The 71,613-nt window shown below is 43.0% G+C and overlaps 2 protein-coding genes across 3 annotated transcripts; one reads left to right on the forward strand and one right to left on the reverse strand.

The window, feature by feature from the left end:
- Positions 1-19,294: 19,294 nt before the first annotated feature.
- LOC147596658 (E3 SUMO-protein ligase PIAS2-like) lies at positions 19,295-43,508 on the forward strand. 2 transcript variants are annotated; one of them, XM_086769723.1, is made up of 13 exons: positions 19,295-19,766; positions 25,259-25,343; positions 25,986-26,036; positions 26,154-26,244; positions 31,141-31,275; positions 34,090-34,195; positions 34,861-34,934; positions 35,825-35,985; positions 36,601-36,734; positions 37,182-37,353; positions 39,542-39,681; positions 41,464-41,501; positions 43,190-43,508. In XM_086769723.1, the coding sequence occupies exons 1-13, from the start codon at positions 19,295-19,297 to the stop codon at positions 43,370-43,372; spliced, it is 1,842 nt and encodes a 613-aa protein (XP_086625849.1). In that variant the 3' UTR covers positions 43,373-43,508. The 2 variants fall into 2 exon arrangements, with proteins under 2 accessions (XP_086625849.1, XP_086625850.1); XM_086769724.1 differs by having other exon boundaries at positions 43,193-43,508.
- A 2,337-nt stretch (positions 43,509-45,845) lies between these two features.
- Positions 45,846-53,799, reverse strand: LOC147596659 (E3 SUMO-protein ligase PIAS2-like). Its single transcript, XM_086769419.1, has 6 exons — positions 53,774-53,799; positions 53,260-53,498; positions 47,683-47,767; positions 46,990-47,040; positions 46,782-46,872; positions 45,846-45,890 (listed from the first exon to the last, which is right to left on the reverse strand). The coding sequence occupies exons 1-6, from the start codon at positions 53,797-53,799 to the stop codon at positions 45,846-45,848; spliced, it is 537 nt and encodes a 178-aa protein (XP_086625545.1).
- Positions 53,800-71,613: the final 17,814 nt, after the last annotated feature.

Raw genomic sequence — 71,613 nt, forward strand, 5'->3', positions numbered from 1 at the left:
CGGTGATGGTTAAGAATCTGGAAACAGGTAATTGGGAAGGACCATTCCCTCTTATGACGTGGGGGAAAGGATACGCTTGTGTCTCTACAGGAGCAGCGAACAAGTGGATCCCTGCACGATAGGTATGACCAGCGCTCCAAGCCGCCTTGCGTTTGTCGGATTGTTAACAAGCTGTGTGGCAGCTCCATGGACATCAGTCACGGAGGGAACAAACGTGCGGGTAACTATGGCTGGTGCCACAGGACAGGACACCATTTGTCTGTCTGAATCATCTTCAAATAAGCATTTCAGAACATGGTTGGGCAATCTGCCAGATAGCGGTAGGACGGCAACTCTGTGTAAAAGAACAGCAGCCGCGAACGCTGAGTGCTGAACCACAAGAAATGGAACTTTTGGGATCACTAAAGATGGACTTCTGTCTATTTTTTAACGATTCAGAAGCTAATGTTACCAGAGGGGTAGTGATTGTGAATGCTTCATACATTGCAATGACACAGTGTGGTGTAATCATGTGAGCACTAACATATCAAAATCCAGCACTGCTCCAGTGGCCTCCCTGATGGTGTGTTTTTCATATATGGAGACAGTGCGTGGGCAGGGACACCTTCCCATATAAAAGGGGGCCCCTGCACCATGGGAACCTTGGAGATGTTTATACCCAATAATACAATGATTTTACAGCATAAAAGACCTAAAGGAAGTACACATAGCTTTGAATCTGAAAGACAATATAGAGTTTTGGAACTTAAGTGAAATTATTGCCACTTCAATCTTTGCACGTGGTGTGGCAAGTGCCCAGGCGTTAACTATGCTAAATAAATTGGACTGTTGGCTTGCTAAGTAAATAAATACAACTGCATCGGCACTATCAACGCTGCTAACTGATGTAGATTCTGTACGCTACACTGCTTTACAAAACAGAACCGCTGTTAGCCTGCAGAGCACATATTTGACAGGCCTCGTTGCGTGCGCTGGCCACGCGCGCAGCAACGTCTGGTCAGGCCTTGTGTGCGCTGGCCATGCGTGCAGCAACGTCTAGTCAGTATTCTACTGAATCTGCTGAGGGTGTAGATAGAGGTGACTCGGAGCAGGGAGAAAGGACCCAGAGCACACTTTATTAACAGCAGGGGACGCCCTGAAGGTGCTGCGCCTGCCTCCTTTCTCTGCTCTGACCCCGCTGATCATCATCCTTCTGCTCGGCTGTGTCTGTGGCGTAGTTGGGTTGGTAACAGAATAAATCAGTAATAGATTTTTTTATTATTAGTAGAAAGTCATTGTTGTCAGGATTTTGATGGCTTTGCTGCATGAATCTGTCTGATTATTCGGAATCTATTCACAAAAGAATTCAAAACTTACAAAAAAGAGTACAGAAACTGCACCAAAGTGATGGTTTTGATATATTCAGAGATCTTTTTGGTGGATTGATATAAGCTTATTACAAATAGCTGTAGGATGCTTATTCATGCTTTTTATATATGTATTTTGATCTGTATTCCGTGTGTGTGTTGAAATATGTGCAGACTTTAATAGATAAAGCGTTGAAACAAGCCTCTTTTCATAAACAAAGAGGGAGATGTGGGTATTTCTCGAGCCAGTACGGAGTCAGTGAAAGCAAACTGACCTTGGGAGAGGGATACAATCATGCTCGCTGGAAGAAAGCCATGGGATGAGAAGGGAAGCTTTAAGATACAAGACATTGTTAGCAGAATGTATGGCTTGTTTCAACAGAGGCCTGCAAAAAACTAGTCACTGGCCCTGTAGGTAAGAAAGTTACTGGAGTTGTTATGTCTGTAATAGTAGAAGAATGCTGTAGTAGAAAATTACTAGAAGGTGGTGAAACTTAGTTTTGCTTAGCAGTTATGTATAACGTGTGATCAGTAATTTTATTGGCTAAGCTTGTGTGTGGGATAACTGGGTGGTTGCATTTTGCACCTCCTAATCTACACAGTTGCTGTTTCAACAGGCCATTAAGGCGTCCCACCAATCCTGCACCCTGTGGGTGGTAGGGTAAATGCCACACCCACTGTATCTCTCTCTCGGCGGCCCAACTTGCTACTTTATGATTTCTAAAATGAGAACCATTGTCTGATTGTATTCTGATTGGTGTTCCATAGTATGTTTCAATCGTATCCAGGCAGCGAATAGTAGTATAAGCATTTGCACATCTACTAGCCAACTCTGCAGCCGCTCACTGGGCACATAAGAAAAAAAAATGCCTGAGGTTTGAGACAAGAACAGGGAGAGATCCTTAAAGCTACCCATTACAGGCAAAACAGACTTGACCTGGGGAAAACTATTCATTCATTACTAAAACCAAAGCAGGATAATGAGACAGAGAACAAGATAACTTCTTCCCACCCCTCCCTCTTCCCAGGCTTAATACCATCTCTACCTCCTTCCTCTCCCCCCCCCCCCCGCCCCCCGCCAAGCAGGACAGGGTAGGGGGGTGGGAAGAGGGAATGGGGGGCCACGGTCAGCCAATCACATGTTGCCTTATGCTGCAGTATACTAAGAGGAAACCTACAATAATAACAAAATATAAGGACATTGATATATACAAAATGAACAATGTACAATTTCTCACCACCCAATTGTTGGATACCTGGAGTACCAGGGGCACTTAGTGAACAATCCAGACCGAATGGAATTGTTATGTTTGTGAGCAGCAGGCCTCAAGGACATCACTGAAGCCGCTTGTGAGAAAGTACTGAAGCTGCCTGTAAGAAAGTACTGAAGCCACCTGTGAGAAAGTAATGAAGCTTCCTGTGAGAAAGTAAACGAAGCAACCTTGAGAAGAAGGAAAACAGCTGGCATACGTGACTGGGGGCTGAACGTGAAGCAGGGTGCAGGTGGAGAGAGCCGTGCGCGTGAACATAGAGACTTAACGAATCATATTTTAGCTAGGAGCGCGTGCATGATATAGTTAACCAATTAGTAGAGAGCTTGCTCATGATACGGAATTAGAAGGGCTATATTAACCGGGATGTATCAACAATAAATCGGCATTTGCTTGATCATATTGGTCGTCAGCAGTGTCCGTTACTTCCACGTCAACAGGTGGCGCCCGAACAGGGACCCTCAGATCGGCGTTGGACATCCCGACGGAACCGAAATAGGAAAAGAAGAGGGGGCGGAAGCCGGTCGAAGGCGAGTGCTGCCCCGGCACTCGGGAAGTCGCTATAGCGCAAAAAGGTACAAAAGGTACGGAGGGAATCTCGTCTTGGCCAGGCGAGCGGCCGGGGAGGAGATGGGGTCCACACTGACCAAAGAGGAGTCAGCAGTGGTTAAGCTCCTCCAACATATGCTCTCTATGAGAGGACTGATTTATGACTCGGCCATCCTAGAAGCTTTGCTGCAGTGGGCAAAGAAAAGGGAATTAATCTCCACAGTTGATGATGCTTTTGAACTCCCGACATGGGAAAAGATAGGAAAAAAGCTGTGGGATGAAATAAGTAAAGGATCAAAGGAGGCGAGCAAACTCTCCACCGTGTGGAAGCTAATTAAGGAAACATTGATAAGCATGAAAGCCGAACGTTCAGTTGCCACATCTGCTTTTGCGGCCTTAACTCCAGCCGGCGGGTCCACCTCCGCTACCAGCATGCTGTTCTCGGGTTTAACGAGCCCTGCTGCCGCCCCGGCTCGTGCTGAGGCTGGGGGGGTTCGAGCCCCAGCAAGGACTCCAGGAAATGCAGCCACAGCCCCTATAACTATAGATATGTGGGCACCAGAGGGAAAAACTGCCAAAGGCTTTTCACCACCATCAGATGTACCACCGCCAGGCACCCTGCCACACTGCGCCAGTGCAGGCTCAGAGTCACGAGCCTTTTTGCCGGCGCCAACAGCTCCGGTTTATCCCCTGTTACCACCTTCTTCCCTGCCACCATGGCGTGAGGAAGAGGGGGATGAACATTCATCCGGCTTGAAGGACGCACAGCTGCAAGAGACACTAAAAAGGCTAGAAGCCCTAGAGGTTCGCCTAGAAGCGTCGCTGGGAAACTTGTCAACTCCTTCGCCTGTGCCACATCGAGACCTGCCAGCGTCCAACCTATTCGTTCCGAACGGAGCATCGGGTGAGATCAGTCTTTTTGCACCTTTGCAAGGGACGCCGGCGGGAGGGGCTGGGGTTTTGAATCCGATAGTGCAGTGGAAAGAGGTGATTCGAGGTGCTTTGATAGAAGGAGAGCCTTTGCCCATGGCATTTCCAGTTGTGACCAATAATACTGGGAGAAGTGTGTGGCAAGCATTAGACTGGAAAATATTGAAGGAAGCTAAAAATGCAGTTACTCAGTATGGGCTAAAATCATCATATACTCAATCTGTGTTGCAGCATATTTTTTTTGTCACAGTTGTTAACTCCTTATGATATTAGAACGATTGTCCAGATGCTTTTGCTACCGTCACAGCAGCTGCAGTTCTTTCAGTACTGGCAGGCTGCTTGTGATAGGGCAGCTGCATCGCCTCGACAACAGGGTGATCCATTATTCGGGGTGCAAACTCAAATGCTGATGGGAGCGGGACCCTACACACGATCTGATTGGCAAGCGTAATTTGCTACCGAAGTGTTACAACTGGGCCAAGATTTGGCTTATAGAGCGCTTGCTAGGGTGTACAATGAAAAGTCCAGACCTGCCTTTACGTCAGTAAGGCAAGGTCCCACAGAACCATATGGGAAATTTATTGATCGGTTGCACACTGCAATTATGGCTCACCCTGATCTGGATGATGACATGAAAGCAAAGTTCTTAGATATGCTTGCCTTTAATAATGCTAATGATAAAAAAAAAAAACAAACAAAAAAAAAAAAAACCAAACCCAAAAAACTAAAAGAGCCCTTAGTGTGCTGCCAAAAGGATCTAGTACAGGGCAACTGCTGGAAGCTGTCGAGCGAATGTTAGAACAAGAAAAGGCTCCCGTCATGGTTGCTGCTGTAGGTGCAGCCGTTAAACCGTTCATATCAATAAAGCAGTGCGTGATTAACTGTCTGTAACCCCCATTCCCTCTTCCCGCCCCCCATCCCTGTCCCGCTCAGGGGGCAGGGGAGGGAGGTAGAGATGGTGTTAAGCCCGGGAAGAGGAAGGGGTGGGGGGAGGTTGTCTTGTTCCTTTTTTCATTATCCTACTTTGGTTTTAGCAATGGTCTGTTTTGCCTGTAGCGGTGGCTTTAAGGATCCCTCCCTATTCTTGTCTTAAACCTCGGGTTTTAGTTTTCTTTCCTCCTATATGCCCGGGGCCACGGCCACCGCCAGGCGCCCCCACCCCCCCGCCCCTGACATGGTTAACAGATACTCCTGTTTGAGTCGAGCTTTGTATAAGTGGAAGGACCGTTCCCTCTTATAACATGGGGGAAGGGATACGCTCATGTCTTTACAGGAGCAGTAAACAAGTGGATCCCTGTCTGTATCATCTGCGGGTATTTCAGAACATGTTTGATTGACCTGCCAGATACCGGTAGGACAGCAACTCTGTGTAAAACAGCAGCAACCACGAGTGCTGAGTGCTAAAACTACAAAAGATGGAACTTTTTGGGATCAGTAAAGATGGACTTCTGTCTATTTTTTAACTATTCAAGAACTAATGTTTCTAGAGGGGTAATGATTGTAAATGCTTTAAGATCTATACATTGCAACAACACAGCTTGACGTAATCATGCGAGCACATATCAAAATCCAGACAGCATAAAAGACCTAAACGAAGCATACATAGCATTGAATCTGATTGCCAAGACAATACAGAGATTTGGAAACTAAGTAAAATTATTGCTGCTTCAGTCTTTACACCTGGTGTGGCAAGTGCCTAGGCATTAACTATGCTAAATAAATTGGACTGTTGGCTTGCTAAGCAAATAAATACAACTGCATCAGCACTATCAACGCTGTTAACTGATGTAGATTCTATATACTATGCTACTTTACAAAACAGAACCGCTGTTAGCCTGCAGAGCACATATTTTGACAGGCTTTGTTGCATGTGCTGGCCACACATGCAGCAACGTCTGGTCAGGCCTTGTTGTATGCGTTGGCCACGCGTGCAGCAACGTCTAGTGGCTACTCTTTCACTGAATCTGCTGAGGATAAAACGGGGGTGACTCGGGGCGGGGAGGGGGAGAGGACCCAGAGCACACTTTATTTACAACAGGGGACGCCCTGAAGGTGCTGCGCCTGTCTCCCTTCTCTGCTCTGACCCGGCTGATAAACAGCCTCTTGCTCAGCGGTGTCTTTCGCATAGTTGGGTTAGTAACAGAATAGATCAGCAATAGATTTTTTATTATTAGCACAAAATCATGATTGTCAGGATTTTGATGGGCTTTGCTGCATGAATCTGTCTGATCATTCGGAATCTATTCACAAAAGTATTCAAAACTTGCAAAAAGGAGTACAAAACCAGCAACAAAGTGATGGTTTTGATATATTCAGAAATCTTTTGGTGACTTGATATAAGCTTGTTACTAATAGTTGTAGGATGCTTATTCATTCCTTTTATATATGTATTTTGATCTATAGTCTGTGTCTTAAAATGTGTGCAGACTTTAACAGATAAAGCATTGAAACAAGCCTCTTCTCATAAACAAAGAAGGGGGAGATGTGGTATTTCGCTGAGCCAGTACGGTATCAGTGAAAGCACACCGACCTTGGGGGAGGAATGCAATCATGCTCTCAGGAAGAAAGCCATGGAATGAGAAGGGAAGCTTTAAGATACAAAACATTGTTAGCAGAATGTATGGCTTGTTTCAACAGAGGCCTGCAGAAAACTAGTAATTGCTCTTATAGATAAGAAAGTTACTGGAGTTGTTGTATCTATAATAGTAGAAAAATGTTATAGTAGAAAATTAGTAGAAGGTAGTGAAACTTAGCTTTGCTTCGTAATAATGAATATGTATAACGTGTGATCAGTAATTTTATTAACTAAGCTTGTGTGTGGCATAATTGGGTGGTTGCTGTCCTTGGTTAAAATCGGAATTGTGATACTAGGCATCATACTAGGCATAATCATTAACATACCATGCTTGCAAAATATGATTGACAACTCAATACAGACAATCTGGCTCAAAAAAAAAAAAAAAAAAAAAAAAAAAAACAACAAAAAACAAAAAAAAAGAAAACAAACAAAAAAAAAAAAAAAAAAAAAAACCCAAAACCCAAACAACCATGAACCTAGTTGATATTGTAGTAAAATAAGGTCAGGAGTACCAAAAAGGGCTATAGGAGGACCATGTTATTTTGGAAAATTGATAGTGTTTGCTCCATCTATGAGAACATTATGGAATCATACGCGAGCAAGAAAGTCACTAAAAGTATTGACTCCCCATTGTGACAGCAATTTAACCCTGTTGGGGACAGCTGAGCGGATAGCATTATCTTTATTTGTTCCTTGGGCAGCAACTGCAAAAACTTTAGCTAACTTAAATAAATTAGCTTGTTGGGCACAAAAGCAAATGAATTTAACTTCTAGCATGTTATCAGGATTATTAGAAGACATGGATAGCATGCGTCATGATATTTTTGCAGAATCTAGCAGCCATTGATTTTTTGTTATTAGCGCATGGACATGGATGTGAAGATTTTGAAGGTATGTGCTGCATGAATGTTTCTGATCACTCTAAGTCGATACGCTATCAGTTGGCAGAGTTATGATGCAACATGCATGCAATACAAGTGGAAAGCAGGTTAACAGACTGGTTGAAATCCTTGGGGGTCACAGGCTGGCTAAAAGATTTGATAGTTTATGGGTTGGTATTATTGATGGGTTTGCTGTTGACACTGATGATTTTGGGGTATATTTAAAAATGCTTTGTGAAAGCTATGGAACGTATGATGAAAGTGGGTCTGGATTGTTCAAAACAAAAAGGGGGATTTGTTGGATACCTGGAGTACCAGGGGCACTTAGTGAACAATCCAGACTGAATGGAATTGTTATGTTTGTGAGCAGCAGGCCTCAAGGATATCACTGAAGCTGCCTGTAAGAAAGTACTGAAGCCACCTGTGAGAAAAGAATGAGGCCGCCTGTGAGAAAGTAATGAAGCTTCCTGTGAGAAAGTAAACGAAGCAACCTTGAGAAGAAGGAAAACAGCTGGCATACGTGACTGGGGGCTGAACATGAAGCAGGGTGCAGGTGGAGAGAGCCGTGCGCGTGAACATAGAGACTTAACGAATCATATTTTAGCTAGGAGCGCGTGCATGATATAGTTAACCAATTAGTAGAGAGCTTGCTCATGATACGGAATTAGAAGGGCTATATTAACCGGGATGTATCAACAATAAATTGGCATTTGCTTGATCATATTGGTCGTCAGCAGTGTCCGTTACTTCCGCGTCAACGCCCAATGTCCAAGTGACCGATACTCTGTCTGCCTTTGGCCCAGCTCCCTGCACCTGCGCGGTAACGAGACTTGGAAAGCCAGACAGTGTCCTTGGTCTCATTCACAACAACTCTGATCATCAGGGTGTTTTTATCAACATTCTTCACATACAAAACCCAAAGCTACTGAGAGGAAAATTAACTCCATCCTTGCCTTGTACGCAATAGTATCAACCTGGATGTATCACTTGTTCTAACGGGGTCGACCTGCGACACTGCATACACAAAAACACTAAGCTGTAGTACAAATATAGATCAGCTGGAATAAGCTTACGTCCACATGAACACCACCAAACAGTAACAAAAGTATGACACTGTCAACAAAAAGGACACACAACCACACACAAAAAAAAGTATGACACAGTGAACACAAAGGACACACACACAAACACGCCACCTCTATCACGATGAATCAAAGCTCCAAAGGCTGAGGGCTCCTCGCCCCCCACCCACATGGGACAGCGCACTCTTGGCACAGCATGCACCCCACTGACTAAGCCCCGTCCACTTGCTCCGTACTTCCCACTCCCTGGGTCATTTGTGCTACAGGAATCCCACCCTCATCGCCAATTTATGTAACCGGTTTGTAGGATTCCTGTGCACAAAGTTCACCCAGCATATGATATTTAAAAGCACAACAGTATTTATGGCTCTATTATAGCCCTGCATAAGCAGTTACCAGCATAAGCAGTTACCAGCGACGTGCGGAAAACGGACTCCACAATCTGTAAGATTGTAAAGTAGGTATGTTTATTCAGCGCTGGGCAGCACGGGGGGGGGGGGGTAGTCCCACCAAAACCGTGCGCACCTGATGCGGCAACTCACTTTGAATTTATACAACCAGGTGTTACATATACATGAAGTTTCAAAACACGCCTATACATATGCATGAGCTATCCCTGCTTCGTATTAAAATTAGTCCCAAGGGGTCATTTCCATAAACTCCTCCTGTCTGGGCTTGCGCAGTGCCTCCTGGTGGTGGTCGTCAGAGATCGTGGGGATGAAGGCAAGTGACTCCTCTTCATCACCACTAGTAACCTTTTGTTCTCGCACAGGCGCAGTTATCCCTTGGCTTTTATCCAAGCCGTAGGGTCGGTTTTAGCTGGTTCTTGAAGGAGGCCCCCTAGTCCTTATCAGGAACTGTCTTTTCATGAAGAATTGCAAAAACTCCCCATGAAAGGTTTAGCAAATCGTTGAGCAAGTGGTTCAAGCACTATTTATCACTTTAGTATTCACAGCAATAATTAATCAAGGCCATATCCACTAAAATTTCTTTAACCCCTTCTCTCACCAGCGTATTGTTTTCCCTTTGTGAGAGTCTTACCACCCCGACTAAGCTGGAGACACTGCCGAGCAGGAGGATGATGATCAGCAGGGTCAGAGCAGAGAAGGGAGTTAGGTGCAGCACCTTCAGGGTGTCCCCTGTTGTTCCTAGAGTGTGCTCTGGGTCCTTTCTCTCTCCCTCTGCTCTGAGCCGCCTCTGTTTATCCCCTCAGCAGATTCAGTGGCAGAGTACTGACCAGGCATTGATGCATGCGTGGCCAGCGCATGCAGCAAGGCCTGCCAAGTACGTGCCCTGCTGGCTAACAGCGGTTCCCGGATAGCAGCAACATCCTGCTCAATAACAGCCCTCCTAGCTCCCCTCTCTGAGATAACAGCCCTCCTAGCTCCCTTCTCCAAGGTCGCATTGTCACAGCTGTGTGCAGCTTGTAATTTCCCACAGTGGCCCTACATGGACCATCACTGAAATCCCTCACATAATGTCTCAACATTTCCTTTACAGCAGGAAACTCATTATGCAGTTTTGAAGCTTACTGCCAGTGACATTTCCGCTTAATTTTTTATTAATAATATGTGTCACGTCATCATTGTAACACAAATTATGAAAATGGCTTTTGATGGGATGGATAAAACTAGGAAAGCTACCAAATTGCAGCACGAGCCCACCCTTTCCGTTTAATACACTTCAATCCAAGGCTGTATTATTTGCTGTTCTTTTTTCATGGATATAATAATTCTGTTTAACCGCTATGTCCTCAGCACTGTTAACCCTGGAGAGAGGGAAGGTGGCAACCCCGGGGGGTGTCGTCCCGCTGGCCGCTCCCTAGGCAGCAGGAACTGCCTCCTCACTACGGCCCCGCGGATTTGGGCCTGCTAGGGATCCTGGTGTGGCGGAGGGGCCGGGCTTGGTACTAGCGGGTCTGGTTGTACAAAAATAAGGCTGGGTTTACCTTACGATTTCCCTCAGGGCCGGACGGGCGCTTCGCGCCTCCTCCCAGGGCCGCCCTCCCCCGTCACGTGCTGGGGGCGCGCACAGGGTGCACGATGGTGGTGGAGTGGTCCGGCGGCGGCGGCAGCAGCGGGTAGAAAATGGCGGATTTCGAGGAGCTGCGGGTGAGGAAGGAGAGAGGCGGCGGCCGCAGTGGTGGGGGAGACGCGGGCCGAGATATCGCCTTGCTTTTCCCGCGGTGGAGGAGCCCCTCGACCGCCCTCCTCTCCCGGCTTTTCCTCATAGGGCCCCCCCCGCTGCACCCCTCGGTGCTTGCGGGGGGAATGAGGCAGCCTCCCGGAAACCAGCGGGGCCCCGCGGCCGCCTGCGTCTGCCCCGGAGAGGAAATGGGGCTGCCCTGAAACGTGGTCGTGGGGCGGCGGGAGCCGGCGGCGGTGCCGGCTCTGCCTGGGGAAAATCCTCCCTGTCGCTTCCCGGGGAGGCGAGGGGGGGAGCCGGCTTTCCATCTCCGCTGTGTGGGTTGTGCTGGTGGTGGGGGGATTCTCTCCCTCTTCCTCCCGACATCTTAAAAACCATTTCGGCTGTTGCGTGCGGCTCTAACCGGGCGAGAAGCTGGGTCCCGACCCGGTGCTGGAGGCTCCCATGGCGCCCGGGAGGGCCCTGCGCCCTGGGGAGGGCTCAGCGCGACGGTGCCCTTCCTGCCAACTGAAGGGAGAATGACGAATAATTACTGAATTTTTGGAAGCACTAATAATTACTGAATTCTTTTAAAATTTATTAACCACTTTCTAACCGGGAAAACCATGCCTGTGAAGTGTGAAATCCAGTATTTCTTTTTAAACCTGTTTTATCTTCAATTTAATGCCTTTTATATCACACTTGTGGACTTTCTGTAACAGCTTTTTTGGTGGAGAGGTGGCCTTTCATATTGTAAGGTGTGTGCACAAAGAGCTGACTACGCTGTTTCTGTTTTTCCTTACATTTCTTGAACAATCCTTGAGTATCTTTGCTCGGAAGGAGAATGTTGTCTTTCTGCAACATCCACAACCTGCAGAAGTGCTGCTGAGGGAATACTACATGCACACTGAACCCCCCCCCGACCTAGACTTTCCTATAGGAGGAATACAAGTCAGTTAAGTAGGAACTGCTGTGAGTTAGGCTTTAGTGCAGAGAAAGCTCTGATGGTTGAACTGACTGTAGTCTGACCAACAGTAGGAAATACGCTGCAATTGCCAGAGAACTTCCTGCACTAAGGCTTTTTCCGGCACTAACACTGCTTGGGTATAGTGTAGTTGAGGAGCTTGGCTATAAAAATGTCATGGGAAGAACTGAGTTTGTTTATTTGAGGACAACAATGCTCTATCTCAATCTTAGGTCTAAGAAAGATTGGCTTATTTTTTTCCCCAAGTTAAATGTTATTTTTGTTTCAATTTGTTTGTGTTCACGTGTTCTCTTGTTTAGTGTCCTCGCTCATTTTTAGCCCTCTTTCCAAGGTCTCTCAAAGGGTGTAGCTATATAGGTGGCTAAACCCCCCATGTAAACTTTGTAGTAGAGATAACTCTTCTTTGTGTAGTTCCTCTTCTCCAGGCTTGAGCTGAAGCTGTGATCTGTGCTTTCCAAAGTGCTATAATCACTTATCTAGATATGTGTAAGTATTGATAGACTTTGTCTGGGAATTGGGTACCTAAATACCTTTAAAATAATATATGCACTGAAGTTGCTTGCCAAACATAACACAGGAAGTATGGAAGGAAAAGGGAAGTGGATTTCAGGCAAACTACAGGCCTGCCTCTTCATCACTCAAAAGAACAGGTATCAGTAGTTAAAAAAAAATAGTCTAAAGAAATGTCTCTGGATGTTCCCATTCATCTTAATTGTAAACTGGAGTGCCTGTGAAATGAATCTGTTAGCCCAGAGCTTCTCTACGTGTCCAATATCTGGCTGATAATAGTTCATGGTCCATTTTGGGAAAGCTCTAGATATTTTTTGGAAGAGAATATAGTAGACTGCCTCATGTCTTCAAGGCCTTTACTGCCTTTTTTTTATTTATTTATTTATTTATTTATTTTTAAGAGGATACATTTGAATGTGTCTGCTTGAATACCAGGCACTTGGTTTAAGTTTTGTTTGTTTGTTTTTGGTGGTTTTTTGTTTGTTTTTTTGTTTGTTTTTTTTTTTTTCAGACAACCAATTCTTCCTGCCTTTTGGCCAAAGGAGAGAGGACCATCCATCCCCCCCCCCCCATAGATTTTGTGAATTGACCTTTAGGAGTGATCTTAAACTGCTGCTTTATAGATTAACGTATGGAATGTGTTGATGGCAATTCCCTGTAGTATGTGATCTCTCCCTGCCTTACAAAAGACCACTAGGGCAATTTGGAGAATTGATTTTATTTTAGTAAATTGTTAAGGACCGACTAAAGGCAGGAGGTCAGAGTTCTCTCTTAAATCCTGTTTTTGAGGGAAATGTGTAGGGGCAGTATTTTTCTATTCTGAGGGCAAAGGATCATTTTAATATTTGTTAGTACCAGTACCATCCCTGCCATCCTCTGAATCTTCAGAGTAAAAGTTCTGGGGAGCTATGACCAAGGAGTTATAGTTGAAAGGCTGTAGTGAAAGAAAACAGAGACACAAAGGAACTGGCTGTTACATCATGCTTTTTGGAAATCTTCAGTTTTGTTAAAGGATTCAGAAGTTGCTATACTCAGTCATTGCTTTTCAAGATATTGGTAAAAATGTCCAGTATAAGGCTTACCATTCCAGACTTTAGATTTAGAGAGAGATGTTACATCAGATTGTCAGATTAACCCTTAATTAATTAGTAGTGTGTGTTTGAATTCTGTAGGTTACCATTTTCTGAAATATCAGGGAGTTGATGAGAAGATGTGGTGAGCACAACTGTTTGGTTTTTTTTTTTTGGTGGGTTTTTTTTGTTTGTTTTGTTTTGTTTTTTTTTCCTTGTATTTTGAGGTACAATTTCCAGACCTGCTGTTCACAGATGTGTTTTTAAACATGGCTTGTACCTTTATCCATAGTCCTCACTCACAAGCAGCCCGATTAATGTCAAAGGGATTACACAGGCATGGACAGATATAGAACAGAAGTCAGCAGTCTGATGTGGAGGCCAGAGATGGCATGTGAACACATTTTTGAACAGAATTGGCCCAAGAGTGGGGAACTACAGCTCCTTCTGAGAGCCATCTGTGAGAAAACAATTCCAGCTCCCAGCAAATTCTGAACTCACTGAGATTTGGCTTGAGGCTACGATTTGCATCCTAGCAAAATACTGCAGATGAGAGGATCGGTTATAGATTATTACTTAGAGACAGAGAGAACATCTCTTGGGTCCCCTAAGTTTCTGCTGGCATCCTGACTCTAATTTGGAAATGACTAATACAGAGTGCATGCTATCCTTGAAACATTGTAGATCCCTAGCTTAGCAGATAACAGCTTCAGTCTCATAGTTTGTATTTAATTAGGTTTTGAAGTAATGCGTTACTTTCATCTTTGGGGGGGGGCGGGGGGGGGGGGGGGGGAAGGAAGCACTGTTTATAGGCAAATTAATATGCCTGTGCCAAAACTAATTTGTGTGACACTAGCGATCAGTTTCATGGCCATTGTGGGAAAAAAAAACCTCGCTTCAGTGCGAAGAGATGGAAATCTGCTCATATGCCCTATGTGGAAGGGGAGATTACACAAAATTTACTGGAAAATAAGGGTTTATAAATGCTGAAAGTAAGTCCCACTTTTGATTTTTGCTCTTGTACACCCAGTACTGAGGTCATGTGATTCAGATGTGAAGAGTAATATGGTTCAGATGCCATATTAAAATACAGAAATTGAAGTCTCATTCTTGTGTGTATTGGATCTCTCATTCATACCAGACTTGGTGTCTTTCCACTCCTCTTGATTTATTTTTCCAGTCTGAATGAACAATGTTTGCCTGCTTACCAGGTGAAGCAGTGCTTAGTGCTAAATTGTTAGACAAGAAGAAAACACTGAGAGCTATTTTCACATGTCCTCTTCAAGCTCATTGCCAAACTCTGTTGTACTTTATTTTTATCTGTTTCAATGTTGTGTTGTATATGCCGACCATTTTGTGGACTTGATGTAGAAATCAATTCTACATGTTGATCTGGAGTGAACTTAAAACGATGGACAGAATAGATATTGAGAAGCTTCTGTTAGTAATGTAGTGATCTTTAGGTTGCGATTAACATTGAGTGTATTAAATATGATAACTTCTGATAAAATACTGTTAATAACCTATGATAATATACTGTTATCTTGTACCTGTACGTAATTTCTCTGTTTTTTTCCTAGATGCATAGTCACTTTTCCAAACCAGTGAGTCTTATTGTGGTTCCTTAAAAGTTTATTCTGTCTAGAATAATTAACAATTAATGATTGTGCTGAGATATAGTGATGGGGGAGAGGAAGGAGATAATGTAGTTTGACTCTTACAAAATGAGGCTGCAGTGAAATGGGTCAAGCTTTGTTTTCAATGTCTTATGTGAAATTAATGCAAGTATTTGATTTAAGATTTTCATTGTGATATTAGGTGCGTGCAACTTCAAAGACTCTAATGCCTGATTTGGGAGCCAGACTAGAGTTAGTTCAAAGAAAATCCCCATAACACTGAGGACCTGATGGTCATGCTGTTTGCACCAACTGTTGTGTTCTTCAGAGCTGCTCTTACTGTGGTGTAGTACTTAGGCAGATTTGACTAATGACATCTTCATCCTTTCCCAGGACTTGGATTTTTTTTATCTGTAGTTACATCAGTTTCCAGAATACATTTATATTTGTACTTAGGGTCAGCATAGAGGTCTTCAACCATGCCAGGACATGAGTTGCTCTTTCTTACCAGTATTACACATTTCTAGCCTGCTGTAAATCAGCATGTATGCAAATTAATGGCAAAAGATGTCACAAATGTGCTTCTCTACTATGAGTCTCCAGAAAAGGGCTTAAAGTCAGGAGTGAGGACTTGTGGGGTTGGTCCTTGGTGTGTCCCTTCCCTAGGTAGCCTTTGGACACTCCAGAAAACATCTGGAAGCCAGTGGGGCTGAAGCAGAGCTCTTAGGTGAAGACTGACTAGAATTTTTGAGTGGACTTGGATTTCTTCTGCAGGTTCAAGTGTAGGGCTCACTACTTGAACAGTTGCAGCTGCTCTAGAAGCTACAGTTGTTGGTGCTTATTGTAGACGTATGTCAAGAATTTAACAGGCATTCTTGGTTACCTTTCATTTATATATGTCAGTACAATGACTGTTAAATAGCAGGTAGCTTTGGTAGAGGGAGTGTGGAGAATCACGTACCTCTTGTTTGAGATATACATTTGTTCCCTTACTTTGCTCTGAAATATGCCTGCCCTTAATTTTGGTGGCATGTCAGCATTTCCTGGACTCCTTAACATCATCATCCTTGTGAAATGAATGCCATTCCAGATACACCTATGGCTTAATGCTTTAGAACAGTATTTCTGCTTATGAATCATGGTTGCTGTAGTTTAACAACAAGAAATAAAAAACCCTGTCAAACTTTTTATGACCTTCAAGTCTGAATTTCAGGGGGAAAAATATGTCTGGAATATAAAAGTACTTGAATTATCCAGTTTGATTTCCTTCCTTAAAGTTCTGTCAAACTACTCTTTGTATTCATGGAGAAACATTAAACATAAAATGGCTTTGGTCTCCTGTGTTAAAAAAGCTTTTTATTGGGCTGTACAGCTGTAAAGAACTTCTCTTAAGAGAAAATTGATGGTATTTACATGACACAACTTGAATGTCTAATCTTAATTCAGTGATGTGAAAAGCATGTTAATAGCTAGGCTGCAGTCTTCTGCAATATTGCTGGAACCCCAAAACAAAATAACTTGGTAGGGTTTGTTGGAAGTAATATCTGTCTTGCACCATGATTATAAATGCTCCTAAGCATATGTTATGCCTCCATAAAACCTTGTTGATTATAACGAGTGTCCATTTCTGTTGCTACATTTACAGATATATCAGCTAAAACGTGTAGATCAGACTAGCTGCCTCTTCATGCACGTGGTGGTTATTGCCTTAAAGGGAATGTAGAATCAGCTTTAGGGGGAAAATGTTGCAAAAGCCATTGTTTAATTACTTCCAGTAAAACCTTGAAAAGTTCACTTTGAAAGTAGTCTTGCAAAAAGCATGTGTAAGACTTTTGGACAAAACTATGTTTGTTTTTTATGCTCCCAAGTGTTTTTAATGGAGATGTCAATTTAAAATCTTGCTGACTGTGATATTGAAGCCAGCCTGTGTCTTCTAATAAAATGAAATCCATCTTGTAAAAAATGCTAATTTGTGGAATTTCCGCATAAAATGTTAAATGTGATTGCACATTTCACCTTGATTAACTTGCAGGAATGCACAGAAGGCAGCGTAATAGTATTTTGCAATACATGCTGTTTCCTTAATCTCAATGTAAAGGATTATTTTATTCATTTGCATTCTGACTATGGAATCCAAAATCATGCTTACTGCCTGCATCTGAAATAAAGGAGCTGATGTTGCTGTCAAGCTTATGCAACTATCTATGGAAGCATTCAACATGAAGTTCTTGGTAAATTATTGAATATCAGTATTATCTTTTACAATTAACACAACTTCTTTTATGTGGCATGACTGTAAAACTGTTACAGTACTTCAAGCTATTTTTATGAATACTGGAACACTTGATTTTCTTCACCCTGTTTGATGGTGAGACTAAGGAAAAGTAGCAGGGGAAGGTCAGGTGGAAACTAACCTCCAGCAGCTTACAAACTGGATGGAGTTGTCTTCATCTCTTCTTTTCTTGTATCATTTTACTGTTGGGAGAAGTTGTTGGGATGAACTTAAGGTGACATCTGCTGTTGGTCTCTTCTTCAGAAGTTAAGGTGAGCCACTCAGCACCTCGTGTGACACTGCTTTCACTGGCGATTGTGTCTGTGGTGTGTCTATAGACAGGTGTTGGGGGAATACCAGTGTGAAGACTGCTGGGTTAGCTTCCTGATAGCTACTTGATAGAAACATCACCATACCCAAATCAGTTGTCTGGATGTGTTGAAATTCAGTATCTGAAATAGGATACCCTTGTCCCCTCAACAGTGAGGAAAGGATGTGCCTGATGAGAGCGCTACCATAGTATTTTAGATGGTTGTTCTGATACGCACTAATAATGTGGCACTTGAAAAGGCAGGTCTTGGCTACTTGCTCCTGCTCTCTTGTAATGGTACAAGTTGAGTTTTCGTCTGGCTCAATTTGCTGATCTGTCTTGCTGTAAAAACAATTTTCTCAATGTTAAGGAGAGAATAGGGAGCAAGCAGCTGGGGACACAGAGGGAGTTCAGATTTTTTTTGGTGGCTGACTGCGTGATTGTAGCATAGTTGTGTTAAAACTTCAGCTGAGATCAGTTCTATGTTGGAATACACAAGTGTAAACTCTGTAACTGCGTAGTAGGGATTAAGGGGAGGTAAACACAAAACACTGCATTTTGAGTTGTATCCCTTCTGAAATCAATGCCCAAATTTTTAAATATTGTATATTGGACTACTACTTAAAAGTCAGCATACACTTTTGAACTGTTTTTAAAAATATACTTTATGATCCTAGATGTTTACTACTTCATACCTTCTGTTAGGGCCTTCATCTGCTAGTCCTTGAGTCTGGAGTTGGTATAGTACAGCAGTACAGATTAAAGGTAAATGTTCTTTCGTCTTTAAAACTTAACCTCCCTGATACAGTGGAAGAGTCCCACAGAAATAGGAAGGAAGCTGCGTAGAATAATTCTGGACAATCTTACACCTCTCTTCTCAGAGCACTTGCTCTTAAAAATGTGAGATGATGCGCCTATGCCAAGTAATTAATTTGTAGTAATTAGGGGGAGAAGATCCCTTCCTCTTGTGTAGTGGGTGGGTTGTTTTTTGTTTTAAATGAGAATCTTTTTGTTTGTGAACTTAATAGTTGTGGAAGACTTTGAGGATTGAACTAACTCTGATAACCAAGTACATAGTATTATTTCCTTTGAAGAGATTTTGTGTCCCACAATACCAGAATGTGATACAAAAAGGACAGGAAGTTTTCTGTGACATTCTGGAAGAATCACTTATGTTGGTTAAATGATTTATTAGTGTAATATAATGTAGCTTTTTTTTTTTTTAAAGTGTCCACCTTGCTGTGCCATCCTTTCAAGACTGAAAGCTGATGTGCCTGTCTCTGTTCATGCATACGTTTAACATGTTGCACAAAATAGTGTTTCAGAATAAACTATGCAAAACTTACAGTTGCTTATTTCTTACAATGTGTTGGAAGACAGGTGATAATACTGATTCATCTGTTGTTTGTTTTTTTGTTGTTATTGTTTCATGAAGTGAGATATTTTGTGTTAGAGCTTATGCTTCTGCCTGTATATTTAAGATAGCACTGCGTGGGCTGCATTAAGATTTTGTTGTTGCTATTGTTTGAGTGTGGAAACAATTGAAGTCTTTTGAAATAGTTAACACGACCAAACTCAACCTTCATCCTGGGCACTTTATTTCTTTGCTTTAAACTAACTATGCTCTTGTGTTGGGTAAAGGTATGGGTAGTATCTAAGATGACAGGTGTAAAACTAATGATGGAAGTTCAGATGCTTCATGATGTTCCTCAAAAAGACCTACATGGGGTACTGTTGGTTCACCTGTGCTTATCTCTTTTATTCTAGAATATGGTATCAAGTTTTCGTGTTTCTGAACTACAAGTGTTGTTGGGGTTTGCTGGACGTAATAAAAGTGGGCGGAAACATGACCTCCTGATGAGGGCACTGCACTTACTGAAGAGTGGCTGCAGCCCAGCAGTTCAGATAAAAATCAGAGAACTCTATAGGCGTCGGTACCCAAGGACAATTGAAGGACTTTCAGACTTATCGGCTATAAAACCTGCGGTTTTCAATTTGGACAGTAGTTCCTCTCCTGTTGAGCCTGACCTAGCTGTTGCTGGCATTCACCCACTCCCTTCTACTTCAGTCACGCCTCAGTCTCCTTCCTCGCCTGTCAGTTCTGTGCTCCTCCAAGACACTAAGCCCCACTTTGAGATGCAGCAGCCGTCCCCTCCAATTCCACCCGTTCATCCCGATGTTCAGCTGAAAAGCCTACCTTTTTACGATGTGCTTGATGTGCTCATAAAACCTACAAGTCTAGGTAAGTGTTTAATAGCTCTGCAGGTTGCTTAATTAATGAAATAGGTGTTGCTTATGACAGTACTAAGTCCAGACTTAAATGGCTTTTTGCAGATGGGGAAAAGTGGAAACTCCCTTCCCTTCTCATCTCTACCCTTGTCCTCTCTTCACCACTTGCCCCAAAAATTCCAAGCCACATTTCAGAAAATAGTGTTCTCTTCTGTGAATATCATATGATTAAAGATATTTGTATTTTAAATATTAAATAATAGACTAGAATAGTTCAGTTGGAAGGTACCTACAATGATCATTTAACTGCCTGACCACTTCAGGGCTGACCAAACTTAAAGAATATTAGTTAAGGGCATTGTCCAAATGCTGACAGGCTTGGGGTATTGACCACCTCTCTAGGAAGTCTGTTCTAGTGTTTGACCACCCTCTTGGTAAAGAATTGTTTCCTAATAACTAGTGTGAACCTCCCCCGGAGTTACTTTTGGCTGAATGATTTAGACCTGAAGTCTGCCTGGTACAAGTGAGGAACACATCTGTCAGGGCCAACAGGAAGATGATTTCGGGATCAGCAATTAATAAGCTACAACAAGATAAGGAGAACAAGTTATGGATTTGTTAGTTTGCATTTATCTTACTGCAACAGTTATGCAGGTTGTGACATCTTGCACTGAAATAGATAATATGTGTACTCAGTTTAGCAATGGTTTTCTCTGCCTACGAGTTGTTGCCATACTCTAAAATGTAGAGTGGACCTTTGTCTTCCAAATAAACTGAAATCTCAGTTTAGCTTCCTCAAATGCCTCACTCTTAAACATATTTCATTATTTGGAAATGTTGTTTTCTGTCTTGAAATTCAACCTGTCTTACCTTACATGGTAGAAAATGTTCCCTAACTATTTAGTAATATTGTTTAGAAACACTTCAGCATTTTGCAAGCTGTTTGCATCCTCTTAAACAGTTTAGTTTCCAAACTGATGAATAGTGTCTTTTAGGCTGTGACTTGTACCTCAGTGAGGCATATACTGATGATTGGTCATCCTCTAGTACCTAAAGCAGCAAACATCACTAACAAGCATTCATTACGATGCCTGTTGTCACTTCTGTTTGTGTGTTGTGACGCTCTGCTAGAGAAGAGTTTAATGTTGAGCCTGTGTATTGGTACAATAGCTACTGTGGTGTTGGACAGCTCTGTGGCTCATGCTACCATTACCTTAACAGAGATTATCTGTCAGTGCTGTGATGTCCTGGCTAACTTCTGCTTATGTTCACTTTGTGCAGTAGCTGGGTATCTTAACCAGCTTCATGAGTTATTTTGTATTGTGGGACAACTGCTGGCTCATAGTAAACCGGATTGATTGCTAGCCCTATTGTCATCCTGTCCCATATAATGCAGTGTGTGCTCTGTGTTACACTTCTGCTGTGCTGTTAATTTTTGTTTTCTGATCAATGATACCTAGATGTGGCAGAAATTTGCTAGAAATTTCCCTAACAACTGTTTCCCTGAACTTTGGAAATGTTCATTTTCTCCTGAAAGAAGGCAACATCCTTAGAGATGTCACCATTATAGTTAGAGCTGCATGTAAATTCCTCTTTCCTTTGAAGACTGTAGACTTTTTGTGGCATGTTGTCCAGTTTTCATAGGAGTGAAGATGATCTAGTCCTGTAACATTTGGGTTCTCTTAAGACGTGGCTGAGAGGGACAAGATTGACTTAACTGAGTACTTGCTTGCCTTCAAACTCTTTACAGTACCTGAAGGTGGCAGCAGCCAGAGCTAGAATTCTGACCTGTGTAAGGAGGAGTGGGGAAATGAGATGTGAGGAATGGATATGAACATTGGCAGAAAATCACTCTAACATGAATTCATGAGCAAACTTGGAAATAAGGCTTTATTAATACTTTTAGATTGGTATGGATAACTTATAGTCTCAGTTAGTAGACTCAGGTGATTGGAACAAACAAATTTATTGTGTTTGAGAATTAAGGATTGTCGTAGTTCAGCCCCGATCAGGACCAGACTACGCAGTCTCTCTCTCACTCCCCCCACCCTCTGAGAGAACAGGGAGAGACAATGTAAGAAAAATGGCTCGAGGTTTGAGATAAGGACAGGGAGAAATCCTTAAAGTTACCGTCACGGGCAAAACAGACTCAAGTTGGGGAAAAATACTCATTTATTACTAAAACCAAAGCAGGAGAATGAGACAGAGAACAAGATAACCTCCCCCCACCCCTCCCTCTTCCCAAACTTAACATTATCTCTACTACCTTCCCCTCCTGAGCGGCACAGGGGGGAAAAGGGAATGGGGGTTGCAGTCAGTTCATCATACGTTGTTTCATGCCGCTGCTTCATGGTCGGGGGAAGAACTCCTCACATTCCTCCCCTGCTCCGTAGTGGGGTCCCACCCCTACACCACAGTCCTTCCTGAAACTGCTCTGGCGTGGGTCATCTCTTCCATGGAGTGCAGTCCCTCCAGAATGGCTGTCTCAGCGGGCCCTCCACAGGCCACAGCCACCTTCAGGCATCCACCTCCCCTGGTACGGGGTCCTTCATGGGCTCCAAGTGGATCTCTGCCCCTCCGTGGACCTCCATGGGCTGCAGGGGGACAACCTGCTCCACCATGGTCTTCACCACAGGCTGCAGGGGAATCTTGGCCAGGAGCAGCATTCCTCCTCCCCCTCCTTCACTGACCTTGGCGTCTGCAGCCGTTCCTCACAACAGGCTGGCAGATGTCTCTCAGGATCTTTTTTACATCTTATTCTTCTCATCTCCTCTCCACTTCTTGCAGCCGGGCCGGGCTGAGTTGGGCCCAGTCGGCCGCCTGGCGAGAGGCCAGAGGGTGAGGCCTGCAAGGCCCATGAGGCCTGTGCCTCCCCCTCTGTGCCTCTGCCCCTGCTCAGCTGCTTCACATCTTCTCCCTTTTTTTTCCTGTTTTCCCCTTCTTAAATACGTTATGGCAGAGGTGTTATCATGGAACATCGTGCTACCAATCGGCTCGGCCTTGGCCAGCAGCGGGTCCGCCCTAGGCCCAGCCGAGTCCACTGAACAAAGGGGAGCGACTTCTAGCAGTTTCCTACAGAAGCTGCCACCTTAGGCCCCCCTCACTAAACAAAACCACAACAAGGATTTGTAAACCAAATAGGTCAGAGAGCTAGAATTATAGTCCACTTCACTGTGACCCTTTTGAAGGGATAAGTATAGGTATTCTTTTGCACTAATATGAGAACACAAGAGTAGGTGTAGGTGTGGGGTTTAGTTTTAACCCACACTCCATTCAGTACCAAAATATTTCCGTGATCTTTTGAACATAAGTATTATTTTTGACATATAAAATGCTGTCTATAGTGTGTGTGCGCACATATATGCACAATGTAGCTGTTTTGAATTGTATGAGGGACTTGGTATATGTGTCTGTTCCACCTGAATTCTGTTTTGTGTTTTTTTTCTGTGTGTTCTGGGCACTGAGATAATCTTCTCTCAGTGTCACAGTATGCAAGGCAGTCTAGCTCTCCTAAATTTTCCTTGTTTAGTTGTGCTGGTTTTGCATTTGTCCTCCTTGCTGGTTACTTTAAACTGTTGGACGAGTCCAATCTACCTTTATTTCAGGTCAAGGTTTCTAACTTCTCAAGACAAAAGAAAGTAGAAAAGGAACATGTACATACCACGTACAGTACTGTCGTAGTTCAGCCCCAATCGGGACCAGACTACCCAGTCTCTCTCTCTCACTCCCCCCACCCTCCGAGAGAATAGGGGGAGGTGATATAAGAAAAACGGCTCGAGGTTTGAGATAAGGACAGGGAGAAATCCTTAAAGTTACCGTTACGGGCAAAACAGACTCAAGTTGGGGAAAAGTATTCATTTATTTCTAAAACTAGCAGGAGAATGAGACAGAGAACAAGATAACCTCCCCCCACCCCTCCCTCTTCCCAGGCTTAACATTATCTCTACTACCTTCCCCCCTCCCTGAGCGGCACAGGGGGGAAGAGGGAATGGGGGTTATGGTCAGTTCATCACGCGTTGTTTTACGCCGCTGTATCATCGTCGGGGGAAGAACTCCTTGCATTCCTCCTCTGCTCCAGCGTGGGGTCCCTCCCACGGGCCACAGTCCTTCGTGAAACTGCTCTGGCGTGGGTCATCTCTTCCACGGGGTGCAGTCCCTCCAGAACAGCTGCCCCAGCGGGCCCTCCATGGGCCACAGCCTCCTTCAGGCCTCCACCTGCCCCGGTGTGGGGTCCTCCATGGGCTGCAGGTGGATCTCTGCCCCTCCATGGACCTCCATGGGCTGCAGGGGGACAACCTGCTCCACCATGGTCATCACCACAGGCTGCAGGGGAATCTTGGCCAGGAGCCGCATTACTCCTCCCCCTCCTTCTGAACTGACCTTGGCATCTGCAGCCGTTCCTCTCAACAGGCTGGCAGACGCCTCTCAGGATCCTTTTTACATCTTATTCACTTCTCATCTCTTCTCCACTTCTTGCAGCCAGGCTGGGCCGAGTCAGGCCCAGTCGGCTGCCCAGCAGGAGGCCAGAGGGTGAGGCCTGCAAGGCCCACAAGGCTCACACCTCCCCCTCTCTGCCCCTGCTCAGCTGCTTCACATCTTCTCCCTTTTTTTTTCCTGTTTTCCCCTTCTTAAATAAGTTATCGCAGAGGCGTTATCACAGGACATTCTGCTACCAATCGGCTCGGCCTTGGCCAGCAGCGGGTCCGCCCTAGGCCCGGCCAAGTCCACTGAACAAAGGGGAGCAACTTCTAGCAGTTTCCTACAGAAGCTACCACCTTAGGCCCCCCCTCACTAAACAAAACCAGAACAAATACTAAAATATTACTGCTTCCCATCACTGACAGACAAGTAGCAGACAACTAGGATTCTAATATGAAAGTTGTGGTGTGGGAGGGGGTTGGTTGGTTTGTTTGTTTTTGGTGGGTTTTTTTGTTTTGTTTTGTGGGGTTTTTTTTTTTTTTTGTTTTGTTTTTTTTTTCCTTCCAAATGCTAATGAGGGGTAATTCCCAGACATGATGTCTGGCTGGCTTCTCTGGCATTAGGGGTGTGCTCCCTCCCTTCCTCCCCAAAGTCTTGGTTACCTTTAGCTGTTTCTGAATTGAGTAACTTTCCAGCTGTCCGTTAATAACTTCTGGTGCATATTCTCTTCTTGGTGTACCTTAAAATAGTTGTAAACACCTTCTCTGTGGTACTCTTTTCCCCAGGTATCTCGTGTTATATTTTGCTGTGTGTTTGTCTGAACCTTTATCCCTTGGGAGAAAGGATTATAATGTGGCTTGCCAAGCTTCTTTGGTACTGAAATGTAATTTGATATTAAGCCATCTGAATATAGTTGAATGAATGATTTGTTACATTGCTTTCCTGTTGACAGTTACATGCTGTTCAACCACAGTTTGATTATATTAAGTGACTTGAGTTTTTCCTGGAACAAGGTACAAGTGCAGATCCTGTTTTAATTAATGACTTTAATCACCATGGTTAAACTTCTGTATCTCTTTTTTGTAGTACAGAGCAGTATTCAGAGGTTCCAAGAGAAGTTTTTTATCTTTGCTTTAACACCTCAGCAGGTCAGAGAAATCTGTATTTCCAGGTAAGAAGTAAGAGTGTGGCATATTGTAGGTAAACTTAGCAAAATTTCAGGAGAAAGTTTGGGGTTTTTGGTTTGTTTTATGCATCACATAAACTCAGCATAATTTCAGTGAGGATTTATCACTTCACATGCACAAGCGTATCTGTTCTGTTTTCTTCAGGAACTGCTGTGCACAGAATTTATGTGCAGTTGGGGTAAATCCTACGTCACTAAAGAGTTAACAATTACTCATTTCCAAATAATTGTGACTATTTAGAGAGGTGGTAAGCTTTTCTTCCCTACATGTTTCCTGGCTGCAGGAATAGAAGGCTGCTTTTATCTTTTGTCCCAGGGTTCATGTTGTTGCAAGACCTGTGGTGTAAGCCAAGAGAATTCACGGGGTTTTTTCCTCTCTGGCAACATCGTACTTTATTGTTATTATTAATTCTTGACAGAGGATGATGATCCTAAAGTCCTGCTTAACTTGCAGTAGCTAAGCAGAGGTGTTGCTTGTAAGACTTGTTCATAGCTCAAAAAAAGAAAAATAAGAGGCAAGTATAGTGATGTTGGGGCAGGTGTGCCAGTTCTTTTTGCATATGACTGGAATATGAAATCTGCTGTCTAAATGGGTACTTCTCTTTTTTATCTTTCCCTTTGTCACAGGGACTTCTTGCCAGGGGGCAGGAGAGATTACACAGTCCAAGTTCAGCTAAGGTACCTTTTTCATAGTATTCTTTTATAACTTATTGATGTAACCTAAGTCTAGTTGTTTGTGGGGCATAAGAATGTGGTGACGCTTGAAAATGACGCTTTCTCTTTTTGGGGATATAGGTTATGCCTAGCAGAGACAAGCTGCCCTCAAGAAGATAATTACCCTAATAGTTTGTGTATTAAAGTGAATGGGAAGCTGTTTCCATTGCCGGTAAGCTTATTTGTACGTATTTGTAGCTTCTTTGACTTGTGTGTGTGTGTTTTTTTTCTGTAATGTTAGCTTGCTAAAACAATCAAACTGTTTTATTGTTATCACTCAAATTTCTCTAGTTACTAATGTTAGGCATTGTTGTGGTTTTGTTTAGTGAGGGGGGGGCCTAAGGTGGTAGCTTCTGTAGGAAACTGCTAGAAGTCGCTCCCCTTTGTTCAGGGGACTTGGCCAGGCCTAGGGCGGACCCACTGCTGGCCAAGGCCGAGCCGATTGGTAGCAGAATGTCCCGTGATAGCGCCTCTGCGATAACGTATTTAAGAATGGGAAAACAGAAAAAAAAAAGAGGAGAGAAGATGTGAAGAAGCTGAGCGGGGGCAGAGGCGCAGAGGGGGAGGCGCAGGCCTCCTGGGCCTTGCAGGCCTCACCCTCTGGCCTCTCGCCAGGCAGCCGCCTGGGCCCGACTCGGTCCGGCCCAGCTGCAAGAAGTGGAGAGGAGATGAGAAGTGAATAAGATGGCCCTTGCGGCCCAGAAGGCTAACCGCATCCTGGGCTGCATCAAGAGAAGCGTGGCCAGCAGGTCGAGGGAAGTGATTCTCCCCCTCTACTCTGCCCTGGTGAGACCCCACCTGGAGTACTGCATCCAGTTCTGGAGCCCCCAGCACAAGAAGGACATGGACCAGTTGGAGAAGGTCCAGAGGGACCAGTTGGAGAAGGTCCAGAGGAGGGCCACGAAGATGACAAAAGGGCTGGAGCACCTCTCCTATGAGGACAGGCTGAGAGAGTTGGGGCTGTTCAGCCTGCAGAAGAGGAGGCTCCGGGGAGACCTGATAGCGGTCTTCCAGTACCTCAAGGGGGCCTACAAGAAAGATGGGGAAAGGCTGTTTAGTAGGGCCTGTTGCAATAGGACGAGAGGTAATGGTTTTAAAATAGAGGGGGGTAGATTTAGATTAGAAATTAGGAAAAAATTTTTTACAATGCGGGTTATAGAACACTGGAACAGGTTGCCCAGAAAGGTGGTGGAGGCCCCATCTCTGGAAGCGTTCAAGGCCAGGCTGGATGAGGCTCTGAGCAACCTGACCTAGTCAGGGATGTCCCTGCTCCTTGCAGGGGGGTTGGACTAGATGACCTTTGAAGGTCCCTTCCAACCCTAACCATTCTGTGATTCTAAAAAAGATCCCGAGAGACATCTACCAGCCTGTTGTGAGGAACGGCTGCAGACACCAAGGTCAGTTCAGAAGGAGGGGGAGGAGTAATGCAGCTCCTGGCCAAGATTCCCCTGCAGCCTGTGGTGACGACCATGGTGGAGCAGGTTGTCCCCCTGCAGCCCATGGAGGTCCACGGAGGAGCAGAGATCCACCTGCAGCCCATGGAGGACCCCATGCTGGGGCAGGTGGATGCCCGAAGGAGGCTGTGGCCTGTGGAGGGCCCGCTGGGGCAGCTGTTCTGGAGGGACTGCACCCCGTGGAAGAGATGACCCATGTCGGAGCAGTTTCACACATCCACGATGGAGCAGGGGAGGAATGTGAGGAGTTCTTCCACCAATGAGGAAGCAGCGGTGTAAAACGAGGTGTGATGAACTGACCGTGACCCTCATTCCCTCTTCCCCCCTGCGCTGCTTGGGGAGGAAGGTAGTAGAGATAATGTTAAGCCTGGGAAGAGGGAGGAGTGGGGGGAGGTTTATCTTGTTCCCTGTCTCATTCTCCTGCTAGTTTTAGAAATAAATGAGTATTTTTCCCCAAGTCAAGTCTGTTTTGCCCGTGACGGTAACTTTAAGGATTTCTCCCTGTCCCTATCTCAAACCTTGAGCTTTTTTTTCCTTATTTTATTTCCCCCTATTCTCTCGGAGGGTGGGGGGAGTAAGAGACTGCATAGTCTGGTCCCGATCAGGGCTAAACTATGACAGGCATATGGTTTGTACATTACTACTATTAATCATGTTACAGCCACTGCATGGATTAATTGTGTTTTAGACGCCTATAGCAAACCTCATCTGTTGCAGTTAACAACAAAATGTTAAAACAAAACCAGTGTCTACATAGGGAATCCTCTTCATAGGTCTTTAAACTGAGTTTATTTGACTTGATTGATAGTAGTCCTCACTGTTTGGACTATTTATATTTGTGATTGGCTTGAGTTCCTTCCTGTTATGAGGGAATAGTATCACCTTCTTGCATACAAGTTTGTATGCTGCCCTGCATCTGTCTGGTTAGAGCAGAATTCATTGTAGGGATGAAAAACAGATGCATTTTAGGGTTCCTGGCACTTCACCTGGTGTAGAATGTTCATGCCTCTATAGTTGTCTGTAAATTATTCTTGGTCCTCTCCTTGGCTGCAGTCCTTTACTAGAAACTTCAGAGAAATGCTGCCAGTGTGCCAGTACTGCTTCAGGTTGTGCCAGCTAATGTTAACACAGTGTTTTATTCTATTCCTACAACTGCGTACTCTTATAGTGTTGGTTCTGACTTAAAAGGAGCAAATGTAGAGCTTTGCATGATGGTGTCTTGGCAAGTAACAAGGATTTTATACATAATGCACTACAGCAGGTGGTTATCCTGTTGACTTGTAGCCAAGACAAAATGCACAAGGCCAAAAAGGTAATTTGTTTTTCTTACCAGGGACCTCCGTAGACCGCTGCAGGTCTCTTTCAAAGGATAAAATCAAATATATCAGGGCAGGCTGGAAACAGCCAGATAGAAGAGCAGTCATACTTTCTGTTGATAGATTTTTCTGGCTCTAGCAGATTCCACTTGCTTTGACTGATATGTTTTTTGCAAGAAGCATGGAAGACTTAAGACCCAAATAATGTTGGCACTTGCTAGCCACTATAATTGTCATCCTACCTAAACAGTTTTAGATCATGCTGGGTGGCATAGGCAAGCAGAGTGCTCTTTGCTGAACTCCAGGAAGGCTAGGAAGGGAAGGTTTTAAAGTGTTCTAAGAGTACAAGATTAAATCTGATCTCACGGTCATTGTTCTGTGTAAGAAAACATCAAAAGCATGTGAGCTGCAGTGTCTGTCTCTGAAAAAAAAAAAAAAAAAAAAAAGTTGTTGAATATGAGACAACTTGCATGCTTGCTCTCTTGAAAGCAAGGCAGCTTCATTTTAGGTTGGAGACCAGAAGAATTATTGTCGCTGGTACAGTATATGTGGAAATGGTGTCCTAAATATTGCAGGGATGGTGTGTTTGTCCACATCAGCTCCTTATAAAGTCACCATAGTAGATAAGGGCCTACTACAGCAAAGCAATTGGAATATATGCTCTATAAATGGCTGCAGCTGTTATGTCTGATCAAATAAATGGCAAATCATTAGTTTTTTTTAAATGTGACATTGTCAGCAGTCCCCATACATCTGCTGCCTGTATGTTCTGTGATAAAGCACACATAGTAAGGTTCCTGATAGCTGCTGGGTTGAGAACCATTTTAGAGTTCTTCAGCAGTTGCTGTCTCCTGCTCTGGTCCAGAAGACCTGCCTGTAGAAGCTCCGAATCCCTATTCTGTCACTGCAAGCAAGAGTCCTGTCTGAAATTAATAAAGGGCAGTGGTGAGGCACAGCCAGGGCTTGGTTGTCAGGTGAAACATATGGACTAGTAATAGAGTTGCTTTGGAAATAATGTGACAATTATCAAGTCCTCTCTGGATTAAAGGCAGTGATTATCCTATGGTATACTTGGCTAGTGAGTGGAAGAGGCTGTTTATTTCTGTTTTTTTTTATTTTCAGACTTAGCATCTTTCAAAGTAACTTTTTTTTCCAAGCACTAGGCTGTGAATGTGTGTGCTTCTCTGTGTAAAACAATATATGCGTGTGTGTTTTTTCCAGCATATCCTTTCTGGGAGAGTTTCTTGTATAGAACAACACTGTCTTGAACTAAATGAATTCTGGCAGTCAGGTCTGTGTAAGACACAGGGCTGCAATATTTTATTGGTATCATTCTGGTGCAGGATGAGTTTTTGAGATGAGCAGACTGCAGGCTGGCTGTGAGCTCAAAACAGAGATTCTCCGAGTTCCTGTTACAGACTGGCTTGCTTTCACAGTGACAGATGCAGGGTGAGATGAATAAGCTGCAGTTAGGCCATGTGCTCCTTCACATAGCACAAGTACTTTCTGCTCACGATCTGCTGGAGAGTATGTGCTTGCCTAGAAGCAAAAGGCAACCGGATGGCTCCTGATTCAATTCACAAACATCATACAGGAAGTAAAAGTAGAGAAGGGCTGTGCAGGTTATGAAGTTCCTCATCAAAGCTGAGCAAAAAAGTCTAGTTTATTTTGTTTCTGCAGACAACAGCAAAGCCTATTAGCTCTTAAATACAACTGATATTCCATATACAGCCCTTCTTCAGGGGTCTTGGCAGAGTAGAGATGACAACCTGCTGCTAATAGGGCTAGATGTAGTTGATATGAGGCAAAGCAGACACCAAGGAGTTGTGGAGCTCTTGGAACAAGACTGTTTCTTAAATAGAATCAATTGAGTGTTTTCTGGGTGAGAAACACTGAATTAACTCTTCATGACTTGCTGTGTTTGTCACTAAGGCTCTATCCTTGCGATGTTCCACTCTCTTTCAGTGGGGGGGGTGGGGGGGGACACGACGACAAAGCATCAACATTACTTTTTCCTCTTCCAATGAACTTACCTGGACCAAAACTGCATTCTCTTTCACCTTTTCAGTACTTCTGTAAAACCACTTTACAACAAAAAAATGCTTTAAAATTGTGATTGACTTATGATATTAGACTATCAAAGACTGATATTTCTCAGAGTAAGTGTTGAATTAAGTCTCCAGCCTAGAGAGTCTCTAGGTTTACCTGCTTCCCATAGATCTGTTTAAAACTAACAAGTCTGTTTCAGAGTGCAGTGGGGAGACTTGGTAACACTTTCCTTGTCTTTTCTTCCCATAGGGATATGCTCCACCACCAAAAAATGGAATTGAACAGAAGCGACCTGGGCGCCCTTTGAATATAACGTCTCTAGTTAGGTTGTCATCAGCAGTGCCAAACCAGATTTCCATTTCCTGGGCTTCTGAAATTGGAAAGGTAAACTTTATGCTCTGTAGGATGTGGAAAGTTGTCTAAATAACCTCATCTAGCATTCCTTCTCTCCTACTGCCTGATGTTGCTGGCAAGGTATACACCAGCACATATCTAGTATTAGATGGCTCAACTTATCATCAGTGCCAGGAAACAAAGTTTACTCTAGAAGTATGATAATTTACAGTAAGATATATAAGATTTGCATACAGATGGCAAAGACTTCCTTATAGAAGTGACATTAGAAAGTCTGCCATTAGGGATTGCCCGAAATGTGTGTCAAAAATGCCAAAATCTTTCTGCAGTGTAAATAGTACAGAACAGTTCAGACATGACAAAACAACACTTCTCAGTATCTGTTGTAGCTGTCTGTTGGAGAAGGCTTTTTAAACTGACCAGATGTGCCAAGGCTGTGGGGGAGGGTGGAGACATACATTTGCTTTTGAGGTTTTTGTATTTTCTAACCAAGTAATACTAAGTAATTCTATAAAAGCATTTTTTATTTCATAGGAATAACTGGTTAATGAATATTTCAGCCTTTATTCTTTTGAGATTCCTTTTTTTTTTTTTTTTAACATGAAAATGGCCTCTCTATGAGTTGATTTAAACTTGTACTTGCAAATAAACCAAAACACAGGTGGAATTTCCAGCTCAGAAAGCTCTTAGATGGCAGGTTGCTGGGAAGGGTTTACTGGCAAGGTGTCAGGCTGCTTGTGTCAGCTGTTTCTGGGCTTGATGAATCTCAACCATGCTTGACTGGACCATACTTGTGTGGGGGGTGTGTGTGTGTCTGTAATGTAGGGTAACTGAGCAGTGTGGTTTTTCTTACAAATGAAGAGTATTCCTGGAAGCTTGGGTGACTTGAGGGAGAACTGACTTGATGTGGGGAAGGATGAAGAGTAAGGGAAGGGGGGAAAAAAAGAAAATTGAAGCTTCTTGATAATGCAGTTCTAAACTTCATGGGAAGTTGCAGTGGGGGAAAAGCATGCTAGACTTCAGGTAACAGGAGATAAAGAAGCAGGTAGTGCCTGAAATGTGATACCTGTTGCTTTCTGGTGCCAGCAGTCATTAATCATAGTTTAAAAGGAACTGGCCTTTAAAATCGTCTGCATGGCTGTTCAGAAATCCCCCTATGGATTTGTTAAGGAAAGAAAGGGAGAGTGTGAGGAATTTCTGAATTCTTCCTAGGTTTAAATAGCTGTTGGTAAATCAAGAACTATTTATTCCTCTATTTGTGACTAGCTGTGTAAATTCTTCTGGATTCAGTTATCAAAATAGCTTACCTCTTTACTTTTTTGTTCAAAATCAAAATCTGTGGACCAGAGACACCGTATGTTTCAAAGTGAGATTTCAGTATAAACTTTTATACACTAACTGAAACTTTAAGAAATTTGAGAGAAAGCTAATGTTCAGAAAATAAATGAAAGGCAGTGCTGACAGCAAAGCTTTTTCTAGAACAGAGGTGGGGAGGGGAAGATACAAGCTGTTGCTTCCCAATCATAAAGCACAAGAACCTTGAAATGACAGCAGGGTGGTGTGTGGTCATGGCCTCTCCCGCTGACCCCTGCTTTCTTCTTCCCTGTGTCTGCCAAAACATACTTTCATGGAGGCAGATGAGTTGGAGGCTGTCCCAGCATTCCCCCTTGCCCTGAGAGGTAAAGTGAGTTCTTTGGTTTAATGTTGGTGCTCTGCTCTAAGTATTGGAACTAGCAGAGCAAAGCTGTTGCTATTCATCCTCAAAATGAGACACTCGGGGACAGTGTGGAGTGTCACGGTAAGGGCTTAATGCCATGTACTTGCCTGATAGTGGAGGGCTTCTGAGCAAAGGAGGCATTAATCCCACAGAGGTGGTCAGACTTGAGCCTACAGAATTAATTCTGTATGCAATAAACAGTGCAATGCATGATCATTCTTTAAGGGGAAAAAAAAAAAAATCAGTCTTTCTTGGTGCTTTCCAATGCATTTAGAAAACTTTATCTGCTTATCTAGGTAAGAGCTAGTTTTCCTATAGGTGGTAAAGGAGGAGCAGGGCAGTAGGTGTTCTTGTTGAAAATTCTTGTGCAGTACCCAGACAGTATAGGAGCCATAAGGAGTGGAAATAAGAGATAGAAGATTGTGTTTGTTATACAGATGAAACCATTATTATTCTGCAGTAGTGGGATTTGCAGAATTTTCTTTTTGTTAGTGACCTTGAAGAGAGTGAACACTGAACAAAAGAAGCTGGCAAGTGGTGTGAATTAGGGAAGAGTAGTAAGTACTAGGGAATGTGGCCAGCCTCAGCAGAGTGGTTATGGTGTAATGAAGCTTGGCTTAAAAGTGCAGAGCAAGCTAAAGAGAAAGTACAAAGAAATCAGTGCAGCAGTGTGCCATTTGAAGGTGGTGTTTTTGCACCTGAAAGAGCATTCATCTTTTCTTTTGTCATGTGACTGTCTTTGAGCTTTCCACTGACAGATTGGCACTGAAAATAGGGAAGGATTTAGGAGACAAAAGTCAGAATTTCTTTAAGACTGCATGTGTCACCAGTCTGAATCGTCTTTCCAGGAAAAGAGCCCAGCTTGTCTCTTCGTTGTGGAGAATAAGTTTTTAGTTGTCACAACTGGAGTAAGACAATTGGACTTGACTGGCAGGAGGATTCTGGCAGAGTATTGGACTCTTTCACAGTAATGAAGTCGTCTGTCAATGCTTTTCATAACTATTAAGCAAAAAATTAGCATGTTTTTGTTTTTACTGTGTGCTACAGCTAGTGTAAATGGTAATCTGTTGTCATAGGGGAAGTACTGTATGAAATCAATATTTAATTTTTAATCACTCTTTTTGTAGAATTACTCCATGTCTGTGTATCTGGTTCGTCAGCTCACTTCAGCTATGCTTTTGCAGAGGTTAAAAATGAAAGGTATCAGAAACCCTGATCATTCCAGAGCACTAAGTAAGTAAAATTAATTTGCCTGTCTGTACTTTTTGGGGGTGATTGGTGGCTCTTTAAAAATATAATTGATAATATTTAGGGGATTTGCAGTATTTTGAAAAGAAAGTCCATGCCCAGAGTATCAAAGGTTTCCTTTGCTGCTGCTGAGGCATCGTGCACTTTTTCAGTGAGGGTCCCTGTGCTGGTGGGGAGCACACCTAGAGGTCCCACCTGAAATGTTCTTAAGGGAATGCTATGGACACCACAGACCGTGGTGGGCTGTGAGGTGCAGGTAGATGTCCTAAATCCTCCTCATTTGCGTGTGATGCTGATTGTTACATCACTGACTGATGATTATTTTATTTATCTCTTCACATGTTGGGATGAGTTTACTCTACTAATCGTTGTGGCTGTTAGTGCATCTGCTGCACATCAAACAACCTTGTGATGCACAGTGTTTGCCAGTTGCTTACAAACAGTGAAACTATTGTTTGATGTGGCTATGAACTAGTTGCCTAGATGCTTAATTGGTTGGGTGTGGTTTTTTCTTGTTTGTTTGTTTTTTGGTTGTGTTGGTTGTTTTTTTTTTTTTTAGATAGCTGGAAACAAAATATGTGTACTGGTGAAACAAGATTAGCATTTTAAATAATGGTGTCTGTGTATAACTTATTAATTTATTTTAATAGTTAAAGAAAAATTAACTGCAGATCCTGATAGTGAGATTGCCACAACCAGTCTGCGGGTATCTCTGATGTGTCCTGTAAGTATGACTGGAAATTATCATATATAGATTTGTGTATTCATCTTTAGTGAAGAGTTGGGCTGCTTTTAAAAGGCCCTGCTTTAGGAACTTAACTGGCTTTTGGTTTATACTGATTCATTAATATAAAATAGGGGGTAGAAAGGGTGCATCTACAAGCGCCTGATTGTAGCAGCATTCAACCAACTATGGTTTAGAACTGTGAAGGCTTCAGTTGTAATGCAGTCAGAATCAAATTGCTACTCGTGTGTACAGTGAGGTCTTTAGAAGGAGTAATCTTGTATATTGAGGCACTGAGACTAATTGGGAAGGGTGACAGAATAATTAAAAGACAGAGTGATAAATAAAACTTCAGATCTCCTAGTTTTGGTGGTATGGTTTATACTGCCAGCTACCATAACCAAAAAGATAAACTGATCACGGTGTAACAAGGTAATGCTGCCTTGGGGTTTCTCTCCTCAGGTAGGAACTGGCCTTGTGTTTGTGACTGGTTTGTTAAATTAAATGTTAAAGTGAGTGTTATGCCATTCTGAGTCTAACAACTGGAGCTCACAAAACCCCTTGAAATATTTGTCTAAAAGAAAATGATAAAGCGGATGCTTCAGTAGAACTTTAAATTAAAATAAAATCATAGAAATAACATTGATGTGGGTCCATTAGAAATGTTTCTGACTGTTTTCAGATCAGTGAAGACTTTGAGGATGGCTTTATTGTTCCTTTAAGTGCACTGCACATGCTTTGATGGATTTGCCTGTAGTGACCTTAGCACAGGGCATCTCTGTAGCAAGAAGGGATGCTTACTTCAGCGACTGCCTCTGATTTCATTGTTAGCCATCCAGGCCTGCTTCACTGTCTTCTGTTCTGACGCTCTTTAAATGCATCTCCTGCAGCTAGGAAAAATGAGATTGACAATCCCATGCCGGGCTGTTACTTGCACACACCTGCAATGTTTTGATGCTGCTCTTTATCTTCAAATGAATGAAAAGAAGCCTACCTGGATCTGCCCTGTCTGTGACAAAAAGGCAGCTTATGAGAGCCTCATATTAGATGGGTAAGTGACTGGATTTGCAGATTACAGAATTACTTAATTTTTTTCATGATGTACTTGACAGCTACTTTTGTGACTTGAGGTTTAGCCATTTCATACAATTTTCTTTGTCAAAATACTTTAGACTGGGAGGAACCGTTGGACTGTGTTAGTTTCTATTCCCATGTAATGAACTACAAAAATTTATCTTTTAAATGCATCATCAAACTATTGAGCCTCAGCGTATCTCCTCTGGAGAAATCTAAACATGACATCTAAGGATAGGTCTCCCTCTTACATGGCCCTATCTCTGAAGCTGTTAACTTTAAATTTTAAACTTTAACTCATAAACAAGTGTCAAACTTGATTCAAAGGATGATGATTTCTGCTTCTATATGGAAATCTAGGAATTGCAGTAATGTTGGAGTGGAATATGGGTAGGTTAGGATACTCTTGGGGTTTCGATGTCTGTGAAGGCTGTAGTTACAGGCTTTCAGGTAAGATGAACTAATAGGGAGAGAGTACATGGAATGGGTTTAAGGTGATCATAATTAGCTTTTCAACTGTCTCCTTTTCACTTAGAATAAAAAAAAATTTCACTTGAAATCAACAGTAAAACCACTCGACTTTATTTTTCAGGCTCTTTATGGAAATCCTTAATGAATGTTCAGATGTGGATGAGATCAAATTCCAAGAAGATGGCTCCTGGTGCCCCATGAGGCCAAAGAAAGAAGCTGTGAAAGTCTCAAGTCCACAGTGCACCAAAATAGAAAGTGTGTACATCTGGGTACTGGTTGCAAACAAACAAGAAGTCTTGGAAGTGTAGCTGTAGCTTGGATTATGCATATGGATGTTGATGTTTGTTTTGTGGAGGGCTTAATATGTCAAACCTTCTTGGCATTTAAACTAAAAAGAAACAGTTGTATCTCTGAAAGTGTGCATTTTTGGACTTTGCCTTTGCTCTTTATAACAGCAGTTGAGAAAACAAAATGTTGCTCTTGTTTTAGGTCCTTAAATTGATAAGTGAAGATTAAAGCTTGTGCTTTAATATTCTCAACATGATACGGAATACTAATAAAACAGTTCCTGGGCCATAACATTCTCTGAAGTGGCTAGGAAGATGAGCTAAACCAGGATTTGAGTTCCTGGTTCTGTTGCATATAGAAACTGCTGATGACAACAGCCTTGAAAATTCAGTGATATTCTGTTTTCTTGTTTAGGTTCCAGTGTTGTTAGCAAACCATGTTCTGTGACAGTGGCCAACGAGGTTAACAAGAAGAAAGTTGATGTTATTGACTTGACAATAGAAAGCTCTTCTGATGAAGAGGAAGATCCTCCTGCCAAAAGGAAGTGCACATTTATGTCTGAAACACAAGGAAGCCCAACTAAAGGGTTTGTCAATTTTCAAGTTAGTTGTTATTCTGCAATGTCTCAGATAAACTGATGTGTAGATGAATGGACTTGTAATCTCTCTTCGGGATCCAGCTCCGCACTTAGAGAATTTCTAGGCCTCTCCTTGCAGAAGGTTGTATTGATATAGTACCTTTGTACAGGCAAAACACTATTAAATAGTTTTACATCTCACAAAAGACTTGTGCTGACTGCTGTGTTTGCAGGGATATTTCTCCATAGAAAAGGAAGCCGATTAAGCTAATGGACAGGATTCTCCTGAGAAAGCAGATTATGCCAAGTGAAGGAGCTTTATGTGTTTTTGCTAAATTAGTGTCATCTTGAAGGCTTTTCTCTTACTGTCACTTTATCTAATCTGCTGTGGTGCCCAGGAAACTAGGCTGCATTGCATGTTTCATCCATCCTGTCAGTCTTGGAACGGAGGCGCTTTGCTGTTCTGAATCAAGACAAGCTTTTCCTCTATCTCTCTGTTAAACTCTGGAATGTCTTGGACACAGTTGTTGACCATGGTTATCAGTCAGTCCTGCACCTTAGTACAACCGCCGACTTCCCAAGTCCTTTGTCAACTACTCCATCTTTGTAGTCACGTCTGACTTCAGTGTCAGGCTTAACCAGATTCTGTACTGTTGTGCTGCCTTCTATCTGTGCAACTCAGCTGCAGTTACTGTTTGTGGCTTGCATAAAGTTCTTGGCCCACAGGGTGCAGAGAAAAAGGGGCACTGGTTAGGCTCACCAGCAGTCACTGCTCCACAAGGCGATTCCAAGCATCAGCTTTTAGTAATGGTTTATTAGTTAGTGTTGCTGCATGCATGAGAGGTGTGTGTCTGTGTCTCTCAGCATAGTGGCTTATGTCTTGTACTAAAATAATAGTAATAAAACCAAACCCCTTCTGTTTTGCCAGCTCTTGAGGTAATGAGCAGGTGTACCGTGTCTCTAGTCCACAGGAATGTGTGGTCTTTGTTGAGTAAATAGTTGATAATCTTCAATAACTCAGCAGCAATACTGAAATGCTGTTGCTTTTTGTGAGGATTGTGGAGGAGTCCTGCAAGAGACTGTTTGTTGTTTTTGTAAGAAAAAATAGCCACAAATACATCTCTTAATGAAGTTTCAGAAAGCACCAAGGCTCCTGTATTTGAGATGGCTGCCTGCAACCATAATTGTAGAAGGACTGAGTTTTCTCATCTATCTGTGACCAATGTATTTTCCTTACTGTTTCGGTATGGAAATGGCATGATTTTGTTCTTCAAATCCAAGTCAAAGCCAGGCTTTTGGGGAATAGCTTATCTCCCGTAAACAATGTTGCTTGAATGCTAGTTTTGGCAAAACTGCAGGGTGTCTGTCTAGGCAGAAGCAATGTAGGCTGAAGTATAAGAGGTGCTTGAGAAGGAAGGGTCTGAAATCCAAGCTTCTGAAGTCAGAAGTAGCAGCAGTCTGAGGAGGAAGATGTGAGTGGATGTAACACTCATGGCTGGTGGGCTGGAAGGAGTGATGTGGAGCAGCTGAGAGCGGGACTCTGGGTGTTTACACCTGACTTGGGGTTTCTTAAATATTTTATGTGTGTGGCTGGTGCCTGAATGCCTGTGGTGTCATCTTTAACAGTGCTGCAAAGTAATGGGGCAGAAGGTGGAGATGCAGAAGAGTTTTAACTGTGTGCTCCTGGAGAGCTGAACTTAGCTTGGGCTCAGGCTGTGAGTAAAGATGAGTTTGATATTTAACTCCCACGTGTGTAACCTGTGCTCCAGGCGCTGAATAATGGTCAGTTGTGCCCTTGGTGTGACAGGTTAGCACCGAGGAACAGTTATGTGGAGAAATTGAAACGAGTGCTCTTCTGGCTCTGGCTACCTGCATGTCCCTCCCAGGGTGCTCCACAGACACAGTTTTCAGTTTCTGTCTCTAGACTGTTCTAAATGACTCCAGCACTCTACTTTGTTTTATTGCCAACTTGCTCTTATGTGTAACAGCTGCTGTTGAGAGCCGAGATATGGTCGTGTTATTATGAAGACTGTTATGAAAGAGGAAATTAGAGTTGGAATACTGTGTAGTGAGTAGCCACGCTGTAGCTGTGTTGTAACATAGTGACCTTGTGAATGAGAGTGCACAGTGGTGCCTAATTTCTCTTCTGTAACTAATGACCAGGTTGTTTGTAACTTCCCATGCTGTTTTAAAACAGGGTTCTCATGTATCAGCCGTCTATTGTCAGAGTACCCAGCGTGACAACGGTCGATGCTGCTACTATTCCTCCTTCATTAACAGATTACCCAGTACCATTCCATCACCCACCAATATCCAATATTTCATCAGACTTGCCAGGTAGGTGGTGGCTATCTTTAATGTGTATTCTGACAGCCTTATTAATTTGCGGGGTGGGTAAAAATGGGAGAATTGATCAACTTTTTTTTCTTTTAATGGAACAAGACTATGCAGTATTGCACCGATGTGATGTCTAGACAAGTCCAGTACAGACTGTCTTTCCAGTTTCAGATTGCACTTCGCAACAGTGATGTAAAAACATGGCTTCTGGGGTACAAATTGGCACTTTGGAATGGCAGCCAGAGATACTTCTCGCTATATTCAGTTAGACTTTGTAAACATCCATTTGTTACGTGTCATAGATGTGAGGGAGAGTAGCTGCATACTTAAGTTATAGATGTGTGATGGCACTGACTCATCCCAGCCCTAGATGTAGAGATACTCTGCTAGCTGATTCTAGTGGTGCTCTGTCTAGACTGTATGAAAAAGGTTAAGGTGAGCTACAATATGGAAGCTGACCTCTATTGACTTTCTTTACCTAGACATACCCTAAATGCCTATGATGTATTCTTCAACACTGCTGCTAAATATCAGACAAAAGGTGGGGATACTGATTGTTTTTTATCCTGGCTCCTTGAAAAGAACACTGTACATAGGGACTCTGGGAGTTCTCTTTGCCGGCTGTAACGAACCCAGAGCCCAGGAAATGGTGACTTGTGGTGACAGGTGTCACATTGACCTCCTGTACTTCCCTCTCCCTGCTCCATTGCCTGTCTCCATTTCTCCCCTGCAACATCTCTGGGTTTTTTCCTCTTCTTTCAGCACCAGTTTGGCAATGGGATGGATATCATTCCCCTTGTTTCTCTGTCCATTTTGGTTCCCTTACTGCTCCCTCCCTCCAGTTCTCCCTTGTTAAGACATTGGTTGTCTTCCCAAATTGGATAGGAGAGTAAACTGACAGAATGGAAGTCTAGAACTGTTGTCCATTTCTATCAACTGAAGTTCTAGAATGTGCAAGAACAAAATAAGCTGTCAATTCTGTACAAGCAGCTGAGCTTAAATCTCCTTCAAAATTTTTCTCTAATGGAGGAGATGTCACTGGCCAGAACAGATTTGGAGGTGAGGGAAGAGAGCAAGTTTACCACTTCTTTCTGTTGACATAGCAAACACAAGGCCAATATTTAGAAACAAAACAAAAAAAGGCTGTAATTTCTCAATGGTTTCGTAATTTTAAACATCTAGTTCTAAGTGCTTACACACTAATGGTATATAAGATGGACACTACTTCTCACTGCTCTTGGAGGGTATACCTTGAACTACTTGTAGTTTCCTCTTCTTCATTCCTTTTATTTGTCTAGACACAAAACAGGGATGATATTAGAAGTGTTTCCTTATTGGCTGCCCATGGGTGGAGGAAGAGACCTACTGCTTGTTTTTGGACTTATGCATGTTGTGACTTTACTTCATTCCAGCATCTTTAATGTGATGACACTCTTCATGTCCCAGTTTGGCCAAGTGAGGTATAATATGCAGTGAAACTTGCATTATGAACCAACAGCTCCAAACGGCAACCTCCATCTAAGCAACCACATTGAACCACCCTGTAATATCCAGTGAATAATACATCATTCTGTCATTCCCATTCTTAAAAAGAGCCACTTATACTAGATAATGTTTTGCTGCTGCCTGAAGTAGTCATTGAGAGTGGTGTCACAGTGGTATACTCCTTTTTAGAAACTGTGTAACAATTGCAAAATCTGTTCTATGACCACAAAAAAGTTCCTTAAATTTGTTGTGTATGAATAAAAGAAAGATGTATCAATTCATTATCCTTCTTTCTAGGTCTGGATTTTCTTTCGCTAATCCCAGTTGATTCCCAGGTATGTTTCTGAACTGCTATGGGGTTAATTTCCAAATCTGGTTTTTGTGACATACTGCTTGAGTTAACTCTCAGGGTGCTGTCATCATCCATACCATGTTTGCAGTCCACTTGCTTAGACCTAACCACAGACCAGGAAAATCCATTTTCCTCAACAAGAAGGTGATGATGAAGATGCATTAAGGGAGGATTCAGTTTGGTCTCACTGTGATAAATCCAGGCATGGAAACTTGCTCTTTACTGGTAGTCTGCCTTTCTAAAGTGGATACTTGCACAGCACTAACTTGAATACACCCATCACGTACTTAATGCTCTTAGTTCACACTGTGTATCTGTAGGGCAGATTAAGCTTTGTAAATATACTTCACTGATTGCTGTTTCTGTTGGTTTTGATATTAGGAAATAAAGTTTTAAAGAAAATATCTTAATTTGGTGGGCATACAACTGAACTATCTTATAATAAATCTCTCCATGTAACACTTAAACCTCAGTGGTTTGGGATTATGTGGAAATTTTGTAGGTCAAAAGTAACTAGGCGGTGCTTTTCCTTTCCTGGAAACTTAAAATTTTACACAGTTAGGAAGAATTACTCTTACTGTAACTAGATTCTTACACAGACAGACCACAGCCTTGAAACGTTGGGGGTATGTTGGCTCCCTAACTATGACAAGAGGGTCTAAAGCAGACCTTCTGTTTCATCTCTTTGTCACTAGAAGACAACAGTAATAGGACTCAACTGTAGAGTTGACTTTTTGGTGCCTTAAAAACAAAGGATGAACTTCCTCCTTTTCTTTCCACTTATGGCATCTTGCAATACTCTGTGCCTGACCTCGAGATCTGAACTGACAAAAGTGGGAATAACAGAAGTTTGTTCATGTGGGAGTTTGGAAGCAGGTATGCTGCTATGAAGTGTCCACTTTGGACAGTTTAAACAGTTCAGGCTCAGTTCCAAACATATGCCTGAGATTGGAAATAGATTGTAAATCCACAGGGTAAGAGAAAAGTAAAATGTGTTGAATGTGTGTGTGTGTGCACATGCGTGCGTATGTCTTGGATTATCCTAGTCTTTGACACCTGGCAACCTTGTTCTGTTTCTAAATGCTTAGAATGTTCAGCTCTGCTTTGAGAAGGCTTGTCTTCCGCTTCAGGAAATTGAAATCAAGGCAGTAATTTTTCTTAATCAGACTTGATCAGGGCTCATTTATCACTGCTACCTGCATGTGTCATTGAAGGTTTATACTATGAAAGTGTTGGTTAGTACAGCTGCTGCCATTTCAGGGGATGAAATTATTCTAACCTCCATGGAAGTAGCAAAAAACATTCTGCTACCTTTTGTGATGAAAGGAGCCTGAACTACATAGTTGTGCCCGGTAGCTATGGGTAGTGAACATTCTGCAAATGCTAAGGGGATTTTTTTTTTTTTTTTTTTGTGATCATCATGTGGCCATGACAGTGTTACTTAATGCACTAGTAAATGCTGAAGCTAACCAGTTAGGAAAAAAGAAAGGCTCATGGCTACCATCTCTGCTCGCTTACTTGCCAGTTTGCAGAACTCTGGTTCTTGCTATGCATGTGTTAACGAGATCCTGCTAGTAATGTGGTTTGTGCTTGTTGTAGGGAAGATGTATCTTCAGAGTATACATTTCCCTTGCGCAGTTAGTCTCCTCATTCTTCATTGTTTGTTTCAAGCAGTACTGTCCTCCTATGTTTTTGGATAGTCTCACCTCAACCTTAACAAGCAGCACGCCTGGCAGCATCATCACATCAACCAGTCACCACGAGAGCAGCACGCACGTTAGCTCCTCCAGCAGGAGCGAGACAGGAGTGATAACCAGCAGCGGCAGCGCTCCCGACATCATCTCACTGGACTGAACCAAGGGGCAGCAGGGGACTCCTGGAGAAACTGCACACAGCTGCTGCTTCTGTCTCTGGAATTTCAGCATCTCACAAGTTATTCTGATATTTATTGAAAGGATTTGCCTTCTGGAAAACGGAGTAAATTAATCTATACTAGGAACAGAAGTGATAGATGATTTCCCCCGCCCCCCCCCCCTTGGTCATTAAATAGCTGGTATAGAAAAGGCCCTTTCAGAACATGCTTTTATGCTTTCAGCATGTTCTGGGGAAACTGACTTTTTGTTGCTGGGTGGATTCCACAAATGGCTTTTAATTTTGTTGTAAAACATAGCAATAATATAAAAACTTTTTTTTTTTTAATAAAAAGGCACTTAACCACTCTAAACAACAACCTGGGCAAAGGTGCAGCAGTGAATTTTTAATATTTTCACTGGGGCCTGTAATAAACTTCATCTAAGACAATGGAACTTTGCGAAATAGCCATGACTTGTGTTGTATGTCTCTTGTTCTCCACTTCTCCCTTACCTGTGGATGTAGGGGAAGCCTCTGTAAATGGGATTGTTGGTGGGGTTTTTTTGTTGTTGGTTTTTGTTTGTTTGGGGTTTTTTGGGGTTTTTTTTTGGGTTTCTTTGTGTTTGGTGGGGGTTTTTTTGGTGGGTTTTTTTTTTTGTTGTTTTTTTTTTTTTTTTTTTGGTCCTGATTTCATGTTTTTCACAAATGCAACAAAAGCCTAAGCTGTGACTTCTTCCTTTTAATGTTCTTTGGGCTGGGGAGGGGACAAACTATCTATGCAAACTCTGCATTACACAATCTCTGTGCTGTCATGTCAGAACTAGGACACCTCACCACCAAAAACTCCAAACTATGCACAGTCGAGCTATAGTTGAATTTCTGGTTTGATAACTTTAAGAGGTGATAGGAAAAAAGCCTTTAAGCTCAAATTTAGATTATAAAGTCCTTGGTGGCCCTCTGAAACTGTCACCCCTCACCAGATGGTCAAGCAAAGTGCATGCTTTCTGTGGCAGCTGTAAGGACACAAAATAGGGCTTAATGATGCTTTGTCTCACATTACATGGCTTTTCTGATTTGATGGGAAGAGCTTCCTCCTGTTTTACTCCTCTGATGAATCTGCTGCTTTGTTGTGTGTACGCAGTGTTTCCCTGCACACCTCTAAGGACAACCTTAGTAGTACTGTATGTGGGAAAGGTTACAGACCAGGAAAATCAAGTCATTTTCATAGAGTTGGAGTAATGGTATTGTCTACATATGTTGACATAGCAGCTTTTCCAAGTGTTGTGTTTCTGTATTTGAGATTATTCCTTCCCTAATTACCAGCTTTCGTTTTTTCCTAGTTTTGTGTTCCTTTTTTCTTATTTCTTTAGTCAGATGTCTGGTGCTTTTTGCCTTCCATTACTGTTACAGTATTTGAACAAAGTACATGGATAAGAAATATTGAAGCAGGATCTATTGTAACTCTTGTCTGCCCTGTACTCCCACCTTTAAATGCTGCATTATTATTCTTCATTGCCTTTTTTGTATTGTCTTTCACAGCAGTCTTCAATTCACATGTTGTTCTTAATATTGCATCCAATCTTTCTTCTCCTTTCCTTATCTGTTGAATTTTTTTTTTGTATCTGTTAAGGATCAGTTTTTAGCATGATTTATTTCCAATAAGGCTATGCTACTCATGAAGTTTTTTTCCTAATGGCCTGCAGTAGATCTGTGCTTTCTGTATCACAATTGCACAGTGACTTGAACTATATTAAAGAGAGTGTGGAAAAAGGCTCTGGAATCATTCTGAATAAAGTGTTTAAAACTGGTATCTGTTGCTGAAGATGTGGTTTGTACTCTGAATGCCAAACTGAACTGTGACTCGGGCAATTGCTGAACTGGCTGAAGGGATGTAAACACGGACATTTATGTCAGAAAAGTTAAGTAAGAGTGAGTGCCATTTTCAGGACATGCTTTAAACCATTTCTGGTATCATAAACTATGGCTGGAAGTTACTTAAGCAGTGGTGGGGGTTGCAACTTAAATGAGGCCTGTGCTACTCTAACCCCGCTCTAAGCAAAATGCATCACAGTGTCTACCCAAGAACTTCTAACATGAGAAAAATCTTAAAGAGAAGGTTAGATGACTTTTTACCTCTTTGTTTCCACTATGGAAGTATCTGGTTACTGCTTTGAGTGGGCTATATCAAAGATACCTTCCAACCAACTGCAGAAGAAAAGTAAAGCTTCTGAGGCTAACACAAAGTCCCTGTACTGCACAGATAACCAGCATGCAAAGAAAGCCATGCTGCAAGAGCTGGCCCTTTTTGTCTACCCATCCATTTGCAATATAATTTTCTGGAAGATAAGTGAGCTGCTAAAATACCAGTTACAGAAAGGCTATACCTATCTACCTTGAGACTGTTAGCCTGAGCTGGCTTCCACTTTTCCTGCTACCAGGTGCTTCCAGCTGTCTGAAACACTCCTGCCTGCGTGGCTCAGGACTTTGCTGCCCAACAATACAGCACCAGCCCCAGGATGTTCTGCAAGTGGCAGCAAGAATTCAGGCATGTCCAACATTAGTGGGGATTTTCTGAATCTGCCTTTAAAGCTAGGTGCTGGATGCCAGAACGCTTACCTGTAACTGCAAGCTTTTCACTATATTCTGGTTTTGTTTAGTGAGGGGGGCCTAAGGTGGTAGCTTCTGTAGGAAACTGCTAGAAGTTGTTCCCCTTTGTTCAGTGGACCCTCTGGCCTCTTGCCAGGCGGCCGACTGGGCCCAACTCAGCCCGGCCATGGTCATCACCACAGGCTACAGGGGAATCTTGGCCAGGAGCCGCATTACTCCTCCCCCTCCTGAACTGACCTTGGCATCTGCAGCCGTTCCTCACAACAGGTTGGCAGACGCCTCTCAGGATCCTTTTTACATCTTATTCACTTCAACTGCTCATCTCCTCTCCACTTCTTGCAGCTGGGCCGGACCGAGTCGGGCCCAGGCGGCTGCCTGGCGAGAGGCCAGAGGGTGAGGCCTGCAAGGCCCAGGAGGCCTGCGCCTCCCCCTCTGCGCCTCTGCCCCCGCTCAGCTTCTTCACATCTTCTCTCCTCTTTTTTTTTTCTGTTTTCCCATTCTTAAATACGTTATCGCAGAGGCGCTATCACGGGACATTCTGCTACCAATCGGCTCGGCCTTGGCCAGCAGTGGGTCCGCCCTAGGCCTGGCCAAGTCCCCTGAACAAAGGGGAGCGACTTCTAGCAGTTTCCTACAGAAGCTACCACCTTAGGCCCCCCCCTCACTAAACAAAACCACAACAATGCCTAACATTAGTAACTAGAGAAATTTGAGTGATAACAATAAAACAGTTTGATTGTTTTAGCAAGCTAACATTACAGAAAAAAAACACACACACACAAGTCAAAGAAGCTACAAATACTACCGGCAATGGAAACAGCTTCCCATTCACTTTAATACACAAACTATTAGGGTAATTATCTTCTTGAGGGCAGCTTGTCTCTGCTAGGCATAACCTATATCCCCAAAAAGAGAAAGCGTCATTTTCAAGCGTCACCACATTCTTATGCCCCACAAACAACTAGACTTAGGTTACATCAATAAGTTATAAAAGAATACTATGAAAAAGGTACCTTAGCTGAACTTGGACTGTGTAATCTCTCCTGCCCCCTGGCAAGAAGTCCCTGTGACAAAGGGAAAGATAAAAAAGAGAAGTACCCATTTAGACAGCAGATTTCATATTCCAGTCATATGCAAAAAGAACTGGCACACCTGCCCCAACATCACTATACTTGCCTCTTATTTTTCTTTTTTTGAGCTATGAACAAGTCTTACAAGCAACACCTCTGCTTAGCTACTGCAAGTTAAGCAGGACTTTAGGATCATCATCCTCTGTCAAGAATTAATAATAACAATAAAGTACGATGTTGCCAGAGAGGAAAAAACCCCGTGAATTCTCTTGGCTTACACCACAGGTCTTGCAACAACATGAACCCTGGGACAAAAGATAAAAGCAGCCTTCTATTCCTGCAGCCAGGAAACATGTAGGGAAGAAAAGCTTACCACCTCTCTAAATAGTCACAATTATTTGGAAATGAGTAATTGTTAACTCTTTAGTGACGTAGGATTTACCCCAACTGCACATAAATTCTGTGCACAGCAGTTCCTGAAGAAAACAGAACAGATACGCTTGTGCATGTGAAGTGATAAATCCTCACTGAAATTATGCTGAGTTTATGTGATGCATAAAACAAACCAAAAACCCCAAACTTTCTCCTGAAATTTTGCTAAGTTTACCTACAATATGCCACACTCTTACTTCTTACCTGGAAATACAGATTTCTCTGACCTGCTGAGGTGTTAAAGCAAAGATAAAAAACTTCTCTTGGAACCTCTGAATACTGCTCTGTACTACAAAAAAGAGATACAGAAGTTTAACCATGGTGATTAAAGTCATTAATTAAAACAGGATCTGCACTTGTACCTTGTTCCAGGAAAAACTCAAGTCACTTAATATAATCAAACTGTGGTTGAACAGCATGTAACTGTCAACAGGAAAGCAATGTAACAAATCATTCATTCAACTATATTCAGATGGCTTAATATCAAATTACATTTCAGTACCAAAGAAGCTTGGCAAGCCACATTATAATCCTTTCTCCCAAGGGATAAAGGTTCAGACAAACACACAGCAAAATATAACACGAGATACCTGGGGAAAAGAGTACCACAGAGAAGGTGTTTACAACTATTTTAAGGTACACCAAGAAGAGAATATGCACCAGAAGTTATTAACGGACAGCTGGAAAGTTACTCAATTCAGAAACAGCTAAAGGTAACCAAGACTTTGGGGAGGAAGGGAGGGAGCACACCCCTAATGCCAGAGAAGCCAGCCAGACATCATGTCTGGGAATTACCCCTCATTAGCATTTGGAAGGAAAAAAAAAACAAAACAAAAAAAAAAAAAAACCCCACAAAACAAAACAAAAAAACCCACCAAAAACAAACAAACCAACCAACCCCCTCCCACACCACAACTTTCATATTAGAATCCTAGTTGTCTGCTACTTGTCTGTCAGTGATGGGAAGCAGTAATATTTTAGTATTTGTTCTGGTTTTGTTTAGTGAGGGGGGGCCTAAGGTGGTAGCTTCTGTAGGAAACTGCTAGAAGTTGCTCCCCTTTGTTCAGTGGACTTGGCCGGGCCTAGGGCGGACCCGCTGCTGGCCAAGGCCGAGCCGATTGGTAGCAGAATGTCCTGTGATAACGCCTCTGCGATAACTTATTTAAGAAGGGGAAAACAGGAAAAAAAAAGGGAGAAGATGTGAAGCAGCTGAGCAGGGGCAGAGAGGGGGAGGTGTGAGCCTTGTGGGCCTTGCAGGCCTCACCCTCTGGCCTCCTGCTGGGCAGCCGACTGGGCCTGACTCGGCCCAGCCTGGCTGCAAGAAGTGGAGAAGAGATGAGAAGTGAATAAGATGTAAAAAGGATCCTGAGAGGCGTCTGCCAGCCTGTTGAGAGGAACGGCTGCAGATGCCAAGGTCAGTTCAGAAGGAGGGGGAGGAGTAATGCGGCTCCTGGCCAAGATTCCCCTGTAGCCTGTGGTGATGACCATGGTGGAGCAGGCTGTCCCCCTGCAGCCCATGGAGGTCCATGGAGGGGCAGAGATCCACCTGCAGCCCATGGAGGACCCCACACCGGGGCAGGTGGAGGCCTGAAGGAGGCTGTGGCCCATGGAGGGCCCGCTGGGGCAGCTGTTCTGGAGGGACTGCACCCCGTGGAAGAGATGACCCACGCCAGAGCAGTTTCACGAAGGACTGTGGCCCGTGGGAGGGACCCCACGCTGGAGCAGAGGAGGAATGCGAGGAGTTCTTCCCCCGACGATGATACAGCGGCGTAAAACAACGCGTGATGAACTGACCATAACCCCCATTCCCTCTTCCCCCCTGTGCCGCTCAGGGAGGGGGGAAGGTAGTAGAGATAATGTTAAGCCTGGGAAGAGGGAGGGGTGGGGGGAGGTTATCTTGTTCTCTGTCTCATTCTCCTGCTAGTTTTAGAAATAAATGAATACTTTTCCCCAACTTGAGTCTGTTTTGCCCGTAACGGTAACTTTAAGGATTTCTCCCTGTCCTTATCTCAAACCTCGAGCCGTTTTTCTTATATCACCTCCCCCTATTCTCTCGGAGGGTGGGGGGAGTGAGAGAGAGAGACTGGGTAGTCTGGTCCTGATTGGGGCTGAACTACGACAGTACTGTACGTGGTATGTACATGTTCCTTTTCTACTTTCTTTTGTCTTGAGAAGTTAGAAACCTTGACCTGAAATAAAGGTAGATTGGACTCGTCCAACAGTTTAAAGTAACCAGCAAGGAGGACAAATGCAAAACCAGCACAACTAAACAAGGAAAATTTAGGAGAGCTAGACTGCCTTGCATACTGTGACACTGAGAGAAGATTATCTCAGTGCCCAGAACACACAGAAAAAAAACACAAAACAGAATTCAGGTGGAACAGACACATATACCAAGTCCCTCATACAATTCAAAACAGCTACATTGTGCATATATGTGCGCACACACACTATAGACAGCATTTTATATGTCAAAAATAATACTTATGTTCAAAAGATCACGGAAATATTTTGGTACTGAATGGAGTGTGGGTTAAAACTAAACCCCACACCTACACCTACTCTTGTGTTCTCATATTAGTGCAAAAGAATACCTATACTTATCCCTTCAAAAGGGTCACAGTGAAGTGGACTATAATTCTAGCTCTCTGACCTATTTGGTTTACAAATCCTTGTTGTGGTTTTGTTTAGTGAGGGGGGCCTAAGGTGGCAGCTTCTGTAGGAAACTGCTAGAAGTCGCTCCCCTTTGTTCAGTGGACTCGGCTGGGCCTAGGGCGGACCCGCTGCTGGCCAAGGCCGAGCCGATTGGTAGCACGATGTTCCATGATAACACCTCTGCCATAACGTATTTAAGAAGGGGAAAACAGGAAAAAAAAGGGAGAAGATGTGAAGCAGCTGAGCAGGGGCAGAGGCACAGAGGGGGAGGCACAGGCCTCATGGGCCTTGCAGGCCTCACCCTCTGGCCTCTCGCCAGGCGGCCGACTGGGCCCAACTCAGCCCGGCCCGGCTGCAAGAAGTGGAGAGGAGATGAGAAGAATAAGATGTAAAAAAGATCCTGAGAGACATCTGCCAGCCTGTTGTGAGGAACGGCTGCAGACGCCAAGGTCAGTGAAGGAGGGGGAGGAGGAATGCTGCTCCTGGCCAAGATTCCCCTGCAGCCTGTGGTGAAGACCATGGTGGAGCAGGTTGTCCCCCTGCAGCCCATGGAGGTCCACGGAGGGGCAGAGATCCACTTGGAGCCCATGAAGGACCCCGTACCAGGGGAGGTGGATGCCTGAAGGTGGCTGTGGCCTGTGGAGGGCCCGCTGAGACAGCCATTCTGGAGGGACTGCACTCCATGGAAGAGATGACCCACGCCAGAGCAGTTTCAGGAAGGACTGTGGTGTAGGGGTGGGACCCCACTACGGAGCAGGGGAGGAATGTGAGGAGTTCTTCCCCCGACCATGAAGCAGCGGCATGAAACAACGTATGATGAACTGACTGCAACCCCCATTCCCTTTTCCCCCCTGTGCCGCTCAGGAGGGGAAGGTAGTAGAGATAATGTTAAGTTTGGGAAGAGGGAGGGGTGGGGGGAGGTTATCTTGTTCTCTGTCTCATTCTCCTGCTTTGGTTTTAGTAATAAATGAGTATTTTTCCCCAACTTGAGTCTGTTTTGCCCGTGACGGTAACTTTAAGGATTTCTCCCTGTCCTTATCTCAAACCTCGAGCCATTTTTCTTACATTGTCTCTCCCTGTTCTCTCAGAGGGTGGGGGGAGTGAGAGAGAGACTGCGTAGTCTGGTCCTGATCGGGGCTGAACTACGACAATCCTTAATTCTCAAACACAATAAATTTGTTTGTTCCAATCACCTGAGTCTACTAACTGAGACTATAAGTTATCCATACCAATCTAAAAGTATTAATAAAGCCTTATTTCCAAGTTTGCTCATGAATTCATGTTAGAGTGATTTTCTGCCAATGTTCATATCCATTCCTCACATCTCATTTCCCCACTCCTCCTTACACAGGTCAGAATTCTAGCTCTGGCTGCTGCCACCTTCAGGTACTGTAAAGAGTTTGAAGGCAAGCAAGTACTCAGTTAAGTCAATCTTGTCCCTCTCAGCCACGTCTTAAGAGAACCCAAATGTTACAGGACTAGATCATCTTCACTCCTATGAAAACTGGACAACATGCCACAAAAAGTCTACAGTCTTCAAAGGAAAGAGGAATTTACATGCAGCTCTAACTATAATGGTGACATCTCTAAGGATGTTGCCTTCTTTCAGGAGAAAATGAACATTTCCAAAGTTCAGGGAAACAGTTGTTAGGGAAATTTCTAGCAAATTTCTGCCACATCTAGGTATCATTGATCAGAAAACAAAAATTAACAGCACAGCAGAAGTGTAACACAGAGCACACACTGCATTATATGGGACAGGATGACAATAGGGCTAGCAATCAATCCGGTTTACTATGAGCCAGCAGTTGTCCCACAATACAAAATAACTCATGAAGCTGGTTAAGATACCCAGCTACTGCACAAAGTGAACATAAGCAGAAGTTAGCCAGGACATCACAGCACTGACAGATAATCTCTGTTAAGGTAATGGTAGCATGAGCCACAGAGCTGTCCAACACCACAGTAGCTATTGTACCAATACACAGGCTCAACATTAAACTCTTCTCTAGCAGAGCGTCACAACACACAAACAGAAGTGACAACAGGCATCGTAATGAATGCTTGTTAGTGATGTTTGCTGCTTTAGGTACTAGAGGATGACCAATCATCAGTATATGCCTCACTGAGGTACAAGTCACAGCCTAAAAGACACTATTCATCAGTTTGGAAACTAAACTGTTTAAGAGGATGCAAACAGCTTGCAAAATGCTGAAGTGTTTCTAAACAATATTACTAAATAGTTAGGGAACATTTTCTACCATGTAAGGTAAGACAGGTTGAATTTCAAGACAGAAAACAACATTTCCAAATAATGAAATATGTTTAAGAGTGAGGCATTTGAGGAAGCTAAACTGAGATTTCAGTTTATTTGGAAGACAAAGGTCCACTCTACATTTTAGAGTATGGCAACAACTCGTAGGCAGAGAAAACCATTGCTAAACTGAGTACACATATTATCTATTTCAGTGCAAGATGTCACAACCTGCATAACTGTTGCAGTAAGATAAATGCAAACTAACAAATCCATAACTTGTTCTCCTTATCTTGTTGTAGCTTATTAATTGCTGATCCCGAAATCATCTTCCTGTTGGCCCTGACAGATGTGTTCCTCACTTGTACCAGGCAGACTTCAGGTCTAAATCATTCAGCCAAAAGTAACTCCGGGGGAGGTTCACACTAGTTATTAGGAAACAATTCTTTACCAAGAGGGTGGTCAAACACTAGAACAGACTTCCTAGAGAGGTGGTCAATACCCCAAGCCTGTCAGCATTTGGACAATGCCCTTAACTAATATTCTTTAAGTTTGGTCAGCCCTGAAGTGGTCAGGCAGTTAAATGATCATTGTAGGTACCTTCCAACTGAACTATTCTAGTCTATTATTTAATATTTAAAATACAAATATCTTTAATCATATGATATTCACAGAAGAGAACACTATTTTCTGAAATGTGGCTTGGAATTTTTGGGGCAAGTGGTGAAGAGAGGACAAGGGTAGAGATGAGAAGGGAAGGGAGTTTCCACTTTTCCCCATCTGCAAAAAGCCATTTAAGTCTGGACTTAGTACTGTCATAAGCAACACCTATTTCATTAATTAAGCAACCTGCAGAGCTATTAAACACTTACCTAGACTTGTAGGTTTTATGAGCACATCAAGCACATCGTAAAAAGGTAGGCTTTTCAGCTGAACATCGGGATGAACGGGTGGAATTGGAGGGGACGGCTGCTGCATCTCAAAGTGGGGCTTAGTGTCTTGGAGGAGCACAGAACTGACAGGCGAGGAAGGAGACTGAGGCGTGACTGAAGTAGAAGGGAGTGGGTGAATGCCAGCAACAGCTAGGTCAGGCTCAACAGGAGAGGAACTACTGTCCAAATTGAAAACCGCAGGTTTTATAGCCGATAAGTCTGAAAGTCCTTCAATTGTCCTTGGGTACCGACGCCTATAGAGTTCTCTGATTTTTATCTGAACTGCTGGGCTGCAGCCACTCTTCAGTAAGTGCAGTGCCCTCATCAGGAGGTCATGTTTCCGCCCACTTTTATTACGTCCAGCAAACCCCAACAACACTTGTAGTTCAGAAACACGAAAACTTGATACCATATTCTAGAATAAAAGAGATAAGCACAGGTGAACCAACAGTACCCCATGTAGGTCTTTTTGAGGAACATCATGAAGCATCTGAACTTCCATCATTAGTTTTACACCTGTCATCTTAGATACTACCCATACCTTTACCCAACACAAGAGCATAGTTAGTTTAAAGCAAAGAAATAAAGTGCCCAGGATGAAGGTTGAGTTTGGTCGTGTTAACTATTTCAAAAGACTTCAATTGTTTCCACACTCAAACAATAGCAACAACAAAATCTTAATGCAGCCCACGCAGTGCTATCTTAAATATACAGGCAGAAGCATAAGCTCTAACACAAAATATCTCACTTCATGAAACAATAACAACAAAAAAACAAACAACAGATGAATCAGTATTATCACCTGTCTTCCAACACATTGTAAGAAATAAGCAACTGTAAGTTTTGCATAGTTTATTCTGAAACACTATTTTGTGCAACATGTTAAACGTATGCATGAACAGAGACAGGCACATCAGCTTTCAGTCTTGAAAGGATGGCACAGCAAGGTGGACACTTTAAAAAAAAAAAAAAGCTACATTATATTACACTAATAAATCATTTAACCAACATAAGTGATTCTTCCAGAATGTCACAGAAAACTTCCTGTCCTTTTTGTATCACATTCTGGTATTGTGGGACACAAAATCTCTTCAAAGGAAATAATACTATGTACTTGGTTATCAGAGTTAGTTCAATCCTCAAAGTCTTCCACAACTATTAAGTTCACAAACAAAAAGATTCTCATTTAAAACAAAAAACAACCCACCCACTACACAAGAGGAAGGGATCTTCTCCCCCTAATTACTACAAATTAATTACTTGGCATAGGCGCATCATCTCACATTTTTAAGAGCAAGTGCTCTGAGAAGAGAGGTGTAAGATTGTCCAGAATTATTCTACGCAGCTTCCTTCCTATTTCTGTGGGACTCTTCCACTGTATCAGGGAGGTTAAGTTTTAAAGACGAAAGAACATTTACCTTTAATCTGTACTGCTGTACTATACCAACTCCAGACTCAAGGACTAGCAGATGAAGGCCCTAACAGAAGGTATGAAGTAGTAAACATCTAGGATCATAAAGTATATTTTTAAAAACAGTTCAAAAGTGTATGCTGACTTTTAAGTAGTAGTCCAATATACAATATTTAAAAATTTGGGCATTGATTTCAGAAGGGATACAACTCAAAATGCAGTGTTTTGTGTTTACCTCCCCTTAATCCCTACTACGCAGTTACAGAGTTTACACTTGTGTATTCCAACATAGAACTGATCTCAGCTGAAGTTTTAACACAACTATGCTACAATCACGCAGTCAGCCACCAAAAAAAATCTGAACTCCCTCTGTGTCCCCAGCTGCTTGCTCCCTATTCTCTCCTTAACATTGAGAAAATTGTTTTTACAGCAAGACAGATCAGCAAATTGAGCCAGACGAAAACTCAACTTGTACCATTACAAGAGAGCAGGAGCAAGTAGCCAAGACCTGCCTTTTCAAGTGCCACATTATTAGTGCGTATCAGAACAACCATCTAAAATACTATGGTAGCGCTCTCATCAGGCACATCCTTTCCTCACTGTTGAGGGGACAAGGGTATCCTATTTCAGATACTGAATTTCAACACATCCAGACAACTGATTTGGGTATGGTGATGTTTCTATCAAGTAGCTATCAGGAAGCTAACCCAGCAGTCTTCACACTGGTATTCCCCCAACACCTGTCTATAGACACACCACAGACACAATCGCCAGTGAAAGCAGTGTCACACGAGGTGCTGAGTGGCTCACCTTAACTTCTGAAGAAGAGACCAACAGCAGATGTCACCTTAAGTTCATCCCAACAACTTCTCCCAACAGTAAAATGATACAAGAAAAGAAGAGATGAAGACAACTCCATCCAGTTTGTAAGCTGCTGGAGGTTAGTTTCCACCTGACCTTCCCCTGCTACTTTTCCTTAGTCTCACCATCAAACAGGGTGAAGAAAATCAAGTGTTCCAGTATTCATAAAAATAGCTTGAAGTACTGTAACAGTTTTACAGTCATGCCACATAAAAGAAGTTGTGTTAATTGTAAAAGATAATACTGATATTCAATAATTTACCAAGAACTTCATGTTGAATGCTTCCATAGATAGTTGCATAAGCTTGACAGCAACATCAGCTCCTTTATTTCAGATGCAGGCAGTAAGCATGATTTTGGATTCCATAGTCAGAATGCAAATGAATAAAATAATCCTTTACATTGAGATTAAGGAAACAGCATGTATTGCAAAATACTATTACGCTGCCTTCTGTGCATTCCTGCAAGTTAATCAAGGTGAAATGTGCAATCACATTTAACATTTTATGCGGAAATTCCACAAATTAGCATTTTTTACAAGATGGATTTCATTTTATTAGAAGACACAGGCTGGCTTCAATATCACAGTCAGCAAGATTTTAAATTGACATCTCCATTAAAAACACTTGGGAGCATAAAAAACAAACATAGTTTTGTCCAAAAGTCTTACACATGCTTTTTGCAAGACTACTTTCAAAGTGAACTTTTCAAGGTTTTACTGGAAGTAATTAAACAATGGCTTTTGCAACATTTTCCCCCTAAAGCTGATTCTACATTCCCTTTAAGGCAATAACCACCACGTGCATGAAGAGGCAGCTAGTCTGATCTACACGTTTTAGCTGATATATCTGTAAATGTAGCAACAGAAATGGACACTCGTTATAATCAACAAGGTTTTATGGAGGCATAACATATGCTTAGGAGCATTTATAATCATGGTGCAAGACAGATATTACTTCCAACAAACCCTACCAAGTTATTTTGTTTTGGGGTTCCAGCAATATTGCAGAAGACTGCAGCCTAGCTATTAACATGCTTTTCACATCACTGAATTAAGATTAGACATTCAAGTTGTGTCATGTAAATACCATCAATTTTCTCTTAAGAGAAGTTCTTTACAGCTGTACAGCCCAATAAAAAGCTTTTTTAACACAGGAGACCAAAGCCATTTTATGTTTAATGTTTCTCCATGAATACAAAGAGTAGTTTGACAGAACTTTAAGGAAGGAAATCAAACTGGATAATTCAAGTACTTTTATATTCCAGACATATTTTTCCCCCTGAAATTCAGACTTGAAGGTCATAAAAAGTTTGACAGGGTTTTTTATTTCTTGTTGTTAAACTACAGCAACCATGATTCATAAGCAGAAATACTGTTCTAAAGCATTAAGCCATAGGTGTATCTGGAATGGCATTCATTTCACAAGGATGATGATGTTAAGGAGTCCAGGAAATGCTGACATGCCACCAAAATTAAGGGCAGGCATATTTCAGAGCAAAGTAAGGGAACAAATGTATATCTCAAACAAGAGGTACGTGATTCTCCACACTCCCTCTACCAAAGCTACCTGCTATTTAACAGTCATTGTACTGACATATATAAATGAAAGGTAACCAAGAATGCCTGTTAAATTCTTGACATACGTCTACAATAAGCACCAACAACTGTAGCTTCTAGAGCAGCTGCAACTGTTCAAGTAGTGAGCCCTACACTTGAACCTGCAGAAGAAATCCAAGTCCACTCAAAAATTCTAGTCAGTCTTCACCTAAGAGCTCTGCTTCAGCCCCACTGGCTTCCAGATGTTTTCTGGAGTGTCCAAAGGCTACCAGTTTCACGAAGGACTGTGGCCCGTGGGAGGGACCCCACGCTGGAGCAGAGGAGGAATGCGAGGAGTTCTTCCCCTGACAATGACACAGCGGCGTAAAACAATGTGTGATGAACTGACCGCAACCCCCATTCCCTTTCCCTCCTGTGCCGCTCGGGGGGGGGAAGGTGGTAGAGATAATGTTAAGCTTGGGAAGAGGGAGGGGTGGGGGGAGGTTATCTTGTTCTCTGTCTCATTCTCCTGCTAGTTTTAGAAATAAATGAGTATTTTTCCCCAAGTCGAGTCTGTTTTGCCCGTGATGGTAACTTTAAGGATTTCTCCCCGTCCTTATCTCAAACCTCGAGCCGTTTTTCCTTATATCATCTCCCCCTATTCTCTGGGAGGGTGGGGGGAGTGAGAGAGAGACTGCGTAGGCTGGTCCCGATCGGGGCTGAACTACGACACACTATCACTCTTCAAGAGCACAGAGGATTTGTGTTTGGAAATGAAATCTTCTGGCCGAAAGGACAAAACCTGACAGTTCAACAAGAATTTCTGCAAGAGCAACAACGAAGGTAGCTGCTTCCTAGGTTAAAAGACAGTTGTGGATTAGGCAAACTGTAAAGAACACCATTAGTCCTAGGCAACTGATTTTTTTTTTTTTTTAATGTGTATTTTTGGCACAGGCATCAGTAACCACAGACAAGATAGAGGAAACAAAAAATCCCATTAAGTCAAATTAACATGTTCTTTTTCTTTCTTTTTTCAGAAGGTGATCATGCCCTCATCACAACATATTAGCACTGTGTGTACGTTTGATGTGGCACTCTAAAAACTTTCAATTTCCTTGCTGGTTTTACAAGGAAAAGGTATCAGGACAAAACTGGGCAGTGCATCACACAACATGAAACAGAAGGGATTATAACTTCTCTAGGAAGTTATTCAGAGGTGTAATACCGTCCTTCAAGCCTTTGCGTTTACAGGTTTCAACCACAAGTTGCTCAGGAAGAGAATTTGCATCATAAGGATTTCCAGATATAAATCTGCCAGTGATCAAAGACATGCTGTGAAAAAGCCTGGCCACCACTGTTGGATCTCAAGTCATCAGTAAAACCTAATGGGAAGGAAAAAATAAGAATTAAAAAGGGATAAGCCAGCTACAGGAAAAAAAAATTAAATGGTTTATTGTTGATTTCTGCATAGACAAAACTCTAAAAACACTCTTCCAGAACCTGGGTACAGTACTGTTTGTTAGAAAACTACTACTTCGCAGGTAATTCTTTCAAGCAGGTAAAAATGAGACCAACTCCAAAGAACTGCAGAAAGATCTGATGTGACCAAGTAAATTAGCACTAGAAAGGCAAACAAAATTCAATTTAGACAGAAAGGTACACAGGGAAAATTATGTTCCATATGTCACAGGACCTGAACTAATCACTACCACTCAGTTTGAGATCTTAGGGTTATGGTAAGTAGTGCAGAAATGTTAGTTCAGTGTTCAGAAGCAATCAAAAATGAGTAATCAAGTACTAGTACCTTTTAGGAAAGGAAAAGAAAACAAAACATTATGTCCAGTGAAAGCCTGTACCTTTATAATAAAGTTGGGCAATTGTGGTTCCTTTATAATAAAGGCAGTTACTGCAGAAAAGGTTCAGAGAAGGAGAATACAGATGACCAAAACCCTGAACTGGCTTCCACACAAAGAAACACGCTTAGCAAGCTAGGACTCTTCAGCATGGAAAGAGCAGCGATGTAGTGGGCAGGATATAGAGGGCTAAAAATTAAGTGACATGGACACAGTGGATAAAGATCAAAATGAGCTTATGCTCATTTCTGATACAAAGGAAGTGTCAGTTGAAGCTAGCAGGGCCAGGTTCAAGAGACACAAAAGGAGGCAGTTCTTCACACCTCTAGATCGGTAGAAGTCCTTGCCAGTGCTTGTGGATGCTGACAGTTTACACTGAGGGGGGAGACTGAGTGACTTCATAAAGAAATCCATCGAGTGTCACTAAACCGATCTAGAAACTGCTTCTGCCCCAGGAAGCTTCTGAAAGTGGTTACAAAAAAGCAACTGAGGAATTTTTATACTAGCTTACCTTGTTCTTTCTCTTCCCTAAGCGTTCACTTTCAGCCGCTGCCATGAACAAGATTCTGGGCTAACTCAAAATTTAGTCTCACAGTACAGGAACTTTACATTTAACTGAAGATACATAGGTGTTTCCTCTGCCATTTACTCATCTTCATAATAGTGTCATCCCCTTCTCCTAAGTATTCAGTCCCATGAAGAGTTGCTGCCTGTGAACTGAGACTTTGCTACTGTAGAACCACTTCTAACCACTAGTTTATAGGAATACTGATATTTCCCCACAACTTTAGATCGCTGTTTTAGCAAGATTCAACAGCAGCTTTCGCAAGGAACCAGAGAGGGAGTTTTGCAGAACTTGGATATTAACATGCTATGTAAGTTGATACCGACAGCCCAGTGTAATTACACATCCTATGGAGTCTAAGCTTACACTTGTTTTTGGTTTTCCATGTTTGGAAAACGGGTCTCTTTATGAAATTGTTTTAAGCTCTGTGGAAACTTGGAGAAAGGGGAAAAAAAACCAAACCCAAATACTCGAAACCCAGCCACACAAACACATTTTTAAACTGTTCTTTTCAAAAGTTAAATTGCCAGTTTAGCCTTTAAAAGTTAAGCATCTCTTATTTCATCACTGATGATTATTTTAGCAGATGCCACACTAATGCACTTTGGCAAAGAAGCCCCCTCCAAAATAAAACATGACATTTCTTACAGTTTTACCATGTGAAGAGTTCTAAACGTGCCCCATGAAACTGGTAAACTTTCTGTCACGATGTCACAAGATATTCTTGAAGTGTATTTTTAAACGGGGAGGAGGAAAATGGGACACACAAACAAACCACAATACCAGAGGAAGGGCTATGTACCGTACTCAAAAGTTGAAGTTTCAGGGGCAGCATAAGGGTAAGATGATTATTTTAAAGGTAGTCTTGAGATTGGCAAGAGGGTTTAATGCCATTTAAGGTACTCAGGCTGGCACTCTAGCCTCCTTTTAAATAAACAAATTGGTACCAAATTTTCTAGCTTGCTGCTGCTGACCAATTCTTGCTTCCAGGCTTGCTTCAAAGGAAGACCTTGATTTAAAATGATGGAAACTGAAGCTGATGTACACTGAAAAGTCTTAATGTGCATCTTTTTGGCACCCTCTGCTAGCATGAAAGCCCAATGGAATAAGCTGCCAGATAAAGGAAGAGAAAACTATTTGTTGTGAACTGAAGATGCAGAGAGACAACAGGAATAAGCTTGGAGCTAATAAAATGGGAATTCTTAAGTCCCTTTCATCCTGCAGAGGTCTGTCTTTAACTGCCCGTGGGTAACATAAAAAAGCATTGTCTTACCAAGTGGCGCATTTACAGATAGGTATGCCTTGACCATAAACACTGAAGTTCTTGCCACTTGAGATTCTTCAAAAATGTGTCCCCTTTTCCTGTTCAGCACACCATAGATCCCACCAACCACTTGTTCTGGGCACTATAAAAAATAATTTATATCAAGTTACATAAAAGGACAATATCACCAGTTTTTAAAACACAGCCAGGCAGCATTAGGTAATCCCTCTAGACAGCTCACTTGATGTTTTTCCCATGATGGCTCCTCACTCAAGAGAAATTTCTCTCGTGTAACAAGTGGCTTCACTCTCACTTCCAAGACATCTTTCAGAATACGTCAAATTTTATACAAACAGGATCTCACCATACCTTATCTTAGAACTTACAACATGGCTGACAAGCACTCTGATGATAAAAACTGTACTTAAAAACTCACATTTGCTTAGAAACGTGCCACCAAGGCTGCAAAACTCCCCTGCTTTGTCACAATAGGTCTCACAAGTCAAAGCGAAAAAATTCTCCATTTTGCTCTTTTGTCTTTAGTTGCACTCATCTTCTTCATCCATCATGGCTAAGACATTTTTTTAAGCCCACACATGGGTCAGGGCAATCCCAGGCACAAATATAGGCTGGGCAAAGAATGGATCGAGACCAGCCCTGAGGAGAAGGACTTTGGAGTGATGGTGGATGAGAAGCTCAACATGAGCAGGCAATGTGCCCTTGGGGCTGTCATGTTCCGATTTCGGATGAGAGGAAGGCCCCCTTGCGTTCTAGCCAACCTCAGACGACAACCACCAGAGACAGATCTGAAATGCTAACGCAAGTGTTTTTTTAATAACCCCGTCTCACTTATGCATATGTATGGCTGTATTGTGCAATCCTATGGATATGTATACCTGCACCGGATAAATTTTTGGAAAAATGTGCTGTCGGGGTGCGTGCTTCTGGAGGAGCGATCCCCCACGCACCCGGCGCCGAATAAACATGCCTGCTTTAGAACTCTTTCCAAGTTGTAGAGTTTGATCCGCGCGTCAGGGTGATGCGTAACACTTGAGCCAAATTTTCTACATTGCTGCTGTTTGTGTAGGGAGTTTAGCTTTATGCTAAGATACCTGAAGCCAAGCCTGGGCAATTGCTCTTTCCTCCTCTATACTGAAAGCACAGAAGTGATCAGAAAAGCATTGACTTCAAGGGATGTGGCCTCACAAGGGCCTTGAAAAGGAACAGTTTGGAAAAGCATACAGAAATAGAAAAGAAATACAGTGTACAGCTAGAGGCCAAAACTTTATGATGGTGACAGAACGCTTGGCTGAGTTGTAATGATTTTACCAAGCAAAGCTCTACCAAGGATCAACCCATGACACCAAAAACAAACGAACAAAGCAGGGCATTTCAGAACAGTCACTGAGGTTGAATGCAACACAATGGCAGAGAGCAGGTATGAAACACTTAGACACAGATCTTCGAAATAAAAAACAAACAAACAAACAAACAAACAAAACAACAAAACAAGAAAACAAGAAAAATGCTGAAGTAAACTAGTTTCCTACCACAGGCATTAAATGAAGCCACATTCCAGAGCAGCTCTGTCATATCTGTACAAACTACCACACAATAGTTAGTAATCAGAATAGTTTAACTTATGGGGCTAAATGACTCTTACATCCTGTCACGCTCTGATTTTGGATGAGAGGAAGGCCCCCTTGCGTTCCAGCCAACCTCAGACGAGTCTGGGAGGCTAGGGGCGGCTGGACCGACCTCTCACACACCAGAGCGTGGTTTTGCTCGTATTCTCAGGAACAGAATTAAGACTCAAAATGGAGTCAAGCGCCAGGTAACTTTATTTACCCGACAAGGAGTTTGTAAATGGAAGAGAAAGGAGAGAAAGGAAAGAGGGGAAAGAGTTTCGGTTGCAATAGCTACCACCACGGAGCTGCGGCGTCCCGACAGCCCAGTTCGCTCGATGGGGGGACGATCCGTCCGGTGTTGGTCGTCTCGATGTCAGTTCTGTGGCAACAATGTTGAGACAAATTTTTGACACAGTCTTTTACACCATCCCGTGGCTCAACATTGTTGCCTCAGGGATGGAGTTCCGTGGTGGCATAAATGATAGAGGAAAGGAGAAAGAAAATAAAAAGAAAAAGAAGAGAAGAAGAATAAAAGAAAAAAAGATATATACAATTCTGAACATTATTGTTTATCAGTTAGTGTACAAAGAGATATAAATGCTAGATACTTCGATTTAATTAACAATATCTTATCTAAGTAAATTACAAAACCAGAACATTAACATATCAACATTTATCTTACACAACTAAAAATTTGTCCGAGGCCGAGTTTGAGGCTTATGGCTCTAGGGGATCAGAAGAAGCAAGTAATTGTTTACAAGGACAATCAGAAGGTAAACAAAGATAAACCAACAAAACTATAGCAATGCACAACATCATAAATGCCCCAAGATAAAGCACCATGAAAATATTAAGCATTTTGTTCATTTTTGCAACCATTTTTTTCTTTGGCAAAACAGTTCAGTTTTTGCTTTTTGGTGAGGCTGGCGACCAAGTCCTTGTGGAGCTTGTGGCTGTGGAATTCTGGTCCACCGGAACTGGGGTCTGGATATGCAGCAGAAAATGGATTTCCCTGCCTCCAACTCAGAGCACAGTCAATAAACAATGACACTATAAATTTGCTGTCAATTTTATATCACCCCGTGGACCCATGGTGGTTCCAAAAAAAAAAGGAAAAAAAAACCTAACCAAAAGAAAACAAAACAAAACAAAAACAACCAACCAAACAAAATCTCATATCTTTCCATCGTCTAGCGATGTTGAGACATTAATTAACCTTTTCAGTCTCTATCACCACCCCGTGGCTCAGCATCGCTCACCAAGGTTGAAGGGGGAAAAGGGAAAAAAAAGAAGAGGGAAAGGGGGGGTGAAGTGACTTAGTTATGCTTATAATATATATATGGCCACAAAATGGGTTTATATTGTTGTATGATACGTTGAGGGGTTTCTTCATTTTTAATATCAACCACCCCAAGGTAACATACCTTAATCCAGGTCACATATAGCACTTTGTGGATATGATGTTCACAGATCCAATGATGTCAAATAACCTATTCAAAATCATACATACAACACAAATAAAGATTAATAGATTAACCATGACTATAGTAATCATCAAAACCATAGATTTAAATATCAATCATATTTTTCCCACCTCTTAAGTCCCAATATTTTCCTAAAAACAAAAAAAAGTTTTAGGTAGGTTTCCAGGTTTGCCTTCAAATGGGGGGGGGGGAACCAATATGGTTTTTGGGGACAGGTCTATCTGTCAGATAGACCACTTTTGAATTTTATATGTCATCAGTTGGAAAATCGTCTGGAGCCATTCTCTGCCAGTTGTGGCGTGGCTGATATAGGCTCCACGGGGGCAGGGCAGTGTTTTTCCAAAAATGGGGTGACTGCGCCTGCACCAGGTTGGGGCTGTGGGCTTGAGGGCAAGCCGGACTACTACCCAGGATTCCCGCTTCAATACCAACATCCTCTGGAGGAAGGAACTGCGTATACGAGCCCCGAGATCCGTTTCTAGATCTTTCCAAGGGAGGGAGTGCGCGTGCGCAATCCCAGACTTGGAATTTATAAAAGGGGCAACCGCAAGGTGCCACGCACACGCACACCACCTGAGCGGCAGGAGTCACCAGCACCCATTTTCAAGATGTCGGTGGATGCGCCAGCGGTAGCGTTTTCTCCTTTCCTTTATTCCTTTACTTTTCCTGTTGCTTGGCTATGGTGGTGTAATGTTCTCTTATCATTAGAATGTCACTAATGAGATGTTGCCGCTCGGTGAAGGGGAGAGACCTAGTCAAGCGCCCGATCACCATGCGGGGCGATCAGTGAGGTTGGTATCATTAATCTCAAGAGGTCTCTTTTAACTTTCGTGATTGTTAAGGTTTTCCTTTTGTTGTTCCACTTCCAGCTTCATGATACCTGCTGCAGGGACTGAGAGAGACAGAGCTGGTGCTTCCCATGGCGAAGGTGTCGAAGAGGTCGATTGGGGGTGTCTGTGGGTGTTAATGTGTTTGCTGTTAGGGGCTGCAATTATCGGTTCTATTTTTCTGTTAGGTTCTCTGATTTACTGTTATTACTATGATTGTTGTGCATAAGCTGTTTTCACAGTTTTTGTGTGTTTTGCGTGTTGTTAGTTGTTGTTAATCTGGTTAATATATGTTTTACAATAAAGTTCAGTTTTGCAGTTCCTTCAGGAGTCTCTTGTTCACATCTATGGTGGATCTGTAAGCAAAGGCGAGAAAAAGTGTGGGGGGGTGAAAACTGCCACGCGGTCTCACTGACAAAAGCCAATAGTCTCTATAGCAAGCAGAAAAGTTAAAAGTGGCAAAGTTATATGATTCTAACAGTTACGTGTTTGGTTTGCCGTACAAATCTGATATGTTTAATCCCATCAGGTGAAGTCACAGTGACCACTTGCATTCGAGTCACCACGCTTTGGATTAATTGAATTAGGCACGGTATAACACAAGGCAAAAACATTAAGGCTGCTAACCCACATAGTGAATAAAATAAAAGTCATTTTATCCATAGCGTTCCTGGTAGCCAGGACTATAAAACACCATTCCAGCCATTCCAGCCATTCCATGTCCGAGTGGGGGCATGGGCTAGTTTTCTAATGTCTGTGGTTAGCTGTAGAACCACCTCACCTACATCCCTTATTTTTAAACAACAATTAGAAATATTTAGCTTCCCACATACTCCTCCCTCTTCGGCCAACAAATAATCCAAAACCAAGCGGTGTTGCAGGATCGCAGTGCGCATCTCTCGAGATTGTTGATTCAAGAGATCTATAGCATCGGCAGTTTTGTTGGTAATGATTTCCAAAACTGCCTGCAAGCGAATTATGCGATTTAGGTTTTAAATTGGTTCCTGAGCCCCTGTATCTACTAAAATTTAACTTCTTTGATAGTTACATCATCATATGGAAAATCGTCTGGAGCCCTTCTCTGCCAGTTGCAGCATCTCATCATGGCTGAGACGGGCTCCGCAGAAGCGGGGCAGTTTTTTCCTGTTTAGTTTGGGTGGGTTGTTTTTTTGGGTTTTTGGTTTTTTTTAGGGGATGGGGGGGAAGGGGGCGCAGCTCGTAGACATCCTCCCCCTTCCCCGTGGGGCAGCCGGCGCCCGGGGCGGCGCGGCGCCGTGGGGCAGTTGCGCATCCAGGCGCAGCAGACGGGGTATGGGTGGGGGGGGGTGCCCTGGAGGCGAGCAGCACCTCCTCCGCCTCCCGGCGCTTTTTGCGGCGCTGCTGAGCCAAGCGGATCCGGGCTCTTTCCCTGCCTCCTCCTCCAGCGGCTCCCGCTGTATTTACAGAATCATTACTGACGGGTATACAAAAGGAAGCACCCGTATCAACCAGAAATTTCACTCCCTTTTCCTGCCCCCCCCAGCTTAATTTTAACCAGTGGATCCGCTCGGGTAGATGCCGAGGGTTCTGGTCAGTCAGATGTCTCCATTTCTGTCGGGGTATTTCTGCGCTTGGGGCACTCATTTTTCCAATGCCCTTGCTCCCAACAACATGCACATTGGTTCCTTCCCAGCATCCTTCCACCTCGTACCCCTCAAAGACCAAATCCGCCTCTATTGCTGGAATACATTCACTTTCCACATCCTCTAAGCCTTCCTCTATTTATCATTCCCTCTTGCTGCAGGGCCGTCACCATACCTGTAGCTATCACTCTAGCTGCTCTTCTTTTCTTTGCTTTCTCTCGGTTCCTTACTTTCAGACAACTTTTTCCAATACTACATGCTGAACAACACCTCTTCAGCTTTCCTTGTTCCTTCTTTTTAAAACAAGGGGATCCTGAGGGGCCAAATTTATACCACATTCCTTTTGCCACTCAGAATGATTTCTTAAAGTGAAAAACATATCAGCATATACCACCTCATCCCATTTATTATTCCTTCAGCATCAATGGCAATAAAGTATCATAATTCAAAGTTCCATTATTCAGCCACTTTTCTTCATCATCCAGTTTATATAACGGCCACCACTGATTACAATATTTAATCAGAGTCTTCTCATTCATATTACTCCCTGGAGGACCCCCGACTTCTTTCCAATGGTGTAGGATACACCCTAAAAGACTCTTCTTTAATATACCTCCACTCTGACCTCCTTCCATATTTATTGATTTGTTGTTTGATCCTCTTTTCCACTGTACAAAAACACAGCCCTTTCTTCCCTATCCCAGTCTAAATTTTACACTTGGGACACTTGAAATTCCAGCCAAACCCTACCCACAACTTTTCACTACAACACTTACACTCTTAGAACAAATATAGGTTTACAAGAGTTATCGTGGTGTGAAGGACACCATTTGGGACTGTCGGGGTCCCTCCACAAGGGAAAAAAGAATCTACAATGACAAAACACAATAACCTACTACCGCGGTTATAAACACACACACACACACACTTTGGATCCAATTCAATCTTTGCACACAAACAATACAATTCCACAGAAAATCGTCTCTCACACGTCTATATGATCTCTTCGTGCTGACATACAAAGGTGCTCACACTCTCATGGACGTCCACACACACTCATAGTGGCCACACAATCATACAAGAAACTTCGGAAAGAGGAAAGTCCCCTTGCTTTCTAGCCCACCTCAGAAGAATCTGGGCGGCTAGGGGCGGCTGGACAGACCTCACGCCACACACACAGTCGCAGCTTTGCTCAGATTCCCGGGACTCACTCACGCTCTCACAACACAGGCATTTACACCATAGAAGGTCCCACACACACAAAATCCTTCACACAAACGCCATGGTTCAACAAGTCCAAATCAGTAGCCAACACCCAATATCTTATTACAATAACCAAAAATCAATACCTAAAGACATTTAACATAGCATCGCTCCAGTTGTCAACTTTCTAGCAGCTGCAAGTATCCTTTTTAAAATTGCAAGAGGCCCGCTTACCCTTCTCCTGCTTCTCATATACCGGTCATCAGCAGGTCCGTCCTGGCTCCCAAAAATGGGATGCAGCGGTTACCTCGGCCCGGGATTACCAGTGGCTGCTTTACCGGTCGGCGGGTTTCCCCTCCTTCCGAGCAACCTCGGGTTTGCTCGATCTACCCTCAAGATCGCTAGCGGCCACCCCTTGGTCAGCAAACCCCCCCCTTCCTAAGGTACCTTTCCCTTAGGGACTAAGCTGTGCGCCGGACGTCTCCGTGCGTCTCACCAGCAGCCCTATTCAAACATACCGTTTTATCCGTAGATCCAGGGGTTTCTTCTTCTGCTCCCGGGTGAACAGCTGAGAAGGGGAGGCTCCTCCGGGGAAACCTCCCGGGGCGCGCCTAGGAGCGTCCGCTCCGCAGCTGGTCCCTCAGCCGAGCAGAAATCCTCCTGGCTGGCTCGCCAAACTGACGTGCGGAAATAGACTCTATAACTCGGAAGTTATAAAGTAGGTATGTTTAATGCGCGCAGATGCACGGGGGATCGCTCCACCACAAACGTGCATGCCCGAGGTAGCAACTCACCCTAAATTTATACAAGCAAGTGTTACATATTCATAAAGTTTCACAATACGCCTATACATATGCATGACCTATCCCCGCCTACTCTCGCTTCATATGTTAATTAGCTTATCAGTCCCTTGCGCTTGCGCAAGTCCTTCCAAAAATTGTGGGCAGGGGTCTTCAGTGGTCTTCTGGGAGGAAGGCCGTAGGTCTTCCTCGCAGTGTACTTTTCACCTTTTGCCCGGATTGTGATGATCCTGCAAGCTTGCACTGTTCTTATCGGCTTGGGTTGATTCATGTCCTTGTTAAGCATCTGTTTACATGACGAGTGCCATCCTGTTTTCCTTTAGCAAGGAGATTTACGTGACGAGTGTCATCCTGCTTTGGAAATCCTTGTTTCTTTTAATCATTCGCTCGAGATAGTGTGAGACTGTTTCTTACTCTCCCACACATCAGTCATAAGCCCCCCTATCAGGAGAAGGGAAACAAACTTCCTCCTCACTAGCTGTTTCTTTAAGCCCCATGGTCAGCGCCTATGTGTCTGTATTTTATTCTTTAACTATATGGTTGGGTTAACTCATTCCTCCCCTTATCTCAAGGAAACTCTTTTTTCTGGAACTCTGGGACTATGTTTTTCTCTCTGTGAAGGGATGGGAGAGCGATGTCAAGGGACTTCAGATCCAGCCCCTCAAACACTATGAAGCAGCCAAGGAGACCAGCCAAAGCTATGCAGCTTTCCTCAAATGCTGCCCCTTCCTAATTCCACTTTCAAAGTGATTTGCTTACAGTATCTCTGGCTTCCTTCTCCTCACCCGCCACTCCATCAGAGCTAAATGTCAAATGTCTTTGCCATCAGCCATGCCAGGCATGCTATAAAAAGCAGCTATCTTCCTGACAAACTGTGCTCTCTGAAAGTCCTGTCTTCAACTTTACTTGTAATTTGCAGTCTTCCTTTAATTTTATTTTTAACACCCTCTCCCCAGCGGTCTGTTTGTCTCCCTGGGATCACTCTGTGGCAAGGGCATCCCAAAGGAGCACACTCCCCTCCGCAATGCCCTGCAGGAGCAAAGATAGGTGGGAATATCTGAATCCCTGCAGACCTAGGGATAAATCGAGCCATACAATCATCCCGTGGTCTGCTTAAATCATCCTGGGAGGGAGATGCTCACAGGAGGACTCTTCAGTGACAGGTCCCATCACCACCATGCTCCATACACTTGAGGCATGGCCTAAGGCATCCTCACACCCTGCCTTTCCACGTGGGCATTAGCACCATCAGCACAAGTCAGAGCAGGTTTGGAGTTACCCGTGGTGACTTTGGGGAACAGCTCTAAGGACAGTTGAGCAGGGTTTACCTGAGCATGGTCATCTAGCTCGGTACCTGCAATGTAGTCCTCTCCTGCACGTGGGCATGTTTCTCATTTGATGCTGAGGCTTGTGGGCAGACAAATGCTGGGGTTGAAAGACTGTGAGAAAAAAAAAAAAAAAGCTGTTGACTTTCTGACAGAAAATTGCATATTCTGTACTGTTTTCCAGAGAAGTAGCATTGTGGGGATATATAATGAGTCTATTTCCAAAATTACTTGGTTGAAAAAGGATTTTTTATAGCAAAAGGGTAGTTTACCTTCTCCCTTTCCCACTGTAAAAATTTTCCAGCTGGCTACACTGGGGTCACCCAGCATTTCATCTCTCCCCACCACAGAGGGGTACAGCCAGATCCCACCCTGCCCATCACCCCCAGCTCAGGCATCGCCAGCACACATGCTCCCCCTGAATTGCTGCTGTTTCTGGATTTAGCACACTTCAACCCGCATCTTCCTGAACCATCAGGAGCTCGTGTAGGAAAGAAAAGTGCTTTTTTTTCAGATGGAGTTGGCCCAGGATCCCACCACTGTTCCTCCCTTCTTCTCCTGTAATTATCTGGTCCCATTTTAATTCCCACACAATCTTCACCAGCGTATCACCTGTGATGTCTCCTGCTGTCAGCACCAGTGAATTTTGCAGCAAACATGGCTTTTTACACTTCCTTGTGAATCCAGCCCTTCTTGCTTACTTTGAACTTAGAGTTTGATTCTGAAAAGAGACTTTTCAGAAAAAAAAAGACCATATTGACTACCATGCTTATCTGACCCCTAAGACATCCACTCTTCTGTGTCGCTGAGCAGGAAAGGTAGTTTTAGCTTAGCTATCAGCCTCACAAATAGTCCAGAATTCAGACTTTTGTCCTTTTGTCTCTCTTGTTGTCACCAATAAAAATTTTGCAACCAGAGGCATACTCACAGTGTGAAGTGTAGCCATGAGAGAGTCCAGCCCTTATTCCCAGGGACACATCAGCTCTGCAGTGATACCAAACAAACCATGGCAAACCTGGCTTTGTTTACACACAAGAAGATTGGACTGAAATACAAAGCTGTGTATATAACACACAGACAAAATGAGAATAGCAGTTAAATGAGTCACTTTTAATTCTTCCTTTACAGAATCATAGAATAGAATGGTTTGAGTGGGAAGGGACCTTCAAAGGTCATCTAGTCCAACTCCCCTGCAAGGAGCAGGGACATCTCCAACCAGATCAGGTTGCTCAGAGCCCCGTCCAACATGACCTTGAATGTTTCCAGGGATGGGGCCTCCACCACCTCTCTGGGCAACCTGTGCCAGTGTTCCACCACCCTCATTGTAAAAAATTTCTTCCTTGTATCTAGTCTGATACAGGATTAGCTCTGCCAACTTTCCCAGTGTTTATACACTTAGAAAATTAATTGAAACATCAGGGTGGATCCAACTTAGAAGTATTTGATGATGGAGTTTATTTTAAATACTGCTGAGGCAAGTCCATACTTGGGTGACATGCTCTCAGAGGATTTCTTTCTGAAATGGGATATTAAAGGTAACCATGGAGTCAAGAAAACGTACTATATGCTGAGACTTTAGTATTCTGGACAGGCTTTTCCAGTTCATTTCAGCTGCATCTTTGCCATGTGGCCTTCACCTACTTTCTCTTCTTCCCTGTTACTTTCTACAGTCATTTGCAAAGACTTCATCAGGAAATTAAACTGACTTACATAATAATAGAGTCTCCTGATGTGGATGCAAAATTTATGTAATTTAAAAATCGAGACCCTGCCCAAAAGCTTGAGAAAGCCCAGTTCAGCAAAGTCTGTAAACAAATGCTTAAATCCATCCCTATTAAACACAATCCATTAGTGCTTCCCTAAAGATTTCGCAGATTTGGGGCTCCTGTCTGATTTGTAAATGGCGAGTGGCTT

Source organism: Chlamydotis macqueenii, chromosome W (genome assembly GCF_036417535.1).
Source record: "Chlamydotis macqueenii isolate bChlMac1 chromosome W, bChlMac1.mat, whole genome shotgun sequence".
NCBI classification, from domain to species: Eukaryota; Metazoa; Chordata; class Aves; order Otidiformes; family Otididae; genus Chlamydotis; species Chlamydotis macqueenii.

Coding starts and splice junctions, on each gene's coding strand:
- LOC147596658 (XM_086769723.1), top strand. CDS start 19,295: ATGGTATCAAGTTTTCGTGTTTCTGAACTACAAGTGTTGTTGGGGTTT. Junction 26,037..26,153: donor ACAGTCCAAGTTCAGCTAAG/GTACCTTTTTCA, acceptor TTGGGGATATAG/GTTATGCCTAGCAGAGACAA. Junction 34,196..34,860: donor TGATCATTCCAGAGCACTAA/GTAAGTAAAATT, acceptor TTATTTTAATAG/TTAAAGAAAAATTAACTGCA.
- LOC147596659 (XM_086769419.1), bottom strand. CDS start 53,799: ATGTTCCTCAAAAAGACCTACATGGG. Junction 47,041..47,682: donor AGAGAAATCTGTATTTCCAG/GTAAGAAGTAAG, acceptor CCTTTGTCACAG/GGACTTCTTGCCAGGGGGCA. Junction 46,873..46,989: donor ACAGTCCAAGTTCAGCTAAG/GTACCTTTTTCA, acceptor TTGGGGATATAG/GTTATGCCTAGCAGAGACAA.